Here is a 72,089-nt window from a genome sequence, read left to right on the forward strand (position 1 = left end):
TACAGTAGAAGAGGTTTTTCAATAAAAGGAATTATTAAAAGTCAAAACATTTTTTTTATATTACACAGGTATTAATTTGCTGTTTTCAGTAGGTATTCTGTTTTATTGCCGTTTTATACTCCTTTAAAATCCTGAAATGCTAACAGAAATGTCTACCAAAAACCTAGAAAATATAGAGAAAAGCAAGGATGAAAGCTTTAAGAAACTGGAGCTAGCTCTTAGCATCATAGAATTACTGTCTTGATTGAGTTTTACGCTACATATTAGATATGTAACAGCTTTGTCTGCAATGTGTATTTTTTTCCTTTATTGTGAGAAAAGAGACATGCTCAGAAACTTACTTTTACAATGATGCTGCAAATAGACCCAAATTTCTATAGCACTTATCATGCCAGCACTAGAAGACAGGAAATTATTTGCCTTAAAATCTCATTTCAGTGATGAAATTTCTCCATCAAACAGATTTATTTCATATTAATTTTTTTTCTACATAGAAACTTTATCACATAAAAGCTTCTGACAGGATTTTTAGCAAATATTGCTAGAGCTTTTCTGACCATTGATCACAACTTCTTACCACTGTTCTCCCTCAGCTGGCAGGCTAGAAGTCTCCAAAGAGAACTACAATAGTTTAGATTCTGCTCTAACTTGAGCTGTTACCCAAATGTGAGCCCAGCAACAGAAAGCTAAGAATGACACAAAGTCTCCTCTTTCACCGTCTCCTTCACTAGAGGCATGATTGCTATTCTGGGATATAAAAGCAGCTGGGTTGCTGAATTAACCATATTTTCTTCTAGTCATGAGCTCAGAATATCCATTGAAGTTGCTGTAAGTTTTGCACAAAAAATCAAGGGCAGTACATTGGCCAGAATGTGTGCTAAATAAATATTTATACACAAATCAGAATGCTACTGATGGCTTCTTTACACTTTAAAATTCTAAATATTTTAAGAAGCATCTGTTACTAAACTGAGGCATCATTTTTGAAAGTACCCATATTTGCTGAGTGGAAGTACACATATTTAATGAGATGAACACAGTGATAAAAGTCTTGGACTGGAAGAATGCACATAAATAAAATAGGAAAACCAACGTGACATGATTGAATTAAAGCTGTAATGAACAGACTGAACATTTAGTTTATATGAATATTAACTTCTATGAGGGGTGAGATATAACCAAAGCAATAGCCCCCTGTCATTGTGCCTAAACTTTCTACATTGTAAAGCATTCCGCTAATCTTTTTCGAGAAGATTTTCAAAATTTTATTTACCTGAAAGGAGGTTTAAATCAATATATTTCTTCTATAATTTCAACAGATAAGAGACACAGAGATTTCAGATCTCCTTTGCTTAATGTACATATTATTCTATTTATATGCCATTCATCCCCTCATTCCTTTCAAAAACTTATTTTATAGATATATATTCATACATATAACTTAGCAAAAAATATTTCAAAATATTGCATATTCATAGTCACTTTCTGCCTTTGGTTAGAAGAAAAGCTGTACGTGCAAGTTGGTATATATACATGATGCATGATGACACCTGAAATTCTCATATGTGGAGATTTCGGTTTCAGAGCTTTTCAGAGGGACGCCTCTTGAAAAATCTCATGTGTATGTGGAAAAGTCAATAAACTAAGATAAAAGCTGATTTTAAAGTGATGCATTCTCCCAAGATTTACAGACTCACTTCACAGAAAGCCTAGCCAACATATGGCTTAGTGTCACTCAGGCTGAGATTCATCTGCTTTAAATTAAGGTGTGCAGTGTGCGGTTAGGTACCTCCCCAAAGCTAAGTGTACACAGGGAATGGAATGCAGTGATGATATTAGGCCAGGCAACACATTCCCATACAGCAGTGAGTTGCATCCCAGATATTTCGACCCCCCCCCCTTCCTGAGAAGCATAGTTCAATTAAAAACCACCTGGACCACCTCAATATTTAAGTTGTGCCCAGAGAAAGCACCATTCAGCCATCAGAACTTAGCTGGTTTTGACTTTCTGCACACAAAACAAGGCTGTCAGAACGGCTCGCTTTCAAAAAGGGAATGAAAACTTCCCTTGGCCTCTGAGTTATGGAACACATGGGCCAAGAAACACTAAGGGTATTCAGTATATGCAGAAAGGAGAAAAAACTACTGTTGAAAGGGAAAGTAAAGCCACAGTCAATGATTTAGGAAGGAAGAAGTGTCTCCATCTATCAGGCCCCAGTATCTCTATGAAGAAGCAATTGAGACCAAAGACTCAACAGCCTTGGTCATGTTCTGAAACTTTATGCCCAGCTTGAAACTGTACAGGTGGACAAGGAGCAAAGCAGCCCCTGGATGGGAGAGCATGGGGAGGTACAACAATACTGTCCGTCAGTGAGATGCTTTTCTGTTTTATGAGAGTGGTGTTAGCATGCCCTCAGCTATGAGGGAACAGGGTCTTCACCCTGGAAAGAAATTTTGAAATCTTCAATTCCATCTTATGTCATGGGGACATTTGTTCTGCTCCCCATGTCACCTGGACAGGTGACAGTAGAGTTGTGATAGTAGCCTATCGGCGATTGAGAGACTGGAACATCCGAGTCAAGATCAGAAGCCCATTTTATTGCGTATACAAGGTGTTTATATAGGGTATTACTTGTATGGCACTTATAGAGGGTTCTATTTTTGGTAACAGTTTCTCATTGGTTACACATTCTTCATGACATCACTTCACCCAGTAACATTATCTTACCACAAATTTTCACGTGTTTCTTGGTCACTTACTGCCCGGGGAGCACTTACTTGTGCACTTTTCTGTGCACTTATCTGTGCCCCACAGTTTCTGCTCGATCAGGCCTAAGACATCAGGCTCCTTTTTCAGTTCCACAGTGCTCTCTGTATTATTCCCCATAGTAGCCACCCCATCATTCCAAATGAAAGAGCCAGGAACAGTCTCTGCTGGTATGCTGCAGTGACCAGGCTGGGGCACATGGGGATTCAACTAACCCAGCAGAATGCTTCCTTGAAGGAGAACAAGTCAGTTGTCCACCAGACAAGATGCCTGCCCATAATTTTGAAAAAGTTTCATGATTAGAATGGATAATGCCATTTTGCATGCTGAGTACAGTGCTGGTATTTCTAACCTGCTTTGGAACAAAACTTTCCCACCAGAGTATACAAAGGTGCAAGAGGGTATCCATACAGAGTCTGCATCTTAGTGCAGAGTTTATTTATGTCTAAGGAGCTGAAGTCGAAATCTCTGTGTGCTAGACAGACAGTCAAAAGTGAGACAGTGTTTATATTACAAGTATGACCCTGCTGAATCTGCTGAATTCACTAGTCATGTCTCACTGATGACCCTAAAACAGTAACAAACAAAATCAACTAATGCTTGAAATCTTTATCTATGAATTGTCTGGAGTTTTCATTGCTAGAAATTAATTTTTTCTGTGACTCTAGGTAGAATCTAAAGTAATCTAAAAGGTAGAAAATAGAGAACATAGACTCAACTGCTGCTGATTATCACTAGGTACTTCTTTTTCTGGTGGAACTGTGCTCAGGAGAGTATAACAGAAATAAAAGCAGTAGCCAGCTTGGCTTACATGGTTTACAAAGAAAAGGAGAAAAGCATATTTTTCCTGGTTACAAAAGTATAGAAGGTGAAGCATCCAAAACAAGAGGAGTTAATTAAGCAAGAAAGGAGCATGGAATATAAATTGACCAGGACTGTATGCAGCATAGAAATGAATCATACTCTTGAAAACTGCATCTACTCAAATATGTGGCTTTTAAATAATGCATGTGTTCATGAATGAATTAACAGGTTTTTGAAAGGAATATTTGATTTTCTTGACATGTTAAGCCAATGAGTATAGAGAGATGGAGAACTTCACAGAAGGCTGCTAGGATGATGGGGTACAGGGTTTTATTCCTCCTCAATTACAAAGGAGTTTGGAGTGGAAAGTGTCAGATGTGCCTCCACTCTGGGGGAAACTGAGCATAGGAATTCAAGAGAACAGTCTTAATAGACAGTTGTGAGCTGGGGTGAGATTTGCAGATGGGGACAAAGGTACAACACTAGGTGTCATTATTCTTGGTCTCACCACAATTCTTTAAAGGTTCCCCTGCTCTTGAGGATGAAAGCAATGTATTTTTCCAAAGCGCTAATTTATACTTTTGTTACTCATCTGTAGCCCTACTGTCCCAGCACTCTCAAAATAAACAATACCCTGTATAGAGAAAAATTCAATATATTATTTATAGGGAGGGAATCTTTGCCACTTTGACATTTTCACTGAGGAATGTAATTATACTGCCTAACATTAGGCATCTAATATTAGTTTCTCATATTAGAACCTCCTTCAGAGAATGAGAGAACTTAGTTCTGGTTTGCCCTTTGGAATGACCTCTGTTGCAATATTGACTGTATTGAGATTGAAGACAACTGATCTACTCACTGGGACACCCAAATGCCAAAAGTTAGGTAAATGTGGATTCCTTCTTGAGGTTTCAAAGCTTTGATAGCATAAGGAAATCTGTGGGTTTTGACACAGGCCTGATAATCCATCATAACCAGAAGATTTAGGTTAGCCTTGCAAGGCTGTTCTAGAAAATTCACAATTTTTTTTTACAAAATTTACAAAGTCCAAAATGCATTTGCCTCTCCTAATTGTCCCATCTTAACACAAATCAAACTTTTGGCTTCCATCTGAAAGCCAGTTCAGAAACTTTCGTATTTTCACCCTGTAAGTAATGAACTTACATTCCTTTGTCCTTTTTAATCACTGTTTTGTAGTTTAAATTTCAGTCCATGTTATTTACAAAATTTGATACTGGTACTTTTGTAACTTTTAAATTTTACTGGTTTTCATCTTCATGGATCTCCTAAAGTAAAGGCATGCAGTAGGCATATTTATTTGAATGCAGCCATTGTCTGATCCTATTCAAGGTACTGTCATTACTTTTCCCATTCCCATTGTACATTCTAATTCAACTTCAAAAAGAATATTTAGTTTAACCTCTGCTTGAAGAAATGAAATGGAGATCACCTTGATATGAAAACAAAGGAGGTCATATTCAAACAGACTTCAATAGGACCTGCCTGGAAGTTTAAAGTACTCAAGTGGCAGGTGATGGATAATGAGCCTAGAAACAAAGCACAGTAACTTCCCTGGGGAGCCTGTTAATTTCCTCCTTAATTAATCTGTTTACCAAATAGAATAAGTTAATTGCAAACCGTTCTAAAGCATTTCCAAACTGTTGACTTCCTTTAGCATACCATTTCCCCCTTGTACCTTTGCCTCTCTTCCACACATTTCAAGAGATTCACAGTGTATTCTGAGTTAGAAGGGACCCCATAAGGACCATCCTGTGCAGCTCTTACGTAAATGGCACTAATTAAATGGGCCTGTGGATCGGACAGAGCGCTCACCCACGCTCGGGTGTCGGTGGCAATTGTTTGACATTAAAAAGAGTGTGTTTTTTTTCCACATTAGACAGACAGAAAACTGCGCTCTAAGTGACACATAAAACAAAAGGAGACTAAGCGGATTCATTGTGCGCTGGAAGGCTGAATGCGCTGACAGTCCCCTTCACCTTTTCCCTCAGCCTTTCAACAGCGACTCCGGAACTCCGGCCGGCGGCAGGGAGGGAGCAGCAGTGCAGGGAGGGAACAGCAGTGCAGGGAGGGAGCAGCAGTGCAGGGAGGGAGCAGCAGTGCAGGGAGGGAGCAGCAGTGCAGGGAGGGAACAGCAGTGCAGGGAGGGAGCTGCAGCGGCACGGCGGGAGCAGCAGATGGCGCGGCCGCCGTCCGCCCTCCCCTCAGCCGCTCCAGCCCTCACGGCCCCGGAAGCGTTCCCGCCTCTGCTGCTCCCGGCCCGGAGATCCCTCCCTCGGCCTGGGCTGGGCTGACAGTGCCGGGGGATACGGCCTGTGCCGGGCGGCTCCATGGCGGCGGCCACGGCCACGGCGGCGTCCTCGGCCCCGCCGAAGAAGATCGTGGCGCCCACGGTGTCGCAGATCAACGCGGAGTACGTGACACAGGTAGGGCCGCAGCCGGGTCTCGAAGGGACGTTCTGGCGGCGGCGGCGCCTCGGTGTTTATATAGCCTTTGTAGGCCGTGGGTGATGGGGAAAGGGTCTTTTTTGGTCGTAATTGACGAGAGATGTACGGCTCTGTCACGTACGAGAGGGTGTTTCCCCCCGCGTTTCCAGAGCGGCGGGATTTACAAAGAAGCGCTACCAAACGCATCAGTGCAATACACTATAGCGCTCGGCTATAAGGCATGTTCTAACGTGTGAAAAACTGCCCAGAGTTCCTTGTTGGTGAAAGTTTTAAGTGATTTTCTATAAGTAGTTCTTTAGTTTGTTTGGTTTTGGTGGTTTTTCCTTTTTTTTTTTTTTTGTTTTTTCTTTCTTTTTTTTACTGGAAATCTCGAATAAAGTTGCACAGGAAGCGCTTGGCATCATCGCTCAGGAATATCGGTGAAGTGATGGCTGCAGCAAAGAACTTTAAATGCTAGACTTTCATATATAGCCTCTAGTTACTTGTCAGGTTCCTCAAATAAGCATAATCACTTGCCATTTGGGATTTGCAGTTCCTGAAAGATCATGGTTAATTTTTGATGGATTTGTTAGACATAACTTAAGAATAGAAAATGTTTGTGAGATAGCAGTCTATGCATCTGAAATTTCTCCAAAGAATTGCATTTCTGTTGAAAGAGGTTTAGGCATAAAAGCCCTAAATGGTTGATAAGCGTTGCTGTTAGAAAACAATTTTGTTACTCATAGTTAACATAATATGAAATTAAGCAAGATACTAGTGAAATGAAGTTTGGGGATGGGCTATGTTGTAGAGATGTTGTATCATTGACATGAAAACGTATGTATTTAACCTTTTTTTTTTTTTCCTTATGCAGTTAGCAAATAAATACTGGGCTCCACACGTGAAGAAAACATTGTCTTTTGATGTAAAGGTAATTACTTCTACTGGAATTTTGTTGGGGGTGTAGAAGAATGTGGATCAACCATTCTGTCATGTGCCAATATTTAGTGTTGCTTATTTTATATGAGACTATAGGAGACTGCTTGGAAGGTCAGCTGTTGCTTGAGACACTGTAATTTGTTATGTATTTGTACTTTATAAATGTAAGCACTGTTAGGAAGGTGTGCTGTAGCATACCTTTTATTTTGTATTTTGTTATTTTGTATACTTTTCAGTTTATTTTGGTCAAGGATTCATGCAGGCAAAACACTTTTGAACATCTACTTTGAGGTTAAAAGATGCTTATGGGGATTTTACTTTTAGAAATCAAATAGGAATTAATAATATTCTTTCTAAATAGAATGGTATTCTTTCTAAAAGCTTCTTTGATGAGCGTCCATCAGACAACTTTATTGCCATTCTGGTGGATATGTGCATTTTGAATTTTCAAAATTTGGCATGGTGTGTTTGGTTTTGTGTACTGCAGGGTAAGTTTCTTTTCCTTGTGGATGTTTGCCTAAATCTCCCTGTTTAGACTCAGTTTATTTTGTAGTATTTGTGATAGAATTTGTCTGTGATTGTTAGAACTGTATATTGTTAGGATAAACAGCTGAACTGCATCTCCACATTATGTGATGTCAAAGTGTGCCTGTTTCAACTTAAAGTGCAGATTCTTTTCATTCTTGTCAGAAAAAATATTGAAAGTATTTTAATAGCAGTAAACAAAGAGTAACTAATTCAGAATAAAATGTATTAATGCATTTTGAACCACATTAGTGGGTATATAAAATTCTTTTAAAATTTTTTTCCATAGGTCATTGAAGATGTATATACAAAAGAAATTGTCAGGTCAAAGTAAGTATGCCAGTTACTTTCTCTTATTTACCACCATTCCAACGTTATCCATGCTGGAATTGTTTCTAATGTTTGATATGTTAAAACTCATCTATATATTGAAAGTAGATGAAAACTACTCAAGTACATTTAAGTAATTTAATCATTATGGTATTTCAAAGTCTGAATGTGGTAACAAGAGAGTTCCTAAGCCCATAAACCTTAAATGTGATGGTTGGAATTAATATTTTTCAGACCCTTTACCTGGTAGTCTGTTGGCTTTCATGTTAGTTTTGTTGTATAAAAGGCTGATCTCTTCTTTTGTCACTAAGGGATGTAAAGGAAGAAAAAACCAAAAAACTGTTGCACAGTGCACTGCCTCTAGCTTCCTTCTCTGTTCTGGCTGCTGTTACCAGACTCATGAAGCAAAAGTCTAGTTTCAGTGAACTGTACTGTTAGATGGGGGAGACGAAGCCAAGATACACTGCATCCTGCAGCTCTCTGTGCAGACTGTAGCTAGAGCTTTTTGGGAAGATAGAGCTCTGCAGAGAATTCTCTGTATTATTCCTGTATGAAAGCAATCTAAGAATTTGTCATATGAAGTCAAAGCAATCTTCCATTTCCAGTCACTAAGAAAAAAATATCATTATGAGCAGATTAAGTATATAATTGTAGTTTTCCAGAAGACACTCTCAGCTGCTAGCAGTTCATATCATCAAGGCTATTGGAAGTGGTGACTTCATATTTAAAATACCTACATGAATTTCTTTAAAATGTGAATTTAATTGCTTAATGAATCTCTATGAACTTTAGCTTCTGCAGTGTAACAGCAGTTGCTTCTGCATCCAGTTGGTTGCTATTGCATGGAAATGTCAGGACAGCAATAATTACTGAGTGTTTATAAGTTACCTTATACAATGAAATAAGGGAAAATGTAGCCATTTTCTACGCAGCTGTGTGTGGGAGGCTTTCTTTCCTGTGTTAATTGATTAATTTTTCCTTTTCAGGTTTGCGATTAGAAAGATAATGCTTCTTGAATTCAGGTAAGCTAATGGGAGGGAAATTTGGAAAACCTGTAAAGGTGAGAAGCAAGTGCAGGGCAGTAAGACAGTTTGAAGGTAGTGTACTCATTCATACTAAGTAAGGCCTTGAATTGTGTGCTGAGGAAAATTAAGTGTGGAGAGCTTAATTTAAAGAGCAAATAATTCCATAAATGTAAGTAACATGTCAGAGTGTCTTGTTTTATGATTCTCAATTTCTAGTGGAAGTGGAGCACCGAGAAAGAGAGTATTAATGAAATAAGTGAAAAGCTTAGTTCTGTTATTTAGAATGTGTCGTTAAGCCTTAAATCAGAACTCACTGAAATCAGAGAAGGTTTTGATTATGTCTCTTACCATGAGGTTAAAAATGAATTGTGCTGCAGCAGCATCATTAACATTTTCTCATCTTGAAAAAGAATGGAAATCTATTTAAACAGTAGTTTACAACCGCTTTAGACTTTCCTGGAAGAACTTCTAGAGTATGTCTGAAAAGATGTAAAATAATAGTTGTAATATGTACTTAAAACCACAGTATTTTATGTTGTGTTTGGCTCTTTTATCTCAAATCTTAAGAAAAAATACAAGATGTTTTTTGTTTGAGGTACATTCTTTGTTTCAAAAAAGCTCAAGTCCATAAGTTAGTACCAGTAACTACAAAAGGACAAACTTCCCTTGGATTTTTGCATCTTAATTATAAAAAGTGCAGAAGAGAAAATGTAAATTATGGTTAAGGGTTTGACACTGACGAACAGCAGACAATGGACTTCTGGAATTTGTATGTCAGCAGTAGCACGGAGTTAGAGGTTCCTGTCCTTTCTGTGAACATTGTTCATGTCATCAGTTACTGAGTCTAGCAAGTTTTGCTTCAGTGACCTAGATGAGAGGTAACTTGAAGAACTACTCACAAACTATGAAGATGGCTTTCAGGGGTAGGAGATAAAAAACACCTTGTGGGTAACTGCTTTTTTTAAATGAGTGACAGATTATGTGGGTGGCTGCAACTAATGAAATACTCTTTATCTCTTCACAGTCAGTACCTTGAAAATTACCTATGGATGAATTATTCTCCAGAGGTGTCCAGTAAGGCATATTTAATGTCAATCTGCTGTATGGTGAATGAGAAGTTCAGAGAGAATGTCCCTGCGTGGGAGGTAACTTATTTCAATTGCAGCTAGAATTGACTTTGATCTGCAAGTTGCAGCTTTTACAGTGTGCTCACTTACAGTGACAGAAGGTAGAAGAGCTTGTAGTGTTAAAAGGAAATGGTGCCTCAGCTGGAATATCTAATATGGTGTTTTAAACTTTGTGTCCTTTTTTGGAGAAAGGAGAGGACAGGTGAAAAATCACTTGATCCCTTCTGGTGTGAAAGCCCTTGGTTCTGCTGTGAGATGCTGAATATTATCACCAGCATTTGTTTTTTTTGGCACTTGACAGAGGTTGGGTATTTGAAGAGAAGTTTTTGCTCTGATATTGAAAGAAGAAGAAGGATTTATGTATCTGTATATATAAGAAAGAACCACTGGAAGTCTTATGTGTTATCCAGTAACGTCTTGCTTAAAACTTGTGAATTTTGGTTTCTACCTTTTTTTGCTTTATACTCAAAGTCTTACTCTTCTTTTGTGTACATTATTTGGTTGGGTTTTTTTTTTTTTTGTTTTTGTTTTGGGTTTTGGGGTTGGTTTTTTTGGTAATAATAGGTTTAGAAATTATTTAATGTTTTTATAAACAATCCAGGTTTTACGGGCTGTCTCAACAATGGAAGTCTAGTTTTACATTCTATGCAGTCATTATTTCAGAAGCACACTAACTTCAATGTGTGCCATTAATTGAGTGCTGGCAAAGCACAAAGGTTTAGTAACTTGCTCATATGTTGTCCGTGTGCTTTTCTTCTGGCATATGTGCTAGAAGTAAAATGACAGGTGCTTGCTATGTTCCAAGCAGCTTACTTAAATTTATTTGATACAAGACTGCCCTTGTAAAGGAACTGTTTTATCTTGATGATTATTCAGTTTATCTTTTTTCTGCTCAGGTAGCTGAATGGAAGTTCCAGGCCTATAATTATTTTGTGGTGGTTTTTATTTGCTCACTTTTTGCATGTCACTTAGAGCTGCCATAGCTTTGGCCAAAACCTACCGTTTACCTTCCACCTGGGAGATTTTAGAGTATTTCTGTGCAGTCACCAGGTGAACATTCCCATAAGACTTCAGCTGTGCTTCTTGTTTAGTTTGTCCTGTGCATCACCTGTTATGCAGAAGGTATATGGAGAGGATCCCTTGTCAGGAGGATATCATTAGTCTGCTTTACTTGTGCTGCCTGGTCAGAATAAATGAAAATGAGAAAAAATAATCCCTTCTCTTATAGATTTAAATGAATTTAGAGAACTTCAGCTATGTTATGTGAATGAAGATTGAAATTATTTGTATTGACCTGACTCAAAATTGCCTTCCTCTTCTATTCTTAGATATTCAAAAAAAGGCCAGAACACTTTCCTTTCTTTTTCAAACGCATACTGGAAGCATCGCTGGTCGAAGATGAGAGTGAGTACTCTCTGCATGAACAGACAGTCCTGCTGCTTTTCCTTGATCACTGCTTCAATAGTTTGGTATGTTAAAAGTAGCTGTAAATATTTCCAGTGTGTTTATGCTGCTCTGTGTTAACAGCAGTTTAGTTTGAGCAATTTCTTCCTATAAGGCAGATGAAGCAAAATTCTGATGTAAGGAAGACATGGTACCGGAGGGCTTTTACCCTCTGTTTTGACTCTTACTTTATCTCTCTCATCACATTTGCTTTTCTCTGACACAAGGTCATAGATAAGACTTGAAACTGGAGGATTGGCAGTTAGACAATTAAAAGACAGGATTTAATACAAATTTTTTCTTTTAAAAATAGTACTTTAAAATTTATGTATTTATATTTGAAAATATTTACATTTAAGCTTTATTTTTAAAACAGACTAGTTACTACTGTGCCCTTTTTAGTTTGCCTAGGAAATAGCACAAAATTATTTCCGTTAACTATTGAGAAAAGCAGTGAGGCTCTTTTCACTTTTGAAACCAGGTTTAGATGTGATTTTTATCTTCAGTTCTTGTGAGTTAGTTTTAAGAGAGCATCAGAGCAATTTGTGTTCTCAATTTATAGTTAAAACAGGGTTAAAGATCCTAAGTAGTAAGCAGGAAGAGCAATTTACAATTACCTGTTACATGAAGCAGTGCTCTCCAACCTCTCTTGCTACTGGACTTTTTCCTTATTTGCATTGCACATGGGGTGTATTATTCAAAATCAAGGTCTGCACAAACAACAGAATTCTCTCAGACAAAACAACATAGAAAGTGTATTATTTGATTTTGGGATTAGCAATGATTTTGGGAGCCAGTAGCCAACTTGAACTTTGTGTGTATTGTTCATTGAGATGATATTTTTCTGTAGTGGCCATGGGACAATGCATCTTCATTTTAAATAGTTTGATTGTGACTACAGAATCCTTCTTGTAGGGCACATTTCTGATACAAAATGATAGGGAAGCTGGTGAAAATATGCCTGTAAAAGCACACTGTTTCTTGAAGGTGCCCTTTTTTGTGAAAGGCAGGAATAGTCACAGTAGTGTTTTAAGTGAAGAGCACTGTAGTTTGAAGTTTCAGAGTGCTGAGAATGGAGCGTTTGTACGTGAAGACATACTTAAGATGTTAATTGAAATTTTTCAGTTGCTCAGGAAAGAAGGAAAATTTTGTGGATCCAGGCATAGTTGATCACAGGCATAGTTGGAGAGAGTACATTTGAACTGACATGGAGAAAATGATTTGTTTCAGACAATGGAAAGAGTGTAGAAGAAGTGAGAGAAACTTGATAAATTAAGGGCTTCAGGAGACAGTAGCTTAAAAACAAGTAGAGAAATCACAGTAAGTGAGTTCAAGAGTAAGAAATGACTGAGGAAGGACTATCAGTTCTCAGCAGCCTTTGTGCTAAGAATGCTTGCATGGATGGGGCCCCTGGTGAAGTATTAAGAACTGACAGACTCCATGAAAAGAACCTAAAATACAGAGGTGCCACTGGGTAGGGTTAGGTCTAATCTAATAGAACAATATAAATATCTTTTGTCAGATGTTAATGTTGATATATTTTGTAAGACAGAAAATCATATCAGAAAACATAAGAATGTTTTTAAAGTTTTTATCATCTGTAACTTTCTAACAGGAAGTGGATTTGATCAGAGGTCAGGTGCAGCAGCTCATTTCCTTGCCGATGTGGATGGCTCTACAACCTGTAAGCATAACACTGTTAACTGGCAGAGCAGTTTCCTAGGCGTAAAGTAAATTCTCATGGAATTCTGTGAAGGAACTCTAATATTTACAGTGTTGCTATGGAATTTCAGTTTTGTGTGCTTTGCTAAATTCTTTCCTGTTTGTTGCAAATTTCCATATAATAATGTTTATATGTAATTTTTCAGAAAATGAAGGTTTTTTGTTTATAATTTGTATATAATGTTTTGTTTACAATTTGTAGACAAGGCCATGAGATCACAGGGAGGCAGTGGAGTTGACATCTAGTTGTGGCTGGACTCTCTAGCATTATTATGTTTTTGTTTTACAGTGATACTGAGAATAGCCAGAAACAGCTCTTTATTTAAGTTTGTTATATATATTTTTAATAATAAGACTGGAATGTATTTTTATCTCATGAAAACAAGATTCCTTGGTGACTGAATATGATTTTAACATTTCAGAATCGACTGGAACAAGAGTTGAAGAAGACACCAAAACTAAAAAAATTCTGGAATCTAATTAAGAAAAATGATGCAAAAATGGATGAAGAGTCAAGAATGCAGTATGTACAGAAGTATTTTTTCCTTAATGCATTCATTGTGTTTCAGCTAAAATAAATCTTTTCAATTAAATAGGTGTTTTCTGAAAACCTGTGGCAAATGAGGATTGATCATATGTGGCCTCCTGGAAGCTGTTCTGTTTTTCAGTAGTCTATATGCAAAATACTATTTTAGAACTTTGTATTTTATTTGGTCAGTGAATTTGTGATATCAAATCTTAAAACTAAAGGATGAAAGCTTAAAAGAATATTCATGTAGCTACTCACTTTTTTTTATGACCTTTAGCAAATGTTTAGGCATATAGCTTATGCAAGTATTTCAATAAATCTGTGTCCGTCTCACCAAAATTAAGTGTTCCAGTGCCTTTGTGTTGTCATGTGGTAAAATGTAGGAGAAGACTTTTGTCTCTTTGACACAGTAAAAAGCATGGGTTGTTGCCTAAAAATTTAGGCTGCTAATCTGTCTGCCTGAATGCAGAGAGAAAAGTTATCATCTAAACAGCTTTGTGTTTCAAAGCAACCTACGACCATTATATGAATTTTGAAACAGCTAACTTTGTATTAGTGAAAGTTGCAATATACTTCTAGTCTGCATTTAAACAGTATTAATTCTTTCGTCACATGTCCCATTTTAGAGCATATCGAGAGAGAAGATTTCTTTCACAGCTCATTCAGAAATTCATTTCTGTTCTGAAGTCAATACCTGTCTCAGGTAACTGTGATTCTTACGTTACTTTGGTAATCTGTGTGAAAATCTTTTTGTGTTGCTGAAGGAACTAGTCCTTAGGATATCAGCCTGAGGTTGGGGACCTTGTTCAGGCTTGTAGTGAAATCTGTGCCTGCCTCCATGGATTTCAGATCAAAATTAATATTCAAATCTGTATATACTTTAAAAATGAAACGGTGAAAAGCTACTTTAAACCTTCTTCTGTTCAGTATATACTTAGTAAAAACAATATTTCTGGGAACTGTTACTCTTCATTGTGTGCTTAGAGCCTTATGGCATTAAAGCATTTCATACATACTTAGGTACCTTGTTAAATGGGTGGTATAAATGGATACCTTAAGGCTCTGTCTGTTCATACTGTTGATTTACAATAAGAACAAAAACCTAAGTGAAGTGAAATTCTGTAATATTTGACTGCTCTTTGAGTCATTGTGACAAGCAAAATTATCTCCTTGCCTGATTTAGAAAGGAAAAGTGTTTGTAGAGGAAGGCGTTAGCCTTTTAACAGAAAAGGATTATTATGCTCTAAGCACAGCACAATTTGGGTGAAATCAGTTCTCAGAGTTTTGCTTTTGTAAAAAAAACCAACTTAACTTAAACTCTTAGCAAACTTCAGCGCTTACCTGAGCTGTAAGGGTGAATTTTGTAATGTGGCTTCCTTAGAAAGGATACTTATCCCCTCTGTTTTCCTAATTATGCTAGACCTGTTTTAGGAGGATTTACTTTAACAGTTCTTTGGAACCTGTAAGAAAGTTATTAAAGGAGACTTGGTGTGTTCTTCAAAAGGCCCTTTTGTAGTCACCACTGAGTACCTTTGATTACTGTCAAGGCCTTTTGCACATATCTTTTTTGTAGCTTTTAAGAATGTATTTTTGAGTACCTGGCATTAATAGTTTTTAACAAACATAATGGGCGAGTAATATCTCATGGAAGTGAGCATTTTTGCATGTTACATCCAAGGTTTTTCAAAGCTGATAAAATAACTTCTGAAATTCTGGTTCTCTTACTCTTTCATTGCTAACCAGAAGAATTTTTAATATAAGAAAGGATTGTTTTAAAAAGAGAATAATGTTTTAAATAGCTTTTAACAAGAATAAAATTAATACTTTTATAGTTGTAGCATTTATTTAGTTTTTAAGGAATTGTTCAAGTGTAAATATATTCTAATGTGGATCAATTTAAACTTTTTATTTTTTTTTTTTATCTAGGTCCTATTTCTATGGACAAAGTTCATTATTGTGAGAGGTTTATTGAACTCATGCTAGACCTTGAGGTAGGTTTTTAAATTGATTCAGCCAATTTCCAGGTGTACTTTTCTAGGGTTTAAGTGCCTAAATTAATTCTTACAGCCTTTTTCCAAATAGGAGGTGATTATGTCACAGCTGTGCCAATGATAGTTTTATAGTGATTTTCTGTCTGTAAATAAGAGGTTATACCATTGCATCCATATTGGGAACTGACCAGCAGTGTTGATAAGCCTGTTGAATTCTTAGACAAAGCTAGGATCCTAAAGTGCTCAGTGAAGAGGATTTAATTGGAGTAGTGGTAATAATACTGGCAATTTCTGAAAATGTGTGATGCTTTAATCTGGTAGGAATAATTCAGAATTATTATTCCCAGTGTATAACAAGTCACTTAAAGTCACTTTTGTGTTGTTGGGTTAAATCCCAGGAAACAGCAGTAGTTTGAAATGCAGCCTGTTTCTGTTTGACTAGAGTTCATTATTCAGAAGTAGTAGCTCTGGTGATCTGCCATTCGTTACAGTAATAAGGCAAGGAGCAAGGTTTTGTGAAATTTTTCAGCAGATACTGAGGAGACAATTTTAAGCACTGCAGTACCAGTATTAAAAGTAAAAGGCTCTCATTTACAATTTCTTCCATGAGTAATTATTTATTTAGAGTAACTTCAGATTCAGGAGGCATTGTGAAGTAACAGAGTTTTCTGAAACAGTATCATGGGGAACTTTAAAATGTCTTTGTGGTGAATTTCTGCAGGCTGACTGTTAAATCACTGAAGTAGTCTGTGCTTGTAGTTGCAATAGATTAATTTAAATTAGAGCTTGCTGTCTTATGTATGTAATACTCTCTGGTAAGAGAAAATATGTTGGAAGGTAAAGTCAGTCTGACTTAAAATGCTTAGAAGCAATGCATTTAATACTGGTTCTCTCTAGATATTGCAGAAAGATTAGAATTCAGACAGGTTATAAAGCCTGTTTAAGTGACTGGAACAAGCAAATGAGAAATTAGCTGTAACTCCAAGTCTTTTTGCCTTTGTAGCATGTACTGTGTTAATGGGCTTTTTTTACTTGTTTTAAAGCCTATTTCAGAATATTACTGTTTCATATTGCAGTGCATACACTGCCATCAAAACTGGTGATATGGTAATTTGAAAGTAATGATTCAATGGAGAGTTCTTAGAGTTTTATGAGTTTGTTTTTGTAATTATTGTGCAGAGCAATCAACATTCTCTACTACAGATTCTTTTATTTTTTCATCTTCGTTCTAATCACCGTGCTGATGCTTTTTGGCTTTCTAGATTCAGTCTGTAGAGAACAGCTAATTTTTCTCTTGAATTGTTGTGATCTTTTACTGTATGCTGTTCAACAGTTGCTACATATAGCAGCTTAATCTATTTACATTGAGAAGAAAAGATCTTTATTTTGTTGTTATTGAAGATTTGAAAAGTACTTGAGTACTTTGCAATGGAGAGAAGATACCCTATCATATTTAGAAGAAACAGTTTGCAATTTTAAGGAAGACAAAAATTCATTAAGGAAGACTAAAATTCATTAAATTAGTGTTGAAAACAGACATTTGAAACAATGCTGAAGCAGTTTGATATATCATTTGTAGCACACAATCATTATGTAGACACTTACTAGTGGAATAATTGCTTTGTTTAATTTACTTTTTTACTGGCAGGATGTATTCTCACTAAAGGCAGATTCGTGCCATGCTCCCTGTTACATAAAGGACTGACTGTGTTCATAGCAGCCTACCTGCATAAATCCAGTGTCTTGGCATACATAAATGCTGCTTTAATACCTCTGTGAGGGTATTAGATATGCAAATAACTGCAGCAATCTATCTTAATATACCTTCTTGAAATGGAAAATTCTGAGAAGCCAGGATTTCTTACTTTTTAAACAGTTGCTTGTATTAACATGTTGTTATTTACCACAGGCTTTGCTTCCCACACGGCGCTGGTTTAATACAGTGCTGGATGACTCCCATCTTGTTGTTCACTGTTACCTGTCTAGTCTTGCTAAAAGAGAGAAGGAGGGTCATCTTTTCTGTCAGGTGAGATACAAAGCTCCTGAAAAGAGTTTTTTTGTTCCCTTTTTTTATGAATGCTGCAGTTGTTTTATTTTTTATTAAAGGTAGGCTTTTGTTTGGATGCAAAGTACATGTTTATTTAAATCTTTCACACGGAAGTTCTTTCGTACCTGTACTTATGTGTGTGACTGCTCTTACATTTCATGGAATCTCTGGATGGCTTGGGCTGGGACAGACCTTAAAGATCATCCACTTCCAACCCCCCTGCCATGGACAAACACCTTGCACTGGATCAGGTTACTCAGAGTCCCGTCCAACCTGGTCATGAACACCTCCAGGGATGGGCAACCAGAGCCTCTGTGGGAAACCAGTTCTAATGCCTCACCATCCTCACAATAAAAAGTTTTATCCCAATATCTAATCTCAATCTGCCCTCTTTCAGTTTAAGGCCATTCCCTCTTGTCGTATCACTACATGTCCTGTGAAAAGTCCTTCTCCATCCTTCTTGTAGCTCCCTTTAGGTTATGTAAAGAACTTAACTCTCAGCCTGTTGTTACAGAAGAGGTGCTTCAGCCCTATAGTAAACTCCTCTGGACGTTTTCCAACAAGTCCATGGGTATTTTTGTGTTGGAGACCCCAGAGTTGGACATAGTACTCCAGGTGGGGTCTCACAAGAGAAGAGTAATATTTCTGCTTCTGTTTTTGAGAAGTTCTTGAAAGCACAAGCTAGAAAACAGTACAGCTTTTGGCAGGCTTTACCACACACATAGCAGAAGTTGTCATCACTGCTTTCTCCTCTTGTTCATTTTTTCTCACTGTTCTGCAGTGCAGCTGTTTTTCACTCCTGTCTTTCAGTTTACTCACTCATAGCTACTACATTGTTTTTTTTATGGCAGGATCTGAAGATCTGTCTTCTTTCCTGCATCTCAGCTGCTTTTCCTGCTGCTTGCTGTCCCCCATCTCTGGCACTTACTCTTTTTCTCTGAGGGTCAGTATTGATGGAACATAAAGCCAGCAGCACATCTGAATAATTTTTTTCCTCCAAGTTAAATAATCCCATTGAAAGGTAGGATGAATTTCAGAGCTGCAGCAAAGATGGCAGAAGGGCACAAGGCCTTTCCCTTTTGGTAGCAGCAAGCTGTAAGCTGGGTTCAATGACAGCCTCTGGCTTGATCACCTTACTGTGATCAGCTTCAGTTTCAAGTCCTAGTATGTCAAGAAACCATATTGCTTGTGGACTGTACTGGAATTCTGATGGCTTGCAGATGAGATACCTAACAAAAACTATTTTGTGCATCAGCCAAGTGTAAAATTAAGATACCACTCCTTAGTCTAATTCTTCTAGAACTTTGAGGAGTTCTTGGTTGTGCATTTGTCCTCTGAAACTGGTTTTGTTTGTAGTAGGGTGTCTCTTAATGTTAATGCACTAATTTATATGGATGATGTCTCAGCTTTTAGATATGCTCAAATTCTACACTGGCTTTGAAATCAATGATCAGACTGGAAATGCTTTGACAGAGAATGAGATGACTACAATTCACTATGACAGAATTACTTCTCTACAGGTAAGCAGAAGATGAAGTGTTTATGAGAGACAGATGATTTGGTTTTGCTGTTCTAGTCTAATTTGCATTTGGAATAGGCATGAGGTTATTTCCCAAATCAAACCCTTTATTTTCCCTGTTGAGTCACAGGGATAGCTGTAGCTTGACTGCCTGTACCATATTAAAGACATGTAATGCTTCAGTATCGTGGACGTGACTACAGCTAAATAATATGCTCTAGCAAAGCATCAGCATTTTGGACTTTGTGTTACCAAAATGGATTGTTCCCGTTAAGCCTGTTGAGACGGGAAAGCAGAACGCTGTAGGACCCTGTGGTGATGCAGTAGGTGGCAGCATTTCCTCAAGATCAGGGTGTACATGTGCCTACAGTGGTCCCTTGAACAAATTCACTCACACTCTTCAGAATTGTTCCCATCAGTTTTAACAGAACAATTCAAGGGAGCGTGGTTAAGTTAAATTTGTTCCTTGCTTTTCTTAGTTGCCTGCAAAGCTACATATCTGCTCCCTTATGTTTTATTGTAATGACAGCAAATGCTGGTAGAAAGGTGTATAAGAAAGATACCGTGTCAGCAGTGGAAGAGTAACAAATAGATGGTGTTGAGAAAAATGGAGATTTAATCTGGCTTGTATTTCTGTCCTGGTAGAGTGATTCATGTTATGAATCAGAAGAAGCTATGCTTTTTTCTAAGTATTTAAACTGTTACTAAATAGTTTTATGAATATGCTTACATCTAGTTTTCATGCATGGATCTTTTTATAGAGAGCAGCGTTTGCACATTTCCCAGAGTTATATGACTTTGCGCTCTCAAATGTAGCTGCAGTAGATACTCGTGATGCTCTGGTGAAGTTGTTTGGACCTCTTAGGTAAGTTATCAAATTGAAATTGGAATTCTTACTTCTTAGTATGATTAAATCTAACAAATTTCCAGCCTTTTTTCCTTCTAACTTCTTATGTGCGTAACTGGTAGTTCGCCTCTAACTTTTGTTTATCTTTTTGAATTCTGTTCTACAGAAGAACCACTACAGAAATCATGAAAGCATGCCACTGCATTAACTGTACTATATTGTAAATGCTGTGGGTAAAGGAATAGCAGTATGTATTTTGACAAAGGCAGTGTGTGCTTTTTTTAGTTCCTTGTCAGGTCTTGAAACAATAAAAAATATCCACCCCTTGCTGTGTTTATTGTAGGTGAGAGGTTCAGCTTACACCTTATGCACAAACTTCACTTAAAAGCCTGGCCCGTAATTGTTTCTCTGTGGTCGGATCAGACAGTTGGAGTTTTCTTTAAGGAAAAAGCAGCTGTTTTCTCTCCGTTTTCAGTGTGACAGAGGCTTCTTTTTTTTCCGCTCGTTGTGCAGCTCCAACGTTCTCCACCAGGTGGCGTCGTACCTGTGTCTGCTGCCGCCGCTGGCCGAGGGGCAGGACACGAGCCACGAGAAGGAGTTTCTGCTGGAATTGCTGGTAAAAACATGCTTAATGTATTTTTTTTCCTATTAAAAACTCGAAGCATAGCTACGTCCAGCAACTACACTGTAGTAAAGTAGTCATTTAGGACGTTTTGTGAACCATCTGTGAACCACAGCTGTATTATAGCAGTAATTGGCATATTAAGATGGGGTTTAAAACTATATAAATTAAGTATTTGGAAATGCCTATTCATAAATATAGTTTCCATGAGAAACTAATGTGTGGGGTTTTAGGTCAATAAGGAGGGTCTTGGAAATGGTTTTGAGTTCTTTGGATAAAGTTTTTATCCCATCCAAAAAAAAAAAAAATATCTGATAAAGTGGATCTAGATATTCAGTACCTATTTGGGCTTCAAACTAAATTGAAATATTGTTTGATGCGCATCACGGTTGTTTGGATGTTCAAGGTCTACCAATATTACTGTAGCCTTCTAATGTGATAGCAGTATTGGAATAGCATAGCTGTTTTTTAAAGTCTCTTTCATAAGTTTGTTTTGTGATTTTTGATTTCTTAAAAAATTGTTCATGTTGTTAATGTAGTTTTCTAGGATCAGAGAGTAGTGATATGCTGCCTATGCATGCCAGGGAGAGATACTTGTTCAGATAACATATTATAATATTGGATAGACTTTTTTGTGTCCCAAAGAGGAAATAAAGACTAACTGTTACTGAAAGAGCATGTTAGGTAGTGACCATATTTTTAATGGAAAGTAAGGTAAGTTTTATTTGAAGTTGATTCTCTGCTGAGTCTTGACTGAGTATTTTTGTGGCATTTTTGGTCTGCTGAATAGCCAAATGATTGTTTGATTCTAATACTATACCAATAGTTGGACTAGGTGTTTGTTCGTCTTCTGATGTCACTGTGTGCATTTAGTTATATTAAAATATTTAATTTGGAAAATATTGATGGAAAAAATGCAAGTGACCACCTTATGAATTACTGTCTATGTTTCAAAAGTATCTTTATTGTTCGTTTTTGACTTAGAGAGGTTTGAAATGCGTTCTTTCTTTAGGTTTCCCGTCATGAGCGACGAATATCTCAAATTCAGCAACTCAACCAGATGCCTCTCTATCCCACAGAGAAGATTATTTGGGATGAAAATATTGTACCAACTGAATATTACTCTGGAGAAGGTATGATTAGTAGTTCAGTAAATGCTGCAATAGAAAAAGGAGTTCTGAGGTATGATGTTTATTCTGTTCAAGAAACTTACACACAGTACTTTGGCATCTTCCAGTATCTTAGAGTAATATTGGGGTGGGGGTTTAAGAGTCAGGAACTCTTTAGATAAATTGTTAGCAAATATATAGTGGATTTAAAGAAAAATCCAAAAATTTATTTTTACACAAGGGTGTTTATTTGCTTCTGGATAACAGATGTGCTGTACTACTGACTGAGGTGCAGGGAAGGTGAAAAAGGTTGGAAACAGCAACAGAAAAGCTGTTGTCTGTGCTTTGTGCTGAAGTGTGTTCAACAAAGCCTTTCTAAAAAGAGGGGAAAGGTGGTAATGGGAGTAAATTACCACTACTTACCTTACTTCTATTTCAAGGTAAAAGTACAGGAGCCTAATGTGCTCATGATCAAGGAAGCAAACTGCTGGTATTGCAGACAGGAATCGTGTAATTTTAAGATTTGCACTGAACAGCACATGTATTTTTGTTGAGCTACTTTTAAAAACTGTTGCTTTAATGTAGATCATGAGAAATTTCATTAGAAATGTGAAAAATTAAATTTGGAATGTAGCAATTTCCAATAACAATGTATGTCTTCAAAGACTAGTATAAAGTTTGTTTCAGGTTTTAGCAGCCAGTACTCCATTCTCTTCGCTATGTAGATTTGATTTAAAGGGCTTTTTTTGCACAGGTATGAGCTGTAAGTTCATCTGCTTAGCATAAATAAGTCTTTTTGGATAAATACCCTGTGAAACAAACATTAATGAGAAGAAAGATAGGACTCCCTTTAGATAAGGGAGGGTTATAGGCAACAAAGGACCTTTTTCTCAACAAGATATGATACAAGTGTCGCCTAGAGATCTGCCCCAAAAGAGGAAAAAAAGTATTTAGTATGATGCAGTTTCTTAAAAGCTGATTCAGATTCTTCTGCTGATGTGGTTTAATCTTAAAAAAACAAAAGACAATGAAAAAGAGACTGCCCTTCTTTCCACCCCCAAAAAATCCCAAACCAAAACAAAAAACCCCTGGACCAGGGAGATTGCTGTAATTTCTATGAAATTATTATATAAACCAAGTATTTTCTTTTAATTTTCTCTTTTGTTTCAGTGAACGGCACATAGTTCTAATGCTTTTAAACATTCAGGTTTTTAAATGCAGGCCAGGGCAGCTCTGCTGTCATTCATCCTATATTGGGAAGTTGACTTGTGTGTGCTATGTGGTTATGTTTGATTAGCCAATTATATTAATGGCAATATGGGTTACAGTGGGGAGGGGAGGGGAAGGGGGGCAGGAGGGGAAAGCAGCTTATCATTTTGACTTTTTAATAATGCATTAAAGAAATTTTGTTAATGATGAAATGTAATTTTGTCAAGTAACACTGATTCCTAGTGGAAACATTTCCTCCTGTGGTGAATGCTTTTGGAGTTATGGTATTGATGGTGATGTTGTGAAATATTTCTTTTGCTGTCAGACTGTTATAAGTATTTTTTTCTATTTTGCTTCTCATAGTTTAGTTTACACTTTCTCTTTTTCATCTCCATGTATTCTCCTGTTCTGGTTTCTAACAAAAAAGTGTTGCTTTTGTCTTGTTTGTCATATGGGGTTTTTTTTTTGTTTTCTTAAAAGTAACTAAATAAGTTTGGTCTAAAATTTATGTAAGAGTAATTTAACCCAAGGATGTTGGGAGTATTGTTTCTATTTCCTTTTAGAAAATGAGGGAAGAAGAATATCACTCTGGTGAATATTGTGGAGCCTTGAAGATGTGTTGCTTCACACTCTGCCCTTTGTGAATATAACTAGCTGTACAGGACAGGATTTGTTACTTACTGTTGGGAAATATGTTAAAGTATTTTATATCCAGCAGGATTTCCACAATAGAAGTTACTGTGTTCTGCTGCCTTTCTTCACTGCTGTTGTATCTCAGTGCATGTGAAAGTCAATATGTAGTAGCTATACCAGAGAAAAGTTTCAACAATGATATTGCAAGTTTCAAAAGCAGGGTGCTTTTACAGGTGTTAAACATAGGTATCAAAGTAGAACGGTAGTCCAGTAATGTAAGATGAATAACTTAGAGGAATTTTAATTATGGAAAATTTTAAAAAACAAACCAGTAACAGAAACTTCAGAGATATGTGTTAAAATTTGGTTTCTTGGCTTAAAGCGTTTTTCTACATTAATGTGTTTCATGGCATCTAATAAACATAAATTGTGTGAATAGGGGAATTGGTGGATGTTGCATGTTTTTTATTAGTTTATGAGCCTTTTTCATCATTATTAAATGCTAACTTAATTGTTGCACTTACAAAGACCATTACTTTCCTGTGCATTTGATTTTACTAACTTTAATTTTATTATAGTTTGAATACATTGATGGATTTGATATTTAAGTAGTTCACTGTATTACTGCTAGTAGAAGGATGAAAATTCCTTCAATCTTGCACAGGTTCTTTTAGAGAGAACCTTTCTTTTTAGAGGTGTGTATTGATAAAATGGGTAGTTTTTAGAATCTCCAAGGATAACAGCTATGGCAGTTGTGCAGTAAAGTGTGTATGTATGTATGAATTCATAGAAACAGTGTATTAATTTTTTTTTTTTTTTTTTGTTTATCCCTCAAATACCTCTTTCCTTTTACCCTTAAACCTTTAGGTTGTCTTGCACTCCCCAAGTTGAATCTGCAGTTCCTGACTCTTCATGACTACCTTCTGAGGAACTTCAATCTTTTCCGCCTGGAGTCTACCTATGAGATCAGACAGGACATCGAAGATAGTGTCAGTAGGATGAAACCATGGTAATATTTATTAACTGGTGCAAACCAGTGGGTTCACTTCTAATCAAAGTGTATTTAAAAATCAAAAACTGATACTGTGTATGTACTAAATACATAGTAACAAATATGTTTAAAATAATTACATGGATACTGTGGTTTATACTTACTCCTTCCAAAAGGTGTTGCCATCCCAAGGGTTGGTATTTTAAGGGCTTGTGGATATGTGTCCCTGTAGGTGTATTCAAGGCAATATGATGGATGCTAACAGCCTTTGTTGTGTTAAGATGGATGAGTTAATTTTCCATGAGTACTAAGCCTTGACTGATGTTACAAAATATGCAAACATCACAAACTCCTCTATTTGTGGGAGATGTTGCTGAGTATTCTTGAATTTGCCGTCTGCCACATTTTAATCTTCTTTTGATTTAAAAGGTTTATTTGGTGTGATATCTTTTATACTCTGTAGTTGCTTTTTGGTACCTTTCCTTTATCTTCTGTCTCTGTGAGGGTTTTTTTGATAAATGCTAGCATAAGTTGCCTTTGTTTTTGAAATAGAAGTTAGTTCATGTTATGCTTTGATCCAAAATGCAGGATTACATTAATCTAATTCAGTAGGACATAAAGTTAAGAGTTCTACTTCTGTCTTAAAACTTTCTGTGTGGAAAATTTTTTCACAGTTTAAAAAATAATTGAATCTGTTATTAGCGAATGACTAACAACTTTGGGGTTTATTTCTTAGGTTGTCAGAATATGGAGGTGTGGTCTTTGGTGGATGGGCTAGGATGGCACAACCCATTGTCTCTTTCACAGTGGTGGAGGTGGCCAAGCCCAACATTGGTGAAAACTGGCCCATGCGAGTAAGAGCAGATGTTACAATTAATTTGAATGTCCGAGATAACATCAAAGATGAATGGGAAGGTACTTAACATGCTTTGAAATAAAGTGCTCAAAATAGGTGCTCCTCAAAATATATTTTGATGTAATCTTATATGTAGGAAGAGGAGGTTTTAATCCATGATACAGATTTGTCAATCCTACTACACTGTTTAGAAGCCAGTTACTCAAATTCCAAGTTTAAGAAGTTTATATTTTCATAAAGTGAAGTTTGAAATAATTAAAGTACTTAGACATTCATTGGGAACAGAATGTTTATTACTTCAAACTGATGGCATTCGTGACCAGCTGTAAACTGCTGTCCTTTACAGGGACTGTGGAAAGTTAAATTAGCATTTAAAATAATGTGTATGCTAAAAATGTCATATTGAAAAGTATGGGGAATGTGATGTGTCATACACAAGTGGTGAGGACAGATTTTTATTTAATTCAAGCCAGTGCATTTCAGTAGTTTTCAGTATGTTTGAATGTTACATTGAATGGAAGTGCTGACTGTACCAAATACTGTTTCTTATAAATATCCACAGGCAACACTTCCTTTGTTTGGAGATTTGGACTTGAGTTGACTGTGTTGGCAAGTGACATAGAAGCATGCACTTGTATTATCAGTAAATGTCACTCCTTTCTCTTTTGTTAGAGAAACCTGATAAATGTGCTGGAACTGCGTAAAGTGATTAAAAGTCACGTAGCACAAATGCTAAAGCTGGACTGTATGATAAATGAGCAGATACCAGTTTGGGACTGTAGATTTTTGTTAAAGTAGAAAATCTAGGAGGATGGCTGAGAATTCACTATACTGAAAGTATCTATATAGTGGTGCACCTAGCTTTTTAAATGCTAAGATAGTCTCTATGATTTATAAAAAATCATGTTATAACTAAATCAAAACTGAGATGAAGAATTAATGAATCATTGCCTGACGTAATGGGATGAAACTGCTTTCTGTTGAGTAATATCTGGTGCTTAATGAGGAATTATTTGTCTCATGAAAAATACAGCATGTTTTCTGAACTTGGAAGGCATCTTAGAGCTCTGAGACTCTGGAGTTACACTGGAGAGAAGGTCTAATGTTGAGAATTATGTTAATGAATTGGAGAAACGGCATTTTAAAAGTAGGATGTAGCTCAACAGGGATGATTATTAAGCAAGAACAAGTCACTGTACAGGTGCATGTTGGAGGAATAACTTCCCAGGCAGTACCTCTGCAGAATGGAAATACTGGAGGTCATCATTGCTCACAACTGAATGTGATTCCCCAATACTGTGTTAGTGCTGAGGGAAAAAGAAAAAAACCTCAAGTTATATTGGAATTTATAAACTGGAATGTAGCAGTAAGCAAGTAACTTGGTTAAGTGACCTTTTACTCTGATAAGTAGATAACTAAAGTAACTTGGTTTAGGATTTTGTGCCCAGTTCTAGGCACTGCACTTGTAAAGAAAGGTTTGTCAAGAGGCAAGCAATGAGAGTAAGAGATTAATGCCACACTTCTTTAGAGATGATTGAAAATAACTAGGTTATGTAACTGGAGTAAGATTATTGGAAGACTAATCTTGAAATAATGTTTGTTTTTATGAAAAAAAGTATTAAACTTCTACTTTTTACATGTATTGTATCACAGTGGCCTATGGTTTTATATTCTTTAAGTTCAAGGCATATTTTGAAGCAAAACAAATATACTCTACACATACGTATACACTCTATATATATGTGGGATTTTCTTTAAAATAAATTTTAGTGCATTCTTTTGTATATATGTTAAGGAATTAGTAAAGAAAATGGCGTTCAATCACTGACTGTTCCTTTTGGGGATCAGGTCTGCGTAAGCATGATGTCTGCTTCTTGATTACGGTGCGTCCCATGCAACCTTACGGCACCAAGTTTGACAGGCGACAGCCTTTCGTTGAGCAGACTGGCCTGGTGTATGTTAGAGGCTGTGAAATTCAGGGCATGTTGGACGAGAAAGGGCGTGTTATTGAAGAAGGTATGATATGCCAAAACTTGTTCAAAAGATCCATCTTTTTTTTCTCTCTCCATTTTTTATTTTTAACAGCCTAATTGATAATTTTCCTCTCTTTTAAAGAATGCTCATTGAATTAGTTACATACTTGGGAAAAAACAAACCAATTCCATAAGCAGCCTGAGAAAGCTCAACTAGTTTCCTCTGGTAAAATCTGATGTAGATAGATTAATTAAATAAATCCAGTATGTTGGGTTAAGGAGTAAAATAGATTCTATTCAAAAACTATTCGAATCATGCAATGGAAATATTTATATTGCTATGCAGAAATTAGCTTCATTATATGAATTTGTTTAAATTCCATTTAAAGAACAATTATGGGTCACTTATTTGAATGATAATTTGCTTCTAGCACTGAGTCCAGTTCTAATCTTACTGTATCATTACGGGCAGGACCTGAACCAAAACCAAGACTTAAAGGTGATTGCAGAACATACAGAGTATTTCTGGACCCAAACCAGTATCAGCAGGACATGACCAATACAATCCAAAATGGAGCGGAAGATGTCTATGAGACATTCAATATAATAATGAGGAGAAAACCAAAAGAAAACAATTTCAAGGTAAGGTACTTGCTCCTTAGCTCTTAGGTAAGAGTGTGTCAGAATATGCTGTCAGTACTGAGACTTTTTTATTTTAGCTGAATATAGTTAGGCTTTTTAGGTGGCAAGGTTTCCCTGCAGGAAGCTAGAGTATGTCAGTTGGTAATAACTTTCCCCTGCAGATAGCTCTTACACAGAAAATCAGAACACTGCTACTTTGCTTGAGTATGTAATAAAACATTAGTTTATCATTTCAGTCTTCCAACAGGAAGCCTACAGATTTGGACTTTTGGATTAAGGGAATATGTGGAATGTTTTTGTTACCTAAAGTAGTAGGGAACTATAAGAAAAGGAATAACCAGTCAAAATTTGAAAATCAGAGGAGCCTGTTTGCTTTTGGGAGGGTCACTGGATCAATTTCTTATTGAGCATTGGAGTGTGTCAGATCCAGAGCAGCTCTGCTGAGAAACACTTGGAGATACTGGTAGATGATAAGCTTGATAGGAGCCAACAGTGTGCACTCACAGTCCAGAAATCCAGCTGCATACTGATCTGCATCAAAAGCAAGGTGGCCAGCAGGTCACGGGAGATGCTTCTTCCCCTCTGCTCTGCTAAGACCTTCCCTTACCCTGCATCCAGTCTGGGCTCCCCTACACAAGAAGGACCTGTTGGAGCAAGTCCAGAGGGATGACAGGAAGATGATAGAGGGATGGAGTACCTTTCCTAAGGTGAAAGCCTGAGAGAGTTGGAGTTGCTTAGTCTGGAGAAGAGAAGGTTTCAGGGAAATCTGACTGCACACTTTCAGTAAGGGGGCTTATAAGAAAGATGAGGACATGCTTTCTAATACTGGTGATACAGTGATGATACAGTGATGATAGTGATGATAAACAAAAAGACAGTAGATATAGACCAGATACAAGAAATTTTTTATTATGAGGGTGGTGAAATGCTGGAACAGGTTGCCCAGAGAGGTGGTAGATACCCCATTCCTGGAAATTTTTGAGCTCAGGTTGGACAGGGCTCTGAGAAACCTGGTCTGGTTGAAGATGGCCCTGCTCATTGGAGGGGGGGTGGATTAGATGAGCTTTAAAGGTTCCTATCAGCCAAAACCACCATGATTCAGCATCAACAGTGCAGAGCAGAAAGGAAGGGGCCCCTTCCCTTGACCCTGCTGGGCAAATTATTACTGCAGCACAAGGTGCTGTAGGCCTTTTTCCCTGTGAGGGTGCATAATTTTGTACACCTAAAAATATTTCTTACTCAGTTTCTTTGCTTTTTAGACCCCTGAATCATTAATGTTCCTTGAGTTTTCCATTATGAAAATGCAACATAAATGAAAAACTACATTTCTTTTGGTGCCTTCAAATCGTGCACTGCATAATTGAAGAGATTTTCATTTTAAAGGATTCTGTAGCAAGTTCTGTGTAGGTGGACAACGAGGTAGGCCAGAAGACTTGGACTTTTTTTTCTTTCTGTGTCTAGAAAGATACCTCTGGTGCAAAGCGGTAGCTTGCACCCTGCATAGACCATTGTGGTACCATCCGCCTGTGGGTTGGTATATTGAAAATACTTTCATAGCAAATCCTTTATAAATGCATTCAAAAGAACCACCAGAACTGATTATTTATGTTGTGTGTCTGTGGCAGGTTCCTTTCACATCATAAATACAAATGCCCTCTGTCAAAGTCTCCTGGTGTACAAGCATGAAGACATGTTTTTTCATTCACATGTATGTGCGTTCTTGTGTAGTGAGAGGGAAAGTTCTGTAGAGTATGCTTAAGTGTAGCTTTCACATTTGTACTGTCTTCTTGCAGCTAATTTACAGGCAAATCCCAATGCAAGCCATTCTGTGCTGGCATTTGCTAAACTCTCGTACATTAATTTTTCAAGACAGTCTAAGGTATTTCCACATTTATCACATTGCTACCAGTTTAGGTGCATGCATTCCATGTCATTTGCAAACCCTTCTAACTTCAGCTGGAGAAAAGAAAACAAGATGATGCCGTGATTAGTGTAGACAGTATATGCAGCAGATAGAAGGCAGCTTGAAGTTTATAAAGCTGAGTTTGTAGGAGAGAAGACAAGAGAAGTCTTGTGCAGTCCTTGTAAATTAAGCAGATGAGACAGCAGAGACAGTGCAAATACAATGTGTTTGCTGGAGATGTCAGCACTGTGTCACTACATACAGTTGGTCAGCGGTGTTAGTTCTTGCAAGAACTTACAAGAATGAATCTTACTATTTTTACATGCATAGAAATTACTTTTTGAAAAGCTGAAGCAAAGTTTTTTGTGATGTAGAAGCAGCACATTAGCTGTTAGGAATGTATTTCTTGCTTCCTCTTAGAAACTGATCACTAAGTTTAGAAATACTACCTGAAAATGTGACACTGTCTGATTTCTTTGTGCTTTCCTTAGCACAGACATATTATGCTGTGCTTAATATATGTTTGAGCCAGACGTACTTGTTCTATATTTGCAATAAAAATACATAAATTCCTAGTTAATATTTGACTTTTCCATCCATATATGAAGTAATTAAGTAGCAGGACCTTCACACTTCAGAAGTGCTCAGATGCCTTCGATTTGGTAGCTTTACAGGTAGGTTCATAGAATCCACAGCATGATTGTGATTGGAAGGAAAAGATTCAGAGAATAGTTGAGGGACCTTTGGAGATGATCTAGGCCAAGTCCTGTTTAAAGCAGAGTCAGCTATAGCAAGTTGCTCAAGATCTTGTAGCTATGCAGTTGGCATTGGATATGTCCAGTGATGGAGACTACATAACCAGTCTAGACAACCTGTTCTGGTGTTGCATTATCACTACAGTAAAAAGACTTTGGTGTATTTGGGTGGAATTTGCCATATCTCAATTTGTGCCCATTGCCCCTTGTTCTTTCACAGGGCACTCACTACTGAGTGGACTCTTATTCCACTGACCTTGCTTCCTCCGTTATGGTTTTTTTATACAAAATCAATCAAATTCTCCAATGCTCCTTGACTTTTGTATTCTTGAGGCTAAACAATCCCAGCTCTCTCAGCTTCTCATACAGCAGATTCTCCAATCCCTTAATCATCTTAGTGGCTCTGAATTCATTCCAGTATGTCTGTGTCTCTTGTCCTGAGGAGCCCAGCACTGGACACAGCACTCCAGATGTGGTCTCACCCACGCTGAGTAGTGGAGAAGAATCAGGACCTTAATAGAGGTTGACTAAGTGGGGATGGTGGTCACACCACTTGACTCCTTGAATGACACAACACAACCAAGAAACGAAAATCCTACCCTTTGGAGATGGATATGTAAATGTAGACTAAATTCTGTACTTCGATTTGACGGACTGTTCTTTTGCAAGATTGGCATTTGGAGGTTCTGATTTATATTCTGGTATGGATGGCTGATGTGCTGTTTGCCATTCATTTGTGTCCGTGTTTGGTGGCATGGCAAGTTGGAGGATCTGGAAATCAGTGTAAGTCTGGTATCCTGTGGTCCTGCTGCCCCTGAGGAGCAGATACATGGTGTCCAATGCCAAGTTTCAAGTGAGATGTTTCTTCAAGATTTGCCACTAAAGTAGCCCTTTAACAGGAAGGGTAAAGTTCAGCTACCTCATAGTTAAAAAGCACACCCTCTGTGCAAGTCTGGGGTCTGGAGCATTGGTGTTTTCACAAGAGGAGAAAGGAGACAAAACTTACATAATCACAGATTATTAGGTAAATTAAATTGTGGGTGAACAACAAATGCTTGAAGGGAAGCTTAAGCTGACTGCAGGGATGAAATTTATAGGCATGTGAGAGGAAACCTTAAACTGCATGAGGGTCTTCTATATGTTTTCCCCCTGCTGTCAGTGTTCTGGAATGAGAACGTCACTGATGATTATGGTCATCTTTACTAGCTCTTAGTTTGAGAATTCTGTGCTTTGAAACTGGTGTTTCATTGCATATGTACCCTGTCTGTATAGTGACTCAATCCAACCAAACACCGTCAGTTAAAGAGTTACATTCTGTCATTTTAAAACAGATTTGATTGATCTTTGGTATGATTTTTACTTGTTAGAATGTCAGTCTCTTCACTCCTATTTTTTCTGTTTTTATTTGTTTACAGGCTCTTCTGGAGACTATTAGGAATTTGATGAACACAGATTGTGTGGTTCCTGACTGGCTGCATGACATCATTCTTGGCTATGGAGACCCAAGTAGTGCACACTATTCAAAAATGCCAAATCAGATTGCAACTCTGGATTTTAATGACACTTTCCTGTCCATTGATCACTTAAAAGCTAGCTTTCCTGGGTACAATGTTAAAGTCACTGTTGACAATCCAGATCTGCATGTACCCCCCTTCAGGTGATCTCAATATTTCAAGTACTTCTGGTCTGATATTCTTGCTGAAATGTGTTTTTAGGTGGAATTATGTTCAGGGCTTGAAGGGAGATGCTCCTTCTTTTAAGACAAGGAGGAGATATGTTAAGATTTAGAGAATTACATGATAGAGTTAACTGTACAACAGTTAGACCCAGGACCAGCTTCTGTTCTACTCTGTACAAAAATGCATCAGAGCACTGCTTGTAGATCATTCTACACAATATATGGAAAAAACAAAAGTATGAGATAGAATGAAGACACACAATACTGACTTCTGCATTATCTAGACTCCTCAAGATCAGCCTAGAGAATTTTAATCGTATAGTTTTTATTCATGTCTCGTTACAACAAGCTAAGAACAGCAATTTCAACATCAATTAAAATTTGAGCTTTTGGAAACACCATTCAATCAACACAAAGGATTAAGTCTGAAATCCCATACTGCTTATTTTCATAAATGCTTTCTGAAATAGTATGCCTACCTTCTTGGCAGCTAAATGAGATTTACTCTTTTTGTTTCAGTGGTGCTGTTCTCCAGCATTTTTAGACTTGACAATTCTGTCCCTCTGATGCACTTACTTGAGTTTTGAAAAGTGACATTCACAGTGCATAATATAGGAGAACAGTTCCTTCAGCTGAAGAAACTACATCTTTTCCTTGTGAAGGAATAAATCTGTGGGGGGAAGAATGCCTTTCCCCTGAACTAGTCAGCTTTTATCATGGCTAAATTGAATCTTGAAAAGCAGGGAGGTAATTTCCCAAGCTGTTTTTGGAAACACCGCATGGAGAATTTGTGTGGAGAAGGCACTAACACTGTATAATGATATAAAAATAGTCTGAAGGTATTAGATCCCACACACAGGTTTCCTCAATGACCTACTGTTCAGTTTCAGTTCCTATACGAAGAGAGATACTGCTCTTTATGAAGAGCTGTTGCTCTTCCTACTGCTACATTTGTCTTGTAAGAGGTTATTACTGTTAGAGGTATCTGCATTTTTGTCTTGAGATATTTGGATAGGCATTGGGATTCCTTCACCTTTAATTTGTTTTTGAATTAGGGAAGCTTACTAATATATATAGAAGGCTGTAAAAAAATTGAAATGGGAGGATAAAGTCTTAACCTTGGAATAGTTTAGAATACTGACACAGCTTATGTTCTATGATAACTTTTCTCCTGTCCTTTCCATCTTTATTTATGAACTTCTTGTTTTCAGTGTTTTTCCACCTGTCTGTCAGTACTGCTCCTGGCTTTTCCAGTTACAAAGAGTGCTTTTGTATGTTTGACATACTTTTTATTTAATTAGCTTCATCAATTTATTTGTCATTTATTTTCTTTTTTCTCCTTAAAACATTTGTAGAACTTGTTTCCCTGTTGTATGAAAGTTTGTCTTAATGGTGAGAAAAAATCTATCTCTATCACCTTCTTGTGATAGTAGTTGTCTATCTGATGGTAGTTGTAAGTCTGTGTTGTAGTGAACATGTTGAACTGTAACCTTAAATTATGTGTTACAGGATAACTTTCCCAATGAAGGGAGGTAAAGGAACGAAAAGAAAAGAGGATGGAAGTGAAGAAAACCGTGAAGAAGCTAAAACACTGATTGTAGAGCCTCATGTTATTCCAAACAGGGGACCATATCCATATAATCAACCAAAACGGTAAAAAATGGGCGGGAACTTATCTTGATACGATATCGCATGCATAGCAGTTCATTTTCAGAAATGAGACTGGTTTGTTTTATATTTAAATCAAAATACTCTGTTGTCACCCATCTGTTAAAAAAGTCCCTTGAAAACAATGAGAAATATTGTCTTCTAGTGTTTTTTGTCTCAGCAATTTGAATATTAGGAAAATAATACCTAAATAATTTTACAACATTCTCTGCAAATAATAACTAAAGACAGTCTTTTAGATGGAATGAGTTTGTTGTCACATGAACAATGTGATTTACTGTCTTGCTTAGAAATTACGAGGCAGTTGTATCTACAAAAAAGCTAGCTGTAATGCTGATTTAATTGTACAAAAGTTTGCAAGTGTGTAGTTTGGGAAAGATATAAACAGTTATAATGTTTATATATGTTATATATGTTTATATAATATATATATTAACTTTGTTAAAACAATGGCTTCTATCAAAACTGTTGGCAAAATCTATCAATTATCTGATCTTTTTTTTTTTTTTTTGTTACAGCAATACTATTCAATTTACCCATACTCAGATTGAAGCCATCCGTGCAGGAATGCAGCCTGGACTAACTATGGTAAGAATGTTTTTAAGTACGATAAGAATGTTTCTAAGGATTCTGTACTCTTACTTATTTAATTCTGGCCTTAGGTACATTCAGTGAAATACTAGTAAGGCCCCTTTCTGTAGCCTTGCTGAGATAATGTCTATTAATAGTTTAAAGATACGAAAAATTAACATTTGAAGGTTCAACTTCCTCCAATCCTCACAAAATCATATGGCAACACATATCTCTGTATCCTGTGTTTCGGTGGCTGAAGGCTTTCCACAGCAACTGAATTTGCTTTGCAGTGGTTGGAGAGTCTTTAAATAAAGCAGGAATGATTTTATAGCAATGTGTAGTTTTATGTGTAGATGCTCATGAAAACTGGTATTCTGTACTTCTTAATCCTGAACAAATTATTTGAGATGTTTCATAATACTTGGATACCTTTAAAATGTCTGAGGTGTCGGTTTTGGTGTGTTTGTGGAATTGAGACTATGAAAACGTTAAATGTTATTATATGTTTGTATCATCAATTGTAGATTTCAGAGTAAATAGAAGGATTGAACTCTCTTCTTATTTTTCCTGTTCTTTATTTCTGTTTCACCTTATTCTTTTTCCATTGTGTGTCTTGATTCTCTTTTCACTATTTCCCTCCCATTTAGCCTGTTCTGAGGCTAAACAACCTTTTTTCTCTGAGGATGTCTATTTTCATATTAGTACTTCCTGTGCTGGATTAGCATATTCCTTTTAGTCAGGAATCTGCCAAAATAGTCTGAAGGAGTCATTTATATTATGTTGTATTTGGTCAGAAATTTCACCAAAGCCAGGAAGCAATGTGTAATGTCAGTGTCTTGTGAGATGGTTGTGGATTTTTTCTTCCCCAGCTGACTCTGGTTTTTTTATTGCAAAGTATTCTGATAAACTGTGTATTGATTGATTTTATTTTTTGTTTGTGTGTGTTTGATTTTAGGTAGTGGGTCCACCTGGTACTGGAAAAACGGATGTAGCAGTCCAGATAATATCCAATCTTTATCATAATTTCCCAGAACAACGAACTTTAATAGTTACCCACTCTAATCAGGTGAAGTGTCAATCATGTGTGGAATTTTCCTGTGATTACAATGTATAAGAGCAGTAGATATTGAGATCAGTAGTTTGGGAATGGAATTTGTCTCCTAACAGTGAGTCAGCTTGTGTGCAGTTTTGCTGGTTTTGTAATGCAAAATTAAATTTTTTGAATTTCAAGTGTGTGGTTCTAAACGACTTGTCTGAAGTTTTCAATGTATTTAATTGGTTGGAGATCAAAAATAAGAAAGTATTTTGAAAAAAAATCTCTGCTTAGTTCTTGTAGTTGCACATGCATTGCACAATGCATGCCAGATTCTTGCTAATTAGCTTTCTCAGACAGTGGTTGCTCTGTGCTTTATGCTTCTAAGAGAAGGTCTCTTCAGCTGAATATTTGCTTCCCATTCATAAGAGATGGAGTCTGTCTGCTATTTCTCAAGCATATGTAAAATAAGAAACAATAATAATAATAATAATGTTTTTAAGAGTCTCACTATTTTCCCACTGTATTCTGCATTGGTGCAGTCTCACCTTGAGTGCTGTGTGTAGTTTTGGGCACAACAATATACAAGAAACATAAAGCTAAGAGACTGTTGAAAGGAGGGCAACAAAGATGCTGTGGGACCTTGAGGGGCAGCCATATGAGGAGCAGCTGAGGTCACTTGGTGTGTTCATCCTGGAGTAGAGGAGACTGAGCAGAGAGGGAGACCTCATTGTGGTCTACAACTTCTTCAAGAGGGAAAGAGGAGGGACAGGCACTGATCTCTTCTCTGTGGTGCTCAGTGGCAGAACCTGAGGGAATGGCCTGAAGTTGTGCCAGGGGAGGTTTAGGTTGGATGTTAGAAAAAGATTCTTCATCCAGAGGATGGCTGGGCAATAGAACAGGCTCCGCAGGGAAGTGGTCACAGCACTAGCCTGAAAGAGTTCAAGAAGCATTTGGAAAATGCTCTCAGGCTCAGGTGTGCTCAGGGTGTGACATTTGGGGTGTCCTGTGCAAGGCCAGGAATTGGACTTTATGATCCTTGGGGTCCCTTCCAATTCAGCATATGTTATGGTTCTATAAAATCTGCATCTGATTTGGAATGATATTTTTGGAAACCCAGGGTCAACTATTTCCCAGTCTCCCTGATTAGCTTATCCTGTCTCAATTATGAGTTACTTTAACTGAACATACCATTGGAAAACATTTCATAATTTTTCATCAAAGTAAGATTAAAGACCAGTTGATGGGGGAAACGTTTTGGTGAGGAGTTACAGCCTGGAATAATACAGGCCAGTCTGCAAAGGGTTGCAGGAGAGTGACAGGTTAGAGTTGGGGGAAAGTGTTGTGAACATGTCCGTTGAGGAGAAAAAGAAGGAAATACTTTGAGGCAGATAGAAGACTCTTCTTACCAGACTAGACTTTCATGAGGACATTAGCTTGAAATCGTACCCTGGGAAATTAACTGTATCTCAGCAGGGTACATTACCCATGCATTGATGCTGCACTTTAAGGTGTTTACATGACTTGCAGCTGCAAGTGGAGCTTGCGTGTGTTTATTCTTATATTCAAAACTTGATGGTCCTGTGCTTACAAGCTTGCTCCTTTGAAATACACAAATTAGTTGATAGTAAGCCACTAGATAACTGAAAAGTTTAAGGCAGAAGATGTAGCACACCTAGAACATTAGTTAAGCAAAATTCAGTTATCCAGAATGGAATGGTGACAGTACCTGAGAGTCAGTACCAGATTATAATTCTGTAATGTACAGTGAAAGTTAAATTGTTTAATGTCATCGTACAAAAATTGGTATTTGTGAGACAGTTTTGTAAATTGGTATCTTTATCAACCAAGTTAACTATGTGATAGAATTAAATTTTAAAATTTTCAAATCAAATGTAATTGTTATATAAAGTAGGCAAATAAAAGGATGTTGGGCTAATTTCCCTGTTGTCAAGATTAGGAGTTTCAGTATTAACTTTGTTTTGTTAAAACAAAATTAACTTCTGTTTGTTTTGGCTTCCATTTATACTGAAATAGGCATAATCTCCTACTTTACTTATGAGTAATTCCTCAGTTTTCCCCTGCAAGAGCCTCTGAACTTTCTAAAAACTACCTTTTCTCCTGTTCTTGTCAATCTTTAGGCTTTGAACCAGCTGTTCGAAAAAATCATGGCTCTAGACATTGATGAGCGTCACCTTCTGCGTCTGGGTCACGGAGAAGAGGAATTAGAGACAGAGAAAGATTTTAGCAGGTGAGAAAGGAGATGCTAATGATAAACTCACTTGTATAAACATGGCAGTAAGATGTCTCTGTTGAATTCACTCTACCTCCAGTGCAAAGGAGCTGTGTTGCACAAGTTTTACCCTTCTCATATTATTGAATCCCAGTAACACAGAGTGCACTATTTTTCAGTACAAGGTTTAGTAATTTTGGTTCTTATTCTGTACAGAAGCTGTGCTCCCTTAAGCATCTACAGGAAGAATCAGTCAGTTGCTTGTTCACAAACTCAACTGCTTGAATAATAGATAATTATATTTTTTGGACCCTCATACCTTTCATACAATTAATCTGTGAGAGAAATTAGAATACTAAGGCAGATTCTTGGAGTTACAATTTTTTTTGTAGAAGCATGGTATCACTTCTACTGTCGTAGTGATTTTTGCATTAATAAACATGAAATTATAATTTCTGCTTTGAATTCTTCAGGTACTGCTTAATCTCAAAGTTGCTTATTTCATTGATAGCACATTTTGAAGTATACATAACATGAGGAAAGCTATCAACTCTGTATCAGTACGATGACTTAAGAACCTGTTCTTTTAAATATTTTTATGTTTGTCGTGCATTAGGCCAATTGACGTCAGTAGGATTACACACATTCATAAATGTAAGCAGGGTATAATGGTCGTGCACTGGAAATATCTGAACTGCCCAGTACTGGATTATCATAGCAATACTTTGACTTCAAAAGCTGTAGTAAAAATTATATATAGTCACTAGAAGCTACCCACATATACATAGTTCAGTATTTAGCAACATAAATACCTTGTGATTTTTTTCTTTTAAATTGAATGCTTTGACATAGTCAAATTATTCCAGAAATTTGATAGCCAAAATCTTATTGAAATGATGCCAAAGCAGATACTTATTTGGTAATATCCATAGTTTAATAGATTCCTTGAACTGTAGTGTTCATCATTAAAAGGAGTTTTCTTTAAGACATTACATTGTCTATTTTCACACTTTCTCCAGATAACTCCAGACCTGTGGGATATTTCTGCAAGCACTATGGGTTCTGGCAGTTTAAGAGGGCGGAGAAAAGGTTGAGGAATGTATTTGAAGTTGGGCTGCACTACTGTGAGAACTTTATTTCTCATAAGCTTGGCTTTGTGAATTGTTAAGGTTAAACTGATAGAAATGCTCAGCATGGAGCAAATTCTTAGGTTTTGGAACAGGGTTGTAGTTGTGGGGGTTTTTGGCAGGGTGCTGGGGATTTTTGTGGTCTCTCATTTCGATACTTAGATACTATTCTGAGTTTAATAAATATTATGTTTTATGTAATCCATTTTATAGATATGGAAGAGTTAATTATGTGCTGGCTCGAAGACTTGAACTTCTGCGAGAAGTTGGGCGATTACAAGAGAGTCTTGGAGTCCCAGGAGATGTTTCTTACACTTGTGAAACAGCTGGCCACTTTTTTTTATACCAAGTAAGGACTGAAATGCTTTTGCAGAGACTATGACCTAAATACATTACGAAACACTTTGTAAAACTTGCAGTGAATTTTTCAGCATTGAGAGTAAAAGCAAAAAGCATTTTCCTTGGTGATTCACAATATAGTATCAGCTAAAGTTAAAATTGCAGCATGACTTGCTTGTGTTGCTATTGTTTTAAATCCTGCCTGCTGACTCACCAAGTCATTGCTGCCCTTCATGAATGCTGGCAAAGATTCTAACCTGAAGCTTCTCCTTCAGATAGGAAAATCTGTGGGCTGCTTTATATTTTGGACAAGCATTACAGCAGCTACTTGATGGTCCTGATAGGAGGCTTTTATAACATTAAATATCAATGTGAAATCAAATGTACAGAGTGCAAAATGGTATGTTGTATGTCCCTTATTTCTTCTCCATGAAGAAATTCCATTCTTCTCCATGCTTCTCCACTTCTTCTTTCAGTGATGTGGTCTATGTTTGCAATTAGTGTTGCATAAGGAGACTTACAAAGTGGTACTTAGGACTGAATGCACGTACTGTGTATGTTTTTACAGAAGTTACTCTGGGCTAACTTTAGTGTGGACCTTAACATTAAATGGACATTGGGTGTTGAAGAGTGCAAAGAACACTGCTAGAGGTCATCTTCTGCTTCAGTTTCCTCCTAAATTAATCCCACTTGGTATTTAAATCAAAGCAGTCTAAGTGGAGATAATAAAGTTTACTTCTGTATTGGATTTATGTGGCTAGGTTTTGGTAGCAGGTGGCTGTAGGAATGAGCTCTGAGAAGAGGCTAGGGGCTGCCCTGTGCTGGACACAGCCAGCTCCAGCAGACCCACTGCTGACCAAAGCTGAATCCACAGTGACACAGGTGGTGCCTCTTTGAGAAGAGGTCAAAAGCCAGCAGCAGCTGAGGGCAGAGAGGGGAGCATGAGAAACAACCCTGTACACTCAAGTCAGGAGAAAATAAAGGGACAGGAGATGCTCCAGGCATCAGCTTCCCCATAGCTTGTGGAGACAGCCATGGTAAAGCAGGTTTTCCACCTGCAGCCAATGAAGAGGCTGTGGCAGAGCAGATACCAACACTGCAGCCCTTGGAGTACCCCATGCTGAGCCGGTGGATATGTCCTTAAGGAAGAGGCCGCCTGTGGAAGTCCCATGCTGGAGCAGGGAAGAAGTGTGAGTAGGAAGGCATGGCAGAGATGTGGTGTTATGAACTTGAATGACAGCACCATTATTTCTGTACTGCTCAGGGTGGGGAGGAGGTAAAAAAATTGTCAGTGAAATTAAGCCTGGGAAGGAAGAGGGAGTGGAGAAGAAAGGTGGTTTTGGTTTTGTCTTTGTTGCTCACCATCTTACTCTGTTTTTAATTTGCAATAAATGAAATTAATCTTTCCTGTTTTGCCTGTGATGCTATTTGCTGAGCAATCTCCCTGTCTTTATCTCAACCCATAAGCTTTTTCATCTTACTTTCTCCCACTGTCCTGTTGAAGAGGGAGAGTGAGAGAAACTAGGTGGGAGTCTGGCAGCCAGCCAAACTCAACCCACTACTGCCTCAAAAATGTCATCCTGACACAAGGTCAAATGCTACCTAAGACATACCTTACTTTTGTGCTAATTTTTTTAATGCTATGCTGCAAGCCTATACATTACCAAAAACCTTACGATATAAACCCACTTTGCTTTGTCATAGGTAATGTCTCGTTGGGAGGAATATATCAGTAAAGTGAAAGTTAAAGGTGGAAAATCGCCAGATGTTGCAGATGTCTCCAGTTTCTTTCCTTTTCACCAGTATTTTGCAAATGCTCCTCAACCAGTTTTCAAAGGCAAATCATATGAAGAGGATATGGAAATTGCTGAAGGGTGTTTTAGACATATTAAGAAAATATTCACTCAGCTTGAGGTAAGACATGTTAAAGGCAAGAAAATGAATGTAAATCTGGCTAATCCTGTAGAAAAATTTACGCAGCTCCAAAATTCTCATTTTCCCTATATCCTAGAAGAAATATACACATCTAGGCAGCTTCATTACCTTGCAAGGTGAGAATTTCCACCTTTGAGTAATATAGGTATGTTACACAATAGGGGCAAAGGTCTAGTCTCTTTTAGTTGGATCATGGGAAGCAACCATTCTGCGTCCATTTTTACTGATGAGGTTACAAGGTTTGGTACACCTATTTCTGATTCTCAGAGGGTCTTTGTATTTACAGTGAATTGCCTTTAATCAGATAACCTAACAGATTATCTTCTGGTTTTGCCAGAATTGCTTAAGAGTCTATTAAAAGTTAGGTTAAAGGTGATTTGTGTATCATTTGATTATATTAATTGTAATGGTCTTCCTACTACTGAATTTAATGTATTATCATGATGCAGTAGGTATGAAACAAGAAGGTATAGTAAAAGAAAATTTGGGGGGGATTCTCAGAGGGTTCCTCAGAATTATTTTAATATTTGTCTGCAAATTTATACGTACATACAGTTTGGAAGAATATTTTGACAGGTTTTTACAAGATTGTTTTTCAAAATGCGCTAAACCTGGAAACCACAACAAATTATCCAGATGGGATTGTTAACAGTACATACCCTCAGAACTTTCATGTTTAATTATATTAAGATGGCGGCCACATAGTTTGAGTGGATTCATTTTATAAGTGATATTTTTTCATATTCTGACTTTCAAGACTTTTCTTTTGTCCTCCATAGGAATTCAGAGCATTTGAACTTCTCCGCAGTGGCCTGGATAGATCCAAATACCTGTTGGTGAAAGAAGCAAAAATCATTGCCATGACTTGTACTCATGCTGCTCTCAAACGACGTGACCTGGTTGAATTAGGTTTCAAAGTAATGATTATACTAGTGCTACTGTACTACTTGATTTTGGTGTTGGTTCTCCCCTATTCTCCACCCCATATGGATCATTTTATCTGTCCCAAATCCAGGCAAATGGATTATTTAGGGTTGCATTTTTTTAACCGAATGTTTCAATTTTTTTAATTTTACTGAAGAAAAATGTAGCTTCTGTAACTAAAAGATTAAATCTCTTTTAAGTTATTGTATATGGAAAAATGCTTAATAGTGCATTTTTTAAAAAGTTAGTTTTGCCATATTACATTATAAACAGCAGTGATAGGATTAATAAAATAGAGGCAGAACTGGGTAGAAAAACATGGCCTTTACAGCATTGTTTACCTAAAAAATTAACAATTTGAGGAAAAAAAAAACTATGATGCAATGCTTTTTTCACTCTGCAGTGGTAACTATAACTATTAATTTAGGGCAGGTTTTTTTTCAGACAAAAGCCAGCCACCAGTAATTCTTTCAGTATTATTTTTTCACTGATCATGTACTGTATTAGATCACAAAATGGCTTCTCTTCAGCCCCAGTGCAGAGATCCCAAATTAGTTTGCTCCACTGCACAAAGATTTTTTTCTTGTGGTTGTGGCATATAGGAAGCATGTAATATAATCCAGTCATGGATTTCTTCTAGATATAAGCCCTGTCTGGTACAGAGAGATCTGCCATTGGTGTAGTAGGACTTTACCTTTTTGGTAGTACTGATATATTGCCTATGAGGCGAAATCCTGCTGTAACTGTCCCACACAGCAAAACCTGAAGGAGTAATAGATGCTTTCTTTTGGTAGGCTGAATAAATATGTTCATTTGTGTTACTGTATTTATGGACATCTCTTTACTTTTTTTTTTTTTCTCAGTATGACAACATCTTAATGGAAGAGTCTGCTCAGATTCTGGAGATAGAAACCTTTATACCTCTCCTGTTGCAGGTTAGAAACATAAAAGATCTTTCTAAAAAAAAAAGATAAATAATAAGTCTCTGTGGTCTTACACAATATTGAATATTAAAATGAAAAATGTCATGGGCAGAAAGTAATCCAGAACTGATATTTGCTAGTAAGAGCTTTCACATTAATTATGAAATTATTTTATTCAATGAAGTAAGCATCTTAGTTTTTTTTCAAACTTTTAAATGAGCATTGAATAACCAGATGCATCTGGCAGGTGAGGGAAAATAGGTGAAAAATTCAGAAACTGAAGAGTTTGTGTAATTAGAGTAGACCATTTCACCATAAAGGCATATTCTGGGGGATATTCCATGAGCTTATTTATATGAGGCTTCCAAATAGTCCTTGAAAATTGAGTGGGGTTTTTATTTTAACAAAACCTAAGAATCTAGCCTTCCAGAGTAGCAGTACTTGATTTCTTCACTTCCAATTCAGTGGGAAATTTTTAAAAGCAGAATTTTTGGGGGGCTCTTTGTCCAAGATTAAAATGGCTGATACGTACAGAACAACTGTATGGAATGCTTGGTCATCTCCAAAGCATAAACTTTCAGGAGCAGGTAAAAAAAATAATTTTTTTTGGTGTTTTTTTACTCTTTCCAATAAAAATTATTTCCATCCTCTTACTTTCTTACTAAGGCATTTTCAGGCTTGAAGAATTGGACAGTCCAGAGTTCAGTTTTCTTTCCTTACTGTCTGATCAGAAACAGCTTCAGATCTCTTCCACATCAAGTGTCAGGAAAAGGAACTTTGCATTCTGTCTCAAATAGTATTCCCATGGGGAAAGAGAATTATCACAGGAGTGTGTAATGAGGATTTGACAGCTGGAAGTCTCCAGGATGCTAATTGGGAAGAGCATTCAATCCAAGAGCTAAGATAGGAATTAGTTAAGGGCACATCCTGGTCATGGAAGATGCTCTTTGACAATTACAGAAGTAAATAGATGAAGCACATGAACTAGAGACACTTGAAAGGCAGGTTCAGTTTTGCCTTAGACATGTGAACACTAAAAACTGTCTCAGATGCTACATATTCACTACCTCAGAATCCAAAAAATAGAATTCAAAGGACAGTTCTGTCCTATTGTATAGTAATCGAGTTTTTGGCTTTTAAAGCAATATAATATAATATTTATTCTGATATTTCTCTACTAATTTTAGATAAATTAGAATTTATCTATCTATTTATTTATTTATTTATATCTTTATTTAGATAAAGGTATTTGTTTTATAAGAGAAGAGATTTTATTTTCAATTCCACTCTCTGATTCGATGGAAGCTAGTAGTCTGTAAAAAGACTGCAGCTCAGTGTAGCTTAAAAACAAATGTTGAAGGGCTTAGACAAAGGCAGACAATCTGACTCAAAAGTGTTTTGCGTGCCTTGATGATATTGTAATAGTTACAATAGTGTAATTGTTCAATTCTAGAACCCCCAGGATGGATTCAGTCGTTTGAAGCGGTGGATTATGATTGGTGACCATCACCAGTTGCCCCCAGTCATTAAGAACATGGCTTTTCAAAAATACTCCAACATGGAACAGTCTCTTTTTACACGGTTTGTTCGTGTTGGAGTGCCAACTGTTGATTTGGATGCACAAGGAAGAGCAAGAGCAAGGTAAGACAGAAAATCCTTGTCTAGCTTGTAAGAGAGTAACAGGTTAAAAATGAGAGAAGGGCACATATAGTTATGGAAACTGTTTCTTGTTAGGACAGGAGTTTGCAGAACTGGAATTTAGTTATTTGTTCTGTTCATTTCAGCTTAGACTAAATTAGACTAAAATTTCAGATTTTACTTCCCTGAAATGCAGTCAGAATAATTTCTTCATTGTTATTTTTATATAGTAATACTCTGCTATTGCATGAGTACTTTAAATGAAAATTTAATTTAATGAAATTTTTATTCAAAGCTATTTAATCATCTTAAGTATTTAGGGGTTTTTTTACAAATGAGACTTTGCAAAAGCTTTCTTTTCTAAACTAACACGTAGTATATTCAAAGTTAAATAATAATAAATTATTTATAATTAAATATATTGTATATATAATATATATATATTTTATATTAAATAAATCTAATTAATTTAGCATTGAATATATAATAATTCCCTTAAAGTCTGAAAAAGGATGCTTTTCTGTAGTATTTCAGGAGAGCTGCACCCAGAGATTGGATACGTGCAAGTTGTCCTCACAAGAACATAAAGCCTCTTTTATATTAAAGGAGATACTGCGACTCTGTAGTGTAATAGGTTTTCTGTCTATGTATTTGTCACTTCTCTGTGGTAATTTAAATACCAGATTTATTGATTGTGTAAATTGCATATTTGTGGTATCAAGTTAAGAAGGAAAAATAAAACCAAATAAGGGAAAATTACTCCATATAAAATCCTGCTAGTCTAGGTTTAGTTTTAAATCTTTATTTTAGACATAAAATGTAGTGAACAATATGAAGGATGACTTCATTTTTTTATGTAGGAAATGTTGGGAATCTAGAATATTATTTTCTAGACTTATGAATGACAGTTCAGTATGATTTTTAAAATTAACATCTTATTGAATGTCATGGTAAATAAAGTTTATTTCACAAAATCTTTGTGAACTTCTTAGTGATAAGAGAGCTGAAGTCCTTCACTTTGCAAGTGATTTCTTGATCAAGGATTTTTCTTTTGTCTATACCTTCCTAGGCTTTGTCTTATTTGATCACAGGTAGCTTCCCCATGAGCTATCTGCTTCTTAATCTGGTCTGGATATTGTTTTGCATTTGTGAACGAGGCATTTTGTTAGTATTAATAGTCCCTATAAATATCAGGAATCATTCAGAATTAGGTAGATTTTGTTTGTTTGCATTCATGTCTTCTGTTAATACTAGGCAATACACAAAATAAATAAGGAAATCAATTTCTTTTTACTGTAAGAAGCTTTACCACAGTTAATGAAGAAAATACTTTTTTTACTTATTCCTTCTGTTGGTAAAGAAGCATTAATATTCCTTAAGTTTTGTTACCCATGAAAATTTTTGCTAGAATTCTTGCAGAATTTGTTCCTTGATCAAGTGGAACAGACTTAAAGCTGAGTGTGCCACACTGGCATGGCATCTGAAGATAAAGAGCAAAACAGAATTACAACCTAAAAATAATATTGCTGGATAGATTGTTCAAGTGTGTTCATTTATATATGTAGAGGCTGCCTAACAAAATTATTCTTTTCACTGAAAACCTACAGAAGCACTAATCTCGTATGCATCTGAGCTATTTTGAATGAGTGCAAGAGCCTGCTGTAACTCACTCTTTGTGGTTTGTGTCTGTGGTTTTGAACAGTTTGTGCAACCTCTACAACTGGCGCTACAAGAACCTGGGTAACCTGCCTCACGTGCAGCTTCTGCCAGAGTTCAGAACAGCCAATGCTGGCTTTTTGTATGACTTCCAGCTTATAAATGTAGAAGACTTCAATGGTGTAGGAGAGTCTGAACCCAATCCTTATTTCTATCAGGTAAGGGAAATACTACATGTGTAATTTATTAACCTCAATAGGGCTTGTAAGATCTGCAGTGAAGACAGACTCTCAAAAACAGTAAACTGACATTCAATTCATGGTCTCAGATAATTGAGCCATGTTTATTATTTTTTTCCTCTTTTTAATGAGTTTTGAATGTTGAAAATGAAAACATTATGTTGGGGCTTTTACTTAGTGAATGACTTTGATATCTGTTTTCTCATTCTTATGGGAGGGATAAGACTTGGTGTAACTCATTACAAAACATAATTTTGACCTAAGGCAAATTAAAGTCCATTGTAATTCAGCTGTTCTGCCATGATAGTGAAATAAACAGTAGCACTTCCCCTGAGCACAAAGAGTTGAAGTTTGCTTGGTAGCTCATACCTCAGTTTGAAGGTTCACTGTGTTGATTTGATCTATATGTAGGAATCCTAAAATGCCCATTCATAAAAGAATAAAACTGTACTGCTAGTAATACACATAAGAGGCATAGAGACATTAAGGATGAAGTAAATTGCCAAAAAACCTTATTCTCATAGTTTCTCATATAAGTTTTCAAGCTCTCAACTAAATTTTGAATTGAAGCTATCAACAACAGTTTCATTTCTCTTAAATTAGGAAAACATTTTACACATGTAATGAGATGCTTATATTTTCAATCCTTTTATTTTTCTTGTTTTAAAAACTGGTGAAACAAACTGTGGTACCTAAAACAGCAAACTTGGGCTTTGGAAAAGTTAGAGCTGGAGCGATGTGCAAGTTAAGGAGTTTAATTCAAACATGGAATTAGCACCTTATGTTTTGCTTAATATTATGGAAAGCAAACAATATACTTTGTGATGATAATAATTCATGTTCATTTTTCCCTCTAAAGATCATTTAGATTTATGTGAATCTGTGTTTTCAAAAAGGTATAAAATATATTTGTAGCTTTTGCTTGGGATTTTCTCAAGACTTTCTCAGTACAAATCAGGGTGCTGCTAGAGAAGAAAGAAATGGTAAATCATAAGCCACTTCATCCCATTGCTAGATTGAGGACAGAATTGTTTGTAGAGATTATTTTGATTTTGTTTTCGAAACTATCATGCAAGTAGTCAAAAGTTGTCCAGTGGAACACAAACAGCTGAAAGGAGTGCCTGATAATGGAGACCACTCTTCGCCTAAAGAAGATTAAGAACACTGACATGAGGACACAGAACACACTTCTCATTATTTCAGTACTTCAATGTGCACACTCTTCTAATGCTTTCTACCGTTATTTTATTTTTGGTGATCTTGAAAATTGAATGATGTTTAGTAGAGTATTTTGGTAGCATTCATGGTTTTTCATGAGGTAACAGATTGCTGAAATGTCTTATTTCTCTTTGTGAATTTGAGCTTTTCTTTCCAGAGTTAAAGGGGATTAAAATTTGTAGAATAGCTTTACACCCACAGGTGTTTGATATGCCTGGCAACTGCATTTTCCAAGTAATGCAGAGCCCACTTAGTAAGAAAAAATAAATGAGGCTGGTATGTCCAGCCTATTCAAACATATGCCAAGTGGGGATAAAATTCCTTGTATAAATAGAGCAAGAGTAAATGTCAGCATTTGAGAACAACTTTTTAACCTGAAAGATAATTTTTGTTGACAGAAAATGGATTTAAATAGGCTATGAATAACTTCAGTCTGGAAATAGAACAAAGCTTCCTGTAGCCAGAAGAGTGGTACTTCGGGACAGACTCATAAAGTAATGACAGAGAGAGAAAGTTACAATATGTGAAATAACAGCTGGTAATTTGTAATTGAATAGGATGGCTTGCAGTGGAAATAACTGGATTTGATAATCCAAATGTCTGTCTCCTAATTAATACTTGAAAGGACTTTATTTACACTAGTGCAACTAGTTGTTACTTTCAGTTTACTGGGGAGTGAGTCACTGCAGCTTTTTGGGCTGACTGGAACTTTTGAGTAAATATTGTAAAGTTTCAGTCAGTGCCTAACAATAATCTTGATGTAGATATTTTTAGCAGTTCTCTGAAAAGGAATGAGAATGAAGGTATTAAATTGACTTGGGGTTCTTTTATTCTTTCAAAATGGCTTGTATGAAATGAGCAAGTAATCATCAGCTCTAGGGAAGTTTTTCTCAGCACTAAAATATTTGTCTAAATACCTGACAGTGTCACAGGTGTTATTCTTTCTAACCTTACAAGATAAGTAACCTTTTTTTTTGTCTTTTTCTCTTATTTTAAACTTTAGAATCTGGGTGAGGCAGAGTATGTTGTGGCAGTCTTCATGTATATGTGCCTGCTTGGTTATCCTGCAGACAGGATAAGTATCCTGACAACATATAATGGACAGAAACACCTGATCCGTGATGTCATTAATCAGCGATGTGGAAACAATCCTCTGATTGGACGGCCAAACAAGGTGACTTTGAAAATATATTTGTCATTGGAGTAGTTCTGATTTCTGTGTTTTTAGATTGTCATTTTGCAAATCAGGCTAATTTAACCCACAATTAAACAGCTGAAAATATTGTGAAAATACTTAAACTGCTTAAAATACTGTGGAATTATTTCCTGTTCAACGACTTATTTATGAACCTACATTCTGCAGAATTTAATGGATTAGTGCCCTTGTTTTTGCCTGTTGATAATTTGACAGAGTGAAGTCAGTGAAGGTGAAAAGACTATTGACTATGTGGGACAGAATAATTCTTTTTTTGTCATTTGTTTGTCGTCAATAACATCATTTCCCAAAATCACATCTTTTGAAAGATCCATGCAGAGTGGAAATGGTTTGATAAAAGGTACGATCACAAATCTGAAGAAACAAATAAAGAATATAGTTATAAATGTCTGGTGCTAATTCTGCAGGTTAAAACTGTATTACAAAACTAATGGCTTTCCATAATCTTTTGGTATTAGCACCCCTGCTTCTAGCTGTCTGAATTCAAACAAAAAGAAGTAAAAGTAACAGTACACAGACAAAAGCTCCTCCCAACATGCTCCAGAAAAAAATCTGACTTTTTGCTGGTGGCCAACTAAATCAGTTAAAGAATTTTCTTTTCTTGTTTACTGCAATCCCATTTTAAAGTTAAAATTTTGGTGTCATGTTTTAATTGACGCGGCAAAGATTAACCTATAGAGTTTTTTTTTTTAATTCTCTAGGTAACAACTGTGGACAGATTTCAAGGCCAACAGAACGATTATATTCTCCTTTCACTAGTGCGTACCAAAGCTGTAGGCCACCTTAGGTACGTAAGAACATCTTGTAGTGCCGTAGCAGAACTTATTCTCTGTATCAGATACAGAAATGTTTATATTATAGTACATTATACAAAAAATTCTATTGCATGAGTACGTAGTAGAAATTAAGTTCAATGCTATGTATATAATGAGGTTCAGACAGACTTCCTTTTATAACTGTCTGGTACCCTCTTCCCGACCACTTTATCCTTTTGTAATGGCTCTTAACCTATAATTAGTTTATTTTGCTGCAGATAGGCTGACCTTGGTTTCACCCTAATAGAATGATAGGACTGTAGTATTTGTTGAGCAAATGCAGGCTTAAATTTTCTCATAAAGCCTTTGCTGTAATAGAGATTTTTATTTTGCATTAGAAGTGTTTGATCATTGCATATGTTGCATTATTGTGTGTAGTTTTAAATATTTGCACTTTTAGTTTGGGATGTGATGAAGAAAGACTTGTCTAATCTTAGGTAGATAGATGAGTTATCAAATTCATCTTTACTCATTCAGATACAGAAGTGCTATTGGGATTTTTTTCTCAATGTTTACACTCTACTTCTAGAGGTGTAGAAAAATAGTAGAGGGTGATTTTTCATAGTGGTATTGGTACAGTGAACCAATATATTTATGGTTCTATATAATTGTACTAGGATTTGCTAGTTATTGAAACAATATGTAGGGAAAAAAAATTAAAGACAAGATAGTGTTTTGGCAGATGATTTTATATTTATTTTAATTAAGGCTCCCATGTACTTCTAGTTATTTTTACTGCAAGTGTGTCATCAGTGAAAAAGAACATGATTGATTTTGTTTTCTGAAGGGATGTCCGACGATTAGTTGTTGCCATGTCAAGAGCCAGACTTGGACTTTATATCTTTGCAAGGGTATCACTGTTTCAGAACTGTTTTGAGCTAACTCCAGCTTTCAGCCAACTCACAGCTCGACCACTTCACCTCCATATTGTTCCCACAGAGTGTTTTCCAGCAGCAAGACAGGTAGGAACAGCTGCACTGGATTTTGGTATCTGTAATGGGTGTTTGTGTTTGCTCACTTTTTTTGAGAGGGCTGTAAGAAGTGAAGCTGTTTTCTCTGCTAGACTGGAGTATCTGCTTCTTGGACCAGGATGCCCAGAGAAATTATGGAATCACCATCCCTGGAAGTATTTTAGCAAAGGGGTGGATGTGGCACTTAAGGGTATGGTTTAGTGGTGAACTCAACAGTGCCACTTGATTATTGGATTTTGTTGATATTGGAGGTCTTATCCAACTTTAATGATTCTACATTTCTACAAATAACTCCTTAGAGTTATCTTTTATCATGATGCACATCAGCTGGTTTTAGTTGATGTTTCCACAAAAGTTGATTATCAGTATAACTTAAGTATCAGTAACTGTGGTGCCTGCTTTTTCCTGAGTTCTGCCTTTTCAGTATTTTTTTTTTTGTGATCAAAATAATTTTTCAGTTTTTGCATGTTTTTAGTCTTGTTATGAAACAAAATAATGTTACTTCTCAGGCAAAACTATATGAAGCTACTCATTTCTCATTTGAAGAGGTAGAGTTACATGTAACCAAGTAATTTAGGATTACAAGTTAATTGTTTTCCTCTTAAAATTGGTTCCAATATCACAAGAGTTTTGCTGCTGAGCTAGGTTCATAAGTACAAAAACCTAATTTGTAATACTGCACTAGATCTTTAGGGAAAGGTTCGTGTTGAGGATCTAAGGACAGGGCACACAGAGCAGGATGCTGAATGAAGACGCAAAGGAGCATATCCACTCTGCTTTCTAAAGCATTGAGAAAGGAGGCCTGCATGCACCCAAAATTCAGTTACAGATCTTTTCTTGGTCTTAAATGCTGTTGACAAGTTTGGGAGGGAGCCCTTTCAGTTGAAACTTTCAGATCAACTATGCAACAAGAATGCAACGAGCATGGTCAGTGAGTGTGAGCAAGGAGCTGGGCTGTGACAGGCAAGTGGCTAAATCCTAATCTGATCATAAATAATTTGTGCCTTTAATATGTTAAATTACTCAAGTCCAAAATGTATTTCATGGAGTAAGAATCAGAACCCAGCCTCTCCTTTTGAAGTTTCTTCTTCAGGTTGCAGTGTCATGATTAATCCAGTTCCCCAAAATGTAAGACCTATGCTTCCTAACTTTCCAAAGAATTCACCAATTTTTTTTTTCTTTGAAAAGCATTATTTAATTTCTCGGGGCTTTTGACTTCCCATATTGTTAAATAACCTTTAAATAGTGGTTGTTTTGCTTTGTTTGCTAAATATCAACTTTTTCCCCCTTCCTTAGAATGGAGAAAGACCAGCTCACCAAATACATGTTATTAAGAACATGCCTCAAATGGCTAACTTTGTGTACAATATGTATATGCACATGATACAGAGTACACGCCACCATCAACAGGTAAGGATCTTCAAACTTTTAGATTGCATTGAAAATGAAATCATTTTTCAGTAAATGGCATGAGAAGCTGTTGAGATTTGAATCTGTTTCTATTTAAAATTCATGAAGTGTTTTGACTGGAAGTGAGAATATTGAGGTCTTGTAAAAGGTTGGCGTAGCAGAAGCTGTATCTTCTAGTAGTTTAAGCCCCGGTTTAAGGCCTCAAACCTATCAGTGATTGTTGACAAGTGCATTGGTGGCTCTGTCTGGGCCAAAAATACTATTCATTAATACTAAAGAACTAGCTTGTCCAGTATTAATTTTAAGGAAACCTTGTGTATTACGTTTCAGGTAAGTGTGGGATTTCAGCTAGTGGGATTATAAGACTATAACTGGATGATGTAATAATGTTTTGTAAGAGAAAGACCAGATCATGTCTTGAAACCATTTTAACCCTGTTAAATCGCCCTATTATCCAGGTTGGATTGCAGCTGTAGTGCTTTTCGATCTGGTACAATTCTTTTCAGCCCTACTTCCACTTCTGTACCTAGTTATGTCAGTGTTTAGTCCCTGAAGCAGAATTCAAAACCCAGCAGAAAGTAGTCTCATGTGAGTGAGTGGAGCATTAAGGTAGCTTAGTATACAGAGCAGAAAGCTGCCTTTACTCAGCATACTTGGATCTGTAAAACCTAGAAGTAGTTAAACCAAAAGGGAATGGTCTTAAATGCTACCCCTCAACTGCATCAGCTTTCACTCAGTGTCTGGGCTCTGTCATGTCTGTATTACCTATATATTATTCTTCATATATTATATAATATGGTATTACCTATAATTTATTCTTTCATGGTACTCTGAAGTTCCCTTATTGGCTTTTGCTCTTCTGAAAGATTTCCAAAAATGGACAAAATTGATGTAAAAGGACACTACTTACTCTGTATTAGCTGACTGCGGGAAGAGAGTGTGAACATGAGTGTCTTTGACCAGATAGTCTAAGAGATCTAGGTTCTGTTCTTTAATGCAAGGATGTCTCTGTCACATCCTCTTCCTTTTTTTCCTTCACCTCCATGTTCCATATAATATGGAACAGTGTAATCAGTAGAGATCAGAATTCAAACTTCTTCTTTAACTGAATTTCAGATTTTCAGATAGAAAATTTATTCTTCTCTGCAGTTCTTACCCAGTGGCTTCCAGATTTTATTTTTATTTCTGAGAGAAAGCTTCAGCCAAATTTGAAGTGTTTTGTTAACCAGAAAAATACCTTTCCAGGCTGTCTGGACAGAGAGGATACTTTCTCACTATTTTGGAGAAATGCTGTAATTACCTGTGTTCTTTAAAGAAAAGGGGATATACACTACTAGAATTTCTTCTTATACTGTACCTTTTTTTAGTAGTAGTAGTGAAGTAAGCTCACACTTTTTTAGAAACCTGGTCCTATAAACACCTGACAAGACTTGCTTTGAAGCCAGTTTGCCTGATGTTTTTGGAGATCTCTCAACCATGCAAAATGTTATGTGATGAAAACTTAGTAGATTGTGCAGTAGATTGGCCACGTTTAGGTGTAAATGAATAGCCCTGTCTAAACGGAAGTGTACACATGTCCTGAAGAGCTAGCATCTAAATTTTACCAAAAAGCATTTGTGTGACACCTTAATCAAATATGGTTTTCTCCAATTCTCCTGCTAATACCTGTTACTCTTTTTGGCATCCTAATCTTATCCATTGCTTGCTAAAATTAGTTACAAAACTGCTATTTTCCTACTGCGGCAATGAATCACATTCTCCCTTGCAGGAGAAGCCAAGAAGTGAACTACTGAAACAAAGCAAAGCTGGCATTAAATTTCTTTTATTCTATTCAGTACGACATTATTATTTTCCTTTTCTTTTACACTAGTCTTTAAAGTAGTTGTGAACAATGTGCATCGAAGTAAGTCACAGAAATCTGAGTTTGTCTCATATGTCAAGAATGTATTTCTGTAAGATCTTTGGTTTGGAACTGCACTTCCCTCTGCACAGATGGACATAGAGACCAGTCTGATAACTTCAAAGTCTATAGAAAATGCTTTTTATTTCTCTGCTGGTAATCATAATTGATTTGTAGATTTGACAATGCAAATTTGTAATATTAGTGTCATAATTGAAGGTAAAACTTCACTGTAATTAAACACCTCATTTGTCATGTGATACAAAGTTGTCTTTTGAGCAAAACAAAGCTGAACCATCGTCCAAGTTTTTCAAGATTGCATGTCATTAATTGATCCAAAATATTCTAAAGAAATACCTATTATATCATTAAATAACATCAGGCTGCAAGAAGTATGAGCTTTTTTAGTATGAGCATTCATCCATACTCTTCAGCTCAATGGATTCCTGGTATTTTTTGTCCAATTGTGTTACTTGGCTACCATTCCAGCCTTTAATGTTTTGCAAACTGCTTTTTTGGTTGTAAGCAGAACACTTTGAATACGCTAAATTACTTTTTCAGAAGTGTTGTGTGGAAATATTTGAGTCTTGTTTAACTGTTAGTGAAGCTTGAATTGTTCTACATTTACAGTTGTGCATGAAACTTGTTTAAGTACAGATAACATTCACATAGTATTTCAGAAGATGTTGCAAGGGGAAATTATGGGTATGAGTTATTAAAGACAGACCTGTTGAAGGCATCAAAAACCAAGTTAAACCTGTCTAGGAGTTTGAAATGGTAACAGATGAGATTAGGGTAGAAATATGCCTATTGTTCCAAGTAGAGATTTAGCATAACCCTATATTCTGAGTGTTTGGGATAATAAAATGTGTTTTCTGTCCTTGAATTGGAAGTCCTGAGATTTTAACACCCTCTTTTCTAGAAAAAATGTATCTAAGATGACTGTATTGTGATCATTATTCTAATTTATATATATAGGTATGAAGTGTTTACAAATGGCTTCTAAATTTTAAGTGTTTATTGTTAACTTGTTATCTAATGCAAAATCCTAAATATAAGATGAACAGTTCAAGCTAAAGTGTAAAACCTTAAATTCCTTCCTTTTTCAATTATCCAGTATTTACTGCCCCCACCTGCCATGATTGAAGAACCAGAACCGACACAAACTGGAGAGACTGAAATAGAAGGTGAAGGTCAGGGCGTGCAGGAAGATGCAGCAGAAGGAAGTGAAGTGGTGGAAGAAGTGATGAAGGAAGGAGAATTGAATGTGGATGAAATGGACGAACATCGGAAAATGCCAGAACACCCTGGAAGAGACAGTGATAGTGGAGACAGTGAACCTGAGAATGACATTGAAAAGTGATTGATGAAATCCTTGTCCTTAATGCATTTTTGAAAATTGACGGGGAGAAGAGCAGTTAGAAAAATAATTGCTATTTTTACATTGACTTTCATTAAATGGTTGCCTGTGTAATACCTGTTTGGCATATTTTTCACTGAATAATTTGTGGACAAGCAAGATGTTTGGCAAAATAGTTCTTGTCACTATTGGTAATGTAATTTGTTTAATGGCCTCAAATTATAGGCATTTTCCTTTTTATAAGTTGTTCAGTAAAGATGCTTTTTATACCAGTTTTGAATATTCGACTCTTAATTCAGTCACCCATTAAAAACCTCACTAAGTATATTCAGTATTGGTCAGACATGCTTTATAGTTTCCTTAGTGTTTTGCCATGGAGAATTCCTTATGTAGAGCTGTGCTTGTATACGCTGAGATGGTGTTTTAGGCATAGGCTCAAGTTCACTAAGATATTTGATTGTATGTCTGAGAAATGTGAATTGTCACGGGACTTTGAAGTGTTCAGAAGCTTTTGACCTTAGTGGATTCTTAGGATTTCAAAGGCCTTTGAATTGAAATTGTAACAATTTCTCATCACTGATTACCGATGTTGTTTTTAATTTATTATTCTTTACAGAAGCAGGAAGGATGCAGTTTTTCAACAGCACTGGGTTCTAAATTAGTTTTGAAATAACAATATTTTCAGTAATTTAGAAATAATTTATTTGTTTGAAAAAGGCACAGTAATTGCCCAGGCTAAAGCCACATAGGGAAGAAAAGTGAAAGTAGTTCCCTGAATGCAGGATACGTAAAATATGCAATATCAATATTAATGATGTAAGGGTTGAATGTGGTTTTTTCAGGGTAACTTCTGAGTGTGCTCATTTCATAATGTGATCAGAGAAAGGATTTGTCCCTGACTCATGAATACTTGCCATCGTGTCAGATTAGTCAGTAGTTTAATGAGATTTCGGAATTTCCAAGTAGATTTTCAAACACAGCAATAGCCCTACCTTTTGCTGGCAAAGGGAAAACTCTTGGATTTCAAGTGTTGCACTTGTGAAGCTGCCAGATGGACTTGCTGGAATGAATGATCAGAGAATAATTAACTCCCAAGCTTTTTTAACAGCATTGAAATTTTTTATTTTTCTTAATATTTTTAAAGTATAATACAGGAGAAAATAGTATCAAGTTAAATGTATGCCAAGCTCCATGAAATGCACCTTTTGCGTACCAATATGTGTATCAATTGCATACCAGTCTGTGTGTGCTGGGATCTCATCTGCCCCTCTCCCCTCGGGAGCTCAGAAGTAGCAAATCTAAGTACTTACCTTTGGTACAGTGTTCTCCTTCCTTTGCTGAAATGAAGTTTTCTCAAACAAGAAACTAATAATCAGAATTTGTGTTCTATCCTTGTGTGTTTTGATTTAAGGGAGTGGACTGAATTCAGTTTATTACTGAATTGCCTGCCTTGGAAGAACAAATTGTGTTGAACATATGGTTATTAAGTTGCAAGCAGTAACAATTGTGTTCATGCGGAATTGAATAATACTCAGGCCAAAAGCAACTCGCTTGGGTGAGGGTTGTCATCTTTGTTTTCCAGCTAATTTTCTATAAATATTGAGTCTGATAATCATTTACTTGCTTTAGTATTTAAGGAACTTGAAAAGGATTCTGGTTTTTTTTTCTAAAATGAATAATTTAACTGAGAAAGATTCTATAAAAAATTAGGACAGAATGACTCTTGCAAGCAGCCAAAGCTGAAAGGGGCTCAGAGACCTTTTTGAGTTGTGCAGTTTGCAGGCGCCAGGGTCCACATCTGGCTGTGCCGTGCTGCGTTCTGTGTGCAGGCTCCAGGTGTGTCTGGTCACTTTGGCTCAGTCCTTGGGGAGCAGCAGCCAATTATAGACTTGTCCTAGACAAGATAGTGTCTTGACCTTGAGGCTGCCCTAAAGTCAGGAGTGGAGTTGCAGTGGAGCTTGTTTCTGGCTAAAGTGCAGGAAGAGCCAGTTAACTGCAAACAACTGTAAAAGCTTGAACAGCTTCAATGTGCAGCTTTCTGAGGCACCAAGCACCGCCTGTAAAAACCAAAAATGGTTTTGTTGAGGTAACTTGAGCAGAGCAGGTCATTCATTATCCTTAATGCCATCTTCCACATGTTAAACTAACTTGACTTTTTTCAGAAACGTGGGGGTGTTAGGAGAATACATTTTCAGGAATTTGGGAAAATTGTGTCTTTGTTCTATCAGTGGTTGGAAAGTTCTTGAGGCTTTGCTTTGGAGCGTGAGGTCAGCTTTGGGGCCTTTTACTTCCAAAGCTTTTTGGTTCTGTTTTTAATTTTTGGTAAAGGATGAACTTTGTCTTTTCCACCAAAATAGGTTTTTTATGATTGATTTACATTTTTGTTCAAGAAAGGTGGGAGAAGTGAAGGAGTCTAAAACTATAATTTTGATCTACATCTACCTGGTTTGTTTTCCAGTGGCAATATTTGCTTAGGATTTAGCAGCTCTAGTGAACAACAATATCCAGCTGTTAAACTAAATTTATTGAAATTAAAAAACAACAACAACACAAATTTAATTACTTTGAAAAGAATATTTGAATGAGCAAAATCATTGTTTAAATAGCTTTTTAAAAATTGTTTTTAAACATTATTACAAAGAATTATTATAGCAGTGCATGAAAACCTAGTGACCAAAATTTAAATCTTTCTGAGGGCAAGATCCTCCAAAGATATGAACTGGAGGAAAATATATAAAATTGCTTTATTTTATTGTTCCAAAGCTGTAGAATAAAAAATCCGTTAAGGACATTTGAGTGAAATGAGCTATTAGTGTTTTTTCTTCGTATTTATTTAGCCAACCCTTACATGAATTGCCTCATTTTCCTCTTACACTGAGTCTACAAAACAACTTAGTTACTACTTTGCAGACTTGCTTAGAGACTAGTTTAGAAACAGCTCAACCCTTGGATGCTGATGTAATGCTAATGTAAAAATGATACTGTGGGGCAATGTCCTGTTCATTTCTGTAATAGCCAGAAAAAGAAAGGTAAAGAGCAATTTACTTTGGGTTCTGTCATCCATATATAGCTGAGATAATGCAGTATAAATGCATGCTGGTTTCCATCTGTGACTGAAATAATGCAGCAGGTGCAGGTGTTGGTGTTATCAAAGAAAATGCCCTGGTAACTCTCAGAGCGAGGTTTGTTTTTGCTTTAGTCTATATGGACTGTGAAAGGGCTTGGCAAAGGTGATGGGTATGTCAGGACTAGGACATTCAGAAGCAGTTTTGCCAAAGGGAAAAGAAGGGACAAGTAAATGTAAGATATAAAATATATATAATCTATAATATTAAATATAATAATATATTATAAACTTCTGCAGATAAGGCTGTTGCTTTTTGCTAACCTACATTATATTTGCTTTAGTGGTGGATATCAAGTACTGCTCTGTGTGCTCAGTAAGGTTGGACCTAACTTCCTCTGGAGGGGAAGCAAGCACTGGCAGTTTCCCTTTCCTTTTGGAATGGATCTTGTCATTTCTTGGGATATAAAAGGCTATGAATCCTGAAGAAAAGTATCCTTACGAGGAGTAGAAATTAAGTATTTTTTTTAATAGAATGGCTTTGCTGACAGGACAAGAGAGACCAGCTTTCTAAAATCATTGAATTCTTTTAAAAGTCCTAGAGGTGGTGATCACATGCTAGATAAACATGGTGACATACAATTCTACTGAAACAAGAAGTAGGTAACACTTGAAATCTTGTAGCAAGCAGACAGAAGTGAATGTCCTGGTCAGCAAATGAATCACAGCCAACAGCAGTCAAGAAGCTGTGAGTGCTGCTAAGATATATGACAGCATAGTTTCCTTTGCCAAACATGGTTGTGCTCTCAGGAGAGATAATCAATTGAAAATTAATGTCTTTGTGGGAGTTTCGGAAGCTGTTTTTATGGCCCTTAGTGTTTGCTGTGTGGTTTCTCAAGCGTAGTGCTTTTACAATCCTTTTTCTTGAAGTATTGGTTGCTTAAGTACCTGATGGAAAAGCCCAATAACAGTGTGATGTTCACATGCTATAATGTTTGCAAAGAATGCTGTTTCCATTGCAAATTGCAAAAGAATGTTCTTGAAAGACTTTCAGCTAAGTATCCTCTTAAGTCATGTGTTTTCCAAAGTTTTTGGGAGGTATCTGAAAAAGTACAGTACTCAAAGTTCCAAAACTTGCAAACATGGGCGTGTACAAAATTGCTACATTGAAGAGAATAAAAGAGAGAGAAACAATAATTGCAGGTACTACCTCTCAGTTTCTAAACAGTACTATTTCAGACTAAACACTACTACAGTAATGAGAAAGTGATTTTTTTCCCACACTTACAGTAAGAACAAGGACAGATCATCTCTCTGGGCCTTGCTCTGGCAGGGCTTTAGCTTAATCTAACCAATATAAGGGATAATGTAATATATTGCTATTAGGAAAGATAATGTGTTTTATTTAGCTGCCATTCTGATTTTTCACTCACCTTGAAAAAGGAGCAAGGGCAAGGATAATTGAATCAAGTAATAGCATTAATTAATTATGCAGAGTAGTGTGTTGCTGTATCGTTATATCTGGAAAACAATATTCAAAAACAAGCTGAAGAGAAGTTGTTTCAGCTGTAGGTAAGAAACTTTGCTGAGTTCAGGCGTTATCTTTCTGCTTTACAAACACTGTCAGAGCAGAGTATGTTTCTGTACAAGTATGTTTTAAGAAAATGTAGACCCAAACAAAAGGTTGAGCCAGCTGCTGACAATGACATAGCTCACCTATAGCTGTCACTGAAAAAGCTATGTACAATAGCAGTGCATGTTTGCTTAATCAAACATTAGAAAATTGTGATTCCAGAGGACAGCATAAAAGAAGCCAGCTGGATGGCCAAATAAGGATCAGGAATACATCAGTCCTGGCACCATTTGCAAGAGATAAAAAGAAGCCGCCCTTATTGCATTTATCAAGTGTGAATTCCTAAATTGCTGCAACCCGCTGTAAGAGAAGCCCTGCTACACATCTAGAGACGCTTCAGCATCCTGCTGTGCTAGTCTGACATCTCTTGTGTGTCAAGAGCACTTATTTTTAGATGGGACAGTCGTTAGGGACAGAACGTATCTTAGCTACTGTAAAGGAAGAAAGGAAGTAGTTCAGGGGCAGCAGAAATGGGTAGGGAGAAGCTCAGTATAGAGGCACAAAGATTCTGTTTCTGACCACAGGCCACAGCAGTTTAGGCTTGCCCTATTTTTTCAGAGTGATTTTTGGCAGCAGCAGTCATGTCCTAGTGGGCAATACCCTGTTTTCTAAAATGAGACCATGTTTTGTAAGCTGAATCAGAGAGGGGGGGAAATCAACTCACTGATAACCCTCCTCTGCTGAGGACACATTCAAGAACATTGAAACAGGACTAACTGGGATGAAAAAAGTCCAACTGTGGAAAGGTTTTCTTGCTGTCTATCACTGACAACCCCTGGAAATGTAATCAAGGTTAAGTAAAAAACTGCTGTGTTGTAATTATGCAATGTAATGCATGATCTAAATTTGAAGAGAAGTCATGCAAATCCATATATTGCCTCTGTACAGCTCTGAATTAAACCTGATAATGACCAAGTTTAAGATAAGAAGAGATAATGGTTTTTGCATATGAGAAAGATATACTGAAAATTACTATCCTTGGATCAGTTGAAATATTTACTGAGAGTGAGTCTCTATTAAGAGTTTTGTGGTTTCATACTGATTCTAGCAGAGAATGCTACATATCACCTTCAAGAAAATTTTGAGTTCTTGTTTTGCAGGCTGCTTTTACTGATTGCCTACTGTGTATTGGTCTGTATTCTCTTATCTCTGTTGATGTGTAGTAGTGAGAAATCTTGTGGAGACCAAGGCCAGAACCTATGGCATTCAGTTCAATTCTGTATTATAACTGTGTATATAGACTATTGCAACAGCTGTATTTTACATAAACTTTAAGTGATGAACTATGTGTTTTCAAACATAAAATTAATTGCATTATTTGGAAACTTCTGTGGGATATTGTTTTCAAAAATAATGGGGTACTAGACATAACAATTTTCCCAAAGCAGTGCTTTCCCCAAAAATATTGCAATTTGTTGGACACTTATTTATAAAGAAACAAAATTTTTAGGAAGTCAAAAGGATGAAATAGAAAGTAAGAAGTGCAGTATTTAAAAACATCAAAACCAATCAAACAAAAAACCCCACCCACATCAAAAAAACACCCTAAAATATTTGGTTTCTTAAAATTTCTGTTGTTTTGTTTTGTTTGTTGATGCAATTATCACTGAAAGGAATTTAAATTTTGGAGTTTCACATAAAAGGAAAACAAACTGTGACCGGTTTGGATGTTGAACCATTCCTGCACTACCACTTGAGTTCCAGTTTTGAAAAATGCCAACCTACATGTAGAAGTGTCACTATAATCTTCATAAAGTTCAAGCTATTGGAATTGTCCTAAATGCCCTGCCTTCCTGTCCTGGTAAGAGATGTGGTATCATTCTGTTTCTTTCCTTGTCCAGACTGTCCATGTTTGAGGCACCTGCTAGTTTTACTCAGCGCTAAGAAACGCTCAGAAATTTTCACAGGCTCAGTTCTTTATCTCATTTGATCTCTAATGTACTATGAACTAATCTTGTTCCTGCATACACAGATACTTCAGTGATGGGACAGTTGTCCTGGATTGCTCCCTGCTCCTGCAGTGTTCCCCCACTGGCGTTCTGTCAGTCTGAGCTGCGAAATGAGATGAGACACTGAGGACAGCTGCTGCTCCTGACTCATCTTGGTGCTCAGTACCTTCCTGTAACTCTGAGTTGAAACCATCACTGTACATTGGAAACAAATACTGAGCAAACACAGCAGGTATAATATTTTAATTTTTGTCGATTCAAAAACAAATATCAGTGGAAGTACACGTGCATATCTCATGGAGTGGTAAATTTATATCAAACTGATTCTAAAGATAATTTATTACTATAATCACAAATGTGTTTAGTTTTGTCAGTATGAAGCCTGAGATTTTATGTAAATATAAGGTAAAGCCTATTTTGTAAATTATTAGTTTTTGATACTATTTCAATATAAGGAACTATAAGTGAATATGTTCCCAAGCTTGCTTTCTATGTAAATACGCAAAAAGTCTTTCAATTCAAACAACATAAGAGGGTTTGTCCTGCAAATTTAAAGTTATTCTATTTGCATTTATTTTAAAATTATTTAAAAATTTAAAAATGATGCCTTAGAGTGTTCCAGAATGAATACAGTGGAATAAAGGGCCAATGCAAGTTATTGTTATTGCTGAAGCTCTACCATGGAGAAGGAGGTGTGGAGAAAGCAATCCCTCTCTTATATTTCTGAATTCTGCCAGCAAAGGAGAGTACTAGAGGAAAGCATGTTTCACCCAAGCTAATGAAGCTTTGGGTCAAGAGTACTTATCTTGATTTGCCAAGACTTTAGACAAAAATTATAAATTTACCCACATACAGATTTGTCCTAGAAATTGCTACCCAAACTTTTGTGTTTAACTGGGACCTGGAAGGCAATAGGTATAAGCTGGTGAGACCATTCGATCAGAGGTACACAATATGCCATGAGCACAGTGTGAGAAGATGCCCAGTAATGTGTAGCAGTAAGCTAAATATGGACCTCAGTGGTTTAGCTTTAATTTATGAATGTAACAGCAGCTCTGTGTTTCTTCTGGCAAGATCTTGTAAATGAGCTATAAATACATCTGCTTTGATAAAGTATTTTCCCAATTGGCACCTGTCTCCACCTTAGGCTACTTCTCTCCTTTGAGAAGCGAGAGAGGCAACTGTGTTTGTTACTCTTCTCACACTGATGCCTTCAGAGCCAAGCTCTCTTCCTCAAGTCAACCAGAAAAGCTTTAGTGGGAATCTTCCCCTACCCTCTGCCTCTGCCTCAGTTTGCTGTTAGAAGGAACTTCTCAGCTCAGAAACTTTGCTGAATGAGTTTTGCAGCTTTTTGCACTTGAGATATGGCCACATTCAACACACAGTTGAAGGTAAAGACATAAGCTTCACCTTGCAAGGTGAGCCTCTGAGAGATTAATGTGGAAAAGAATGGATGTGCTCAGAAATCTGTATAAGGTTTATAAGGGAAACTGTAACAGTAAAGAACCAAACTGCCACTGCCTGACTCAATGTCAGCCATGTACATAAAGGTCTCTCCTAAGCCACACAACCTTGTGGCTTTAGGTTTTCAGGTTATGGTTTTAGATTTTGATGTTTACATGCTGTTGTATTCACAAAAGTTTTCGTCTGGGTAGGGGTTTTTCCTTTCAGATCTACCTCTATGCTGTATGGGTATCAGTATCTTTTCAAATCAGCAATCTTGAAGACAAGGAACAATTATTCCTGACAATCTTTTGGGTAACTCTGAGAAAATACTTGAATGTGTTCATAATGTTTTCATTAAATTTTTTGGGCTACCACCATTTCAGATACTCTTGTAAAATCTGCTTTGTTGGTGGGATTCCCTCACCCAGTAGAACAAGAAAGACTATATTTTCTTGTCTTGTTCTAGCTTGAAGACAGATTTGGGACATCTTAAATATATTCATAACTGAGAAGTTTGAAGACAGATTTAATTAGATATTTGACTAATTTGTTTAGGAAAGGCAATCAGAAATTAAGCACTAATTTACAATATTATTCTGTGGGTACATGTTCAGAGTGAAGGATTTGTTTGTTTCCTATTGGAAGAAAAAATTCAGACCATCTCCAAATTAATCTTAAAGGCCTGTTCAGCAAATGTGAGACTGAAGATACAGTGCCACTATTTTCCTATGTCCTGTGCATTTTCTTTATTTGAATTTGTTCTTTTGCTTAAGTTGACTGTGTGTTTAAAATTTCAGCTGGCAAGCTGTCAGGCTTGCCAGCAGCATTATAACTCTGAATATCATGACATCCGTATACTTGAATTTTCAACCAAAATATTTGTTTAGCAGCTTCAGTGATGAAATAAATTTATGAAAAAAAACCCACTTCTTCATATACACTGTGAAAAAAAATGTTGACATAGTTCAAATTGACATATATTTACATTGACTATAAGATGTTTTGTTAAACTAAATGCTCAACTTGTGACAGAGAATTTCTTTGAGATATCTCCACAAGAAGAAAGTTACTTAGAATATCTTACAACATTTCGCTCTGATGTGATTTAATATAGTCCAAGTGGATTTTAACAGAAGTTTTTGAAGCATAAACATAGTTGAATTATAAAAAAGCTGTCTATACAAAAGTGTCTGTTAAATGCCTTTTAAAAAATTACCAAATGCACTAACAGAAATGCACACTGAACATTACCTGGAAGTCATAGAATGTTCTTCATCATCTAGCAAAATGATGGCAAAGGCAAGGAAATTGGAGGATTTGAGGAAGTGCTTGTATAATGAATATAAGCAGAAACTTTCCCATAGGGGTTTTGGGACATGATTCCTCCCTGTCTGGTTTTTCCTGTTTCTTTGGTATGCCTGTACCAAAATCACAGAACTGCAGAATGTTTTGGGTTGAAGGAGTCCCACAAGGACCACAGAGTCCAGCTCCTGGCCCTGCACAGGACACCCCAAGAGTCACACCCTGTGCCTGAGATCATTGTCCAAACGCTTCTTGAGCTCTGCCAGGCTGGTGCTGTGACCCCTGCCCTGGGAGCCTGTTCAGTGCCCAAACACCCTCTGGGGGAAAAACCTTTTCCTGATGTCCAATCTGAACTTGCCTGACTCAGATTCATGCCATGTGAATGACATAAGGAATATATTCTTTCACAGTGATCACAGTGGAGTTTTCTTAAGATCACTGCAAAACTTTTCTCCTTATTTTTCTATTCCTGTCATGGAAGGAGTGGAGGGACTAATTTTTAATATCTTGATGTGTGCCATGTCTCTCCTCCAGAAGTTTTCACTAATCAAAACATGGCATGCATGTGCATTAGTGTCTATCTTTAGTTTCCCTGCCTCATGTTTTTTGTAGCTGAGATCAGAAGGAACTTACTGTATTCACTAAAATGTATCTGCCAAACCATGGCTGAGGGTGGAAGCTGCATCTTCAGCTCTTCAGAATAGGTGACATACAAGGGTCTTACCAGGGCAGCCATCAATGCCTCTTGGGATGTGCAGTCTCTGGCTGATGCTGGTGACTTCTACACACTTCTGTGCTTGCTCAGCAGCTGCAGATAGCCCAGCCACCAGCTGGGATTCCATGAGCCAGCACAAAGATGTTTCCTGCCATGGTTGCCAGTTGTTGGGTGTGAGTGTTTGGGCTCAGGAGTGTGGTTGGTCCTGTTCAGGTGACTCAAGAGGAGACAGACCCATGTTGAACATTGTATTCACCTGGGTTGCCTGCTTTGGTGGGTGCCTGCTGGAGAAATTATCATCATTTAAATAGTCATAAATCTGTGCTGTCAAGGTAAGGAAGGCTGTTTTCCATATATTTTTCTGCTTTTACTCATAATTGATAAATTTGTGTACTTTACAGTATGATATCGTAAGGCAGTAAAAATTCACACCTGGTAAATCCACACCTTTCCATCCTTGAGTGCTTCTTTGGTCCATTTTCATTAACATGTATGATGAAAACTGCATTAATATGTTAGTGTGATCATGTGATTCTGTTAGTATGATTAGTGTGATCGCTATGAAATTTGTCCATGAGCTACACTCTCTAGGTAAAGCTATACTGTTTAAGAAAACATTCTTTCTGGTTGTATTTTAAATGTTTTGTAAGAAGAATTTGTCTGAAGGAATAGAACTGTATATGTTGACTATACACCCAGATACTCCTATTTTTCACGTCATTGTTTACTTTGTTATGATTTTAAAATAAAAAACTCCTGTGTGTTGTTCATGTATTTTATTAACACCTGAATTTGAGCAATCTGTTTAACTCAATAATACTGTAACATACCCAGTTATCTCTCATTAGGCTGAGTAATACTGCATTTTACTACCCCAACTTATGCTTTTCTTTCTCTCTCCTTGATGTCTAAACCCTTTATCCCTTTGTATATATAAATAGTTACAACAGTCATCTGATAACCAAGAGTACACAGAATTCTTGGATTCTAATTTTAAAGGAATTTTTTGAGCAGTTTGTATTTTTACCACGAAATCACAATTATGAATTATTAAAAATCAAACATTGATAAATGTCTCAGTATTTTAGATATGATGATTTATTTTTCCATTGCATCCTTTTTCTAAGTTTATTTAGTTGTTGGACCTCTCACAAGACCATCAGAAAACGGCAGGTTGTGTTTTCAGTTGTGTGGTGTTATCATACTTATAAATATATCTGCAATTTTCCAGTCTGCTGAAAGAATGAGCAAGGCAGAAATAAAATACTCTGACAGCTCACAACACATCTCAAGTCATTGGGGAGATAGGTGTTAATAGTCTTGGTGGATAATAGGCTTGATGGATCTGTTAAATAGAGCACGTAGTCTCAAAGCTCATCACAGGGAGTAGGTGATAATGAAAAGAACCAGCAGATATGCAAACTCATTGCAATTAACCTGCTACGAGTTGTGTGCAACCTATTCCTCATTAAAGCAGAAAATAAGCAATGTTGTGAACCTGAGATATTCTGCAGCTTTATGGACTAGCCATAGTCTAATTCTTGGGATTTTATTAATGTATTATATTCCAAATATGTTCTCTTCCAAACATTAATTTTATTCTTCATCTGTAGCCATATTTTATCATGCATTGAAGGGACATTGAAAGCTATCTCTGCAGAGCTGTGCTAAAAGTTTGCATCTAAGTCATTCTGCTAGTCTAGAATGCTACTCATGAAAGTGAATCTGGTATTTTCCTTTCTTCCTCAGCAGGAAAACCCAGAAGTCATGTGTGGCTTGGTGTTTTTTAAATTAGTCTTTTATTAAATAGAGGAAACAGATCATTCTTGGCTGAAAATATCTTTCACTCAGTCCCTCAGAAAAAAAAAAGCAAACACCCAAACAAAAGAGGTCTATCTATGTATCTCTATATGCACTTGCAGCCAAAATCAACTCCTCTTTTCCATGTCAGTGGTTTCAGATGGCAGACTGCAACTGCGTAGTGTGGAGATTATTTTGCCTCATTGTGCTGGTGTTACTTGGCTGGTCCACAGGCATAGCCTTGTGTGCCCTCTAAGGATTCCTTTCTCCTCTCTCAGCTCTAACAGGACCTGGTGAATCAAGTGAAGTGTTGCTGAAGGGCGCGTGTCGGAGGAAGTGTCATGCTCAGAGTGCATGCCATGGCAAGCTCCTGTGATAGGCAGTGGAGACAGCTTTGCATCAGACAAGCTCTCAGCTGTAGATTGCTGGGTCTCATAGTTTACTCTGCTAATCCTTGCTTTTCAGTTGTGAACAACCTTTTCTCAGTTTTTAACTGAGAAATTTGAATTTCTCTGAGGCATGTCACAGAAACCTTAAAAATCCTAAACTATACAATGGAAGCTATTGTACTGAAAATGAGTAATGATACCTTGTACTTAGAGAAAGTAGCTTACTTGGAAAAGGCAGATATAGATGCATTTTTCAGGTTTTGAACTCAGTGTCAAAACTTAATTATTTAGAAAAGATTGAAAACGAGGATTGGGCAAGGTTATATTGTGGAGATAGACTTGAATGTAAGTAAGAATGAGGTTAGAGGGCTGATGAGATGTTGTTGAAAGACTTAGGGGGAAACAATGCACCCAGGAATGATACCTATCTCCAACATGGATGTGGAAACCTGTTACTACTGTGACAGTAATATTGGTGAAAGTAAAGACACAAGCCTTGCTGGGGAAAAAGCATTATGGTGCTATATGATGTTGCTTCTGAATTTCAGCTTCCTTTTTTAAATCTCCCTGAAACCTTTGTGCCAAGACAATTCAGTGAAAGTATACCATGCTTGCAAAGTCAGGAACCTAAAGTCAGGAATGTTTCTCTTACAGTTACTGGTTAAGTAGAAGTTAAATTACTGCATATATTTTCTCCAGCAGGGGTTTTATTATCACTCTGGGTACTACAGGGACATGTTTTGGGTGTGATGCTTAGGACTTTAATTTATTCAAACCTATTCCAGAGCTTTTCTGGGATATGTAGAGATTAATGTATCATCTTCTTCTGCAGGACCCTTGGAAAACTCTGTGGTGAAGAAGGGTATGGGAAAATGCCTGAGAAAACCAGAGTCCATCTTCTACAGCCTACAGCTGAGAGAACCATCACCAAGGCTGGTTTACAGTATTGATGTAATGCAGTTACTTGCTAAGTACTGATAGGGAAGAATAGATAGGGAAACAACCCCCAAATATCTCTCATTGTCTCTTTTTGAGGGTGTACCTAACCATTAGGGTATAGTGAGAAACTCAGGAAACTCAGTCCTTTATATAGCTACCCATAATTACTCTTGCAATAGCTTCTGTCAAGAACTGCCTTGAACTTGGTTCTGAGTGGTAGTGATATGTATTTCTACCTCAGTAGAAACACAAAAGGATTACATATGCTATTTATGAACAAGCTGCTGCAGTTAAAAAGCCATTGGAAAATAAAGTTGGCCATACCTGATGCATTTTTGCCATTACTTTAGAAAGTGGTTTCAGGCTGTGAATCCAAACTGGCAAAAAAAGAGCATCTAAGCTTTGAAGATGAATGGTATTTCAGAAATACCCTTGTCCTCATTTAGCCTCAACCTTCAAGCATCATCTTATGCTGAATTGGGTGGTGATACACAGGAGAAATTTAATATTTTAGAGGACAGGATCAGAAAAAAACACAATGCTGACTGAGGTGATTCACTGGGAGGCTTTTTTGCTGATTCTGTTCTCTGAAACATTTAACTTCCCTGTGTATTAACATGGGAGCTGTGAATTCTTCTAGGGAAGAGCAGACAGATAAAACTTACACATTAAACATTCATCTAGCATTCATGTTAATATATCAGGTGGAAATATGAAATTTAGATTGGGCACAGTATGTGTCCTTGATATTAAAAATAAGAGAAATAAATGCACCCAAACTCAAACCCTAAACATAGTATGTGGTACATGTGATGGACTCCCTGTAGGTCGGCTTCTAAGTGCTGGAATTACAGCATTTTTTAACTTATTTAGCACAGACAGGATGACTCGGATATTTTCTCTTTTCTCCCCCTTTTATAGTTCCATAATAATCAAACAGAATTGAGAAAAACTTCTGAAAAAACAGATTTTCTGTTGAAAGCTGATTTTGAAATATCTGTATGTGGTTACTTTCTGTTCTGCATAGAAATCCACTTTTTAAAAATCAATGTTGTAATTAGATTTCCTTCTCAGTCATAAGCGTTGCTGCGTGACTGCCAATGATTGTGCTGGCTGGCAAAAGGGAGCCCCCAATGTACAAACATCTTGAAGTTACTGCTCAAGCCCAGCAGGTGCCTCCTGGGAGTACTGGAGCATTAGCTCTTCATGTCATTTCTGTCACACATCCAGTTACACACCCACAGGGTACCAACGTGTCAAGGCTGTGTCTGTCCCCAGAGTCCCAGGAGCATTTGGGAGAAGTACACTGTGAATTAGGATGTTGCATGATCTCTGTGAGCACCTCTTTAATTTGCTCTTCCTTCCCCAGCTCTCTCAAATTAAAAATTAGTAGGTGATTTCTCAAGAACTTTTGGATTGCAATGAGTTTTGGAGCCCCCCAGTCAAGACAGATGTGAATGTCAGAGTAGCCTCCGTATTTCCCTTCCCTTTCACTCTTAATATCTTATCCATCTTTATTCTCTTTAACTCTTTCCTCTACTTTTTCCTGTTTTTGTTGGGTTTTCTTTAATTCATTATAGTTTGCATACTTTTCCCAGAATGATTTTTAATTTTTTTTTTAAATTTGAGGTTTCATTAATTGATTTTATTTTCCTTCATGATATTTTCTACCTTCTCCATTACACACTTTACTTTGCTAAAGTCCCTTTTATATTTAAAAAGCTGCTTTTATGCATGACATAACAGTTGTAGAATTCCTTGTGCTGAGTATGTCTTAAGGGGCTGTTGCATTTTGGTTTGTGTTGTGTTTTGGATCACAGTCTGTTAAACCTTACATTATTAAGTTTTCTTGTTCAGCCATCCTTGATCAGATTTTGAACTGCATCCTATTGTTTATTATTTCCTAGTTGGAATGGGCCTCCAGCATTAACTGTTCTAGGCTGGTGTCATCCAAACTTTTTTGATTGCACACCTCTGTCAGTAAAAATTTTGAACGGGCACTTCCAATCTGTGTATATTTATTAATGTATGATTTACATATGAGTTCTACTATAATAACACGTTCTGTACACTATAAAATGTAAAAAATCACAAAATTAGAAAATGAATGAGATAAAGATGAAACAAACACAAATATTTTTTATCCTATCTATTAATAATAGAGTATTTTTCTTCTGCACCCCAGTGGATTGTGTTGTGCACTCCCTTGGTTCCTTGCATCCCACTTGGACCCCATAGCATTTACCTTTTGTAACATTCTTTTCCCCTACTCAGATTTAAGTAGAATCAGGATTCTACTTAATTCCATTTGAAAATTAAATATTTTTTTAAATAAATAAATTTATATTTTTTAAAATAAAATTAAATAGTGCAGAGATAATTTTCCTAAAGGTAAGGCCTCCAATATTTAATTTCCTTTTTATTAATAATTGAACTCAGAATCTTACTGCTCTTGGGCTTCAGGTGGGTATAACTGCTGGGACCAGAAGTATTTTCTAGGGCTTTCAAGCAGATCAGCTTGGAAAATATGGCTGAGCAAAGGAATTTCTTCACATTGGCATCTATGTCATCATGTTAAAGTCACCCATAAAACTGGATGCCCCCAGGAAAACACCAGCAGGAATGGGGGATAATTAAAATGTTTGAGGACTTTAGGACTGATGCTTAAAACACTGGAGTGCTACTTCTAAGAAGATTTTTTTCTTTTTCAGATTGATCAACAATTTCCTGTTTATCAGTAAGTCATCTAACCTGTACCTCATTGTTTTGTGCATAAAAGCCTAACAAGAATTTTGGGAGTTTAAAATTCACTAAGAAGCATGATCATCTCAGTTATATCAAACTAGAAGACCTTTGAAGATCCAGAAAACTACTGACTTTAGGACAGAGGCAGGTTGTTAGCTAGCCCAGGACTGCAATTACAGTGCATAGTCTGTCTTTTTCTCTTAATGTTCAGGCGTTGAGACCTCATTTAATTTATATGCTTCCAGGCCAACTGGAATTTTCAGAATATATTTAGGCACAATATTTTCAATATTCTTTCTATTATTTATTTAATCTTGAATTTATTTTATGCTTGCACGGAAATGCATCTTCTTCCTGGTGTTATGGAAATTGACTCAGCAAAATAATATGTCAGTCACGTAGTTCAATAGGAATAGTCCAGTTTCTGCTGTGGTTTGAACTCTCACAGCATCCTTTCAAGGTGACAACCTAGATTAACATTTTTGTAGGGTACACA

The 72,089-nt window shown here is 36.6% G+C and overlaps 1 protein-coding gene across 1 annotated transcript; it reads left to right on the forward strand.

Moving 5' to 3' along the window:
* The first annotated feature begins 5,864 nt into the window (after window positions 1-5,864).
* Window positions 5,865-55,883, forward strand: AQR (aquarius intron-binding spliceosomal factor). The gene is made up of 35 exons (XM_005520419.3): window positions 5,865-6,018; window positions 6,893-6,949; window positions 7,772-7,812; window positions 8,799-8,834; window positions 9,862-9,982; window positions 11,293-11,433; window positions 13,023-13,091; window positions 13,552-13,652; window positions 14,285-14,361; window positions 15,585-15,649; window positions 17,559-17,675; window positions 19,103-19,216; window positions 19,977-20,080; window positions 20,576-20,678; window positions 21,697-21,817; window positions 24,503-24,644; window positions 25,363-25,541; window positions 27,331-27,498; window positions 27,928-28,097; window positions 32,171-32,412; window positions 33,943-34,086; window positions 34,620-34,689; window positions 35,630-35,740; window positions 37,849-37,958; window positions 39,281-39,416; window positions 41,111-41,320; window positions 42,121-42,258; window positions 43,129-43,200; window positions 44,642-44,829; window positions 46,529-46,700; window positions 48,943-49,113; window positions 49,857-49,942; window positions 50,758-50,932; window positions 52,238-52,351; window positions 55,369-55,883. Exons 1-35 carry the CDS (start codon window positions 5,923-5,925, stop codon window positions 55,612-55,614), a joined length of 4,407 nt encoding a protein of 1,468 aa, XP_005520476.1. The 5' UTR covers window positions 5,865-5,922; the 3' UTR covers window positions 55,615-55,883.
* The last annotated feature ends 16,206 nt before the right edge of the window (window positions 55,884-72,089 follow it).

The sequence above is a fragment of the Pseudopodoces humilis genome, chromosome 7 (assembly GCF_049639895.1).
Source record: "Pseudopodoces humilis isolate 2021_Gansu_Grassland_sample_001 chromosome 7, ASM4963989v1, whole genome shotgun sequence".
Taxonomy (NCBI): Eukaryota; Metazoa; Chordata; class Aves; order Passeriformes; family Paridae; genus Pseudopodoces; species Pseudopodoces humilis.

Excerpts from the sequence above, each read along its gene's own strand:
- AQR (XM_005520419.3), top strand. The coding sequence starts at position 5,923 with ATGGCGGCGGCCACGGCCACGGCGGCGTCCTCGGCCCCGCCGAAGAAG. Across the intron at positions 41,321-42,120 it reads AAATATTCACTCAGCTTGAG|GAATTCAGAGCATTTGAACT; the intron begins GTAAGACATGTT and ends TGTCCTCCATAG. Across the intron at positions 44,830-46,528 it reads CAAGGAAGAGCAAGAGCAAG|TTTGTGCAACCTCTACAACT; the intron begins GTAAGACAGAAA and ends GGTTTTGAACAG.